The 72,089-nt window shown below is 50.5% G+C and overlaps 2 protein-coding genes across 4 annotated transcripts; one reads left to right on the forward strand and one right to left on the reverse strand.

Moving 5' to 3' along the window:
• Positions 1-23,906: 23,906 nt before the first annotated feature.
• YIPF3 (Yip1 domain family member 3) lies at positions 23,907-49,382 on the reverse strand. The gene is made up of 9 exons (XM_077281918.1): positions 49,198-49,382; positions 45,343-45,552; positions 45,169-45,275; positions 33,158-33,203; positions 32,976-33,068; positions 27,169-27,300; positions 24,925-25,038; positions 24,724-24,847; positions 23,907-24,473 (listed from the first exon to the last, which is right to left on the reverse strand). Exons 1-9 carry the CDS (start codon positions 49,255-49,257, stop codon positions 24,346-24,348), a joined length of 1,014 nt encoding a protein of 337 aa, XP_077138033.1. The 5' UTR covers positions 49,258-49,382; the 3' UTR covers positions 23,907-24,345.
• Positions 49,383-49,395: 13 nt separating this feature from the next.
• On the forward strand, positions 49,396-55,506 carry POLR1C (RNA polymerase I and III subunit C). 3 transcript variants are annotated; one of them, XM_077281916.1, is made up of 9 exons: positions 49,396-49,601; positions 51,079-51,150; positions 51,224-51,331; positions 51,395-51,527; positions 51,897-52,016; positions 52,080-52,235; positions 52,319-52,468; positions 52,540-52,656; positions 55,063-55,506. In XM_077281916.1, the coding sequence occupies exons 1-9, from the start codon at positions 49,539-49,541 to the stop codon at positions 55,179-55,181; spliced, it is 1,038 nt and encodes a 345-aa protein (XP_077138031.1). In that variant the 5' UTR covers positions 49,396-49,538; the 3' UTR covers positions 55,182-55,506. The 3 variants fall into 3 exon arrangements, with proteins under 3 accessions (XP_077138031.1, XP_077138032.1, XP_077138030.1); XM_077281917.1 differs by having other exon boundaries at positions 49,445-49,700; positions 55,072-55,209; XM_077281915.1 differs by having other exon boundaries at positions 49,448-49,700.
• Positions 55,507-72,089: the final 16,583 nt, after the last annotated feature.

A 72,089-nucleotide genomic window follows, 5' to 3' on the forward strand; every position in this document is an offset into this window, starting at 1 on the left:
AACGTGAGCCATACAAGGCACATGTGTGACATTGCCCTGGCGAAGGGCCGCACCCAGGTTTGCAGCATTGTCTCACACGGCCTTCCCTGGCTGCAGGTTGAGTGGAGACAACCATTGATGGAACTCGGTCTCCCGAGCTGTCCACAACTCCTCAGCTGTGTGACTCACATTTCCCAGACATTTCAATGTAAACACTGCCTGATGCTGTTGATCCCTGGTAACAGCATAGTGAGGAGGTGTGCAGGATTCCTTCTGCGCAGTTACAACGCGGGTGGCAGAGGAGGTTGAGGAGGCAGAAGCAGTGGAGGAACTTCTAGATACAGAGGATCGATGAGCAACGAGCAACTCGTGGGGACGGCAAGACTTGGACAGCAGCCCCTTCTCCTGATGTCGCCGTAGTTACCCAGTGCCCAGTCACCGACATGTAACGCCCATGTCCATGTCTACTTGTCCAAGTGTCTGTGGTGAAATGCACCCTGTCACACACAGAGTTTCTCAAGGAAGCGGTGATGTTGTGTGCGACATGCTGGTGTAGCACAGGCACAGCTTTCTTTGAGAAGTAGTGGCAACTGGGCATCTGGTACTGGGGCACTGCGACGGACATAAGGTCTCAAAAATCCTCTGTGTCCACCAGGTGGAAAGGCAGCTTTTCTGTAGCCAACAGCTTGCAGATGGATAAATTCAATCTCTTAGCTTTGTCATGGATAGGATGAAATGGTCTTTTACTTGTCCACATCTGAGGGCTGGCTGCCGTGCTTAGACGGAGTTGAGTAGGGTGTCCCTGGCAAACTGCTGGTCTGTGAGGAAGGTGCAGGCGGATATGTTTTGTTGCGTTGATCAAAATGTGGTGTCGATGTCGGAGAGCGCTCAACACCAGCAGGTGTTTCCACTTGCAAATGTCCTGATGACCTGCCAATCACACTGGCTGTTGTGGGTAAAGAGGTGGAAGGTCTGCTTCCAAAACCATGTGCGACTGCTGTCCCCACAGTCACGGAGGATGAAGAGGACACGGATGCACTTGATGGGGCAGACGGTGGTTGACCCGGCCCACTAGGCCACATTGTAGCACAGTGAGCTTCCCACTGCAAGTTATGCCTCATATCCATGTGACGGTTCATGCATGAAGTACTGAAGATACTGATTTTTTGGCCTCTACTGAGATTTTGTTGACAAATCTTACAGACAACATGAGTTGGGTCATCCTTTGCGATGTCAAAAAATGCCCAGGCTATGCAAGGCTTTGAGCCCGTGCGACCTGAAGAGCCACCACGACTTCTGGTCTGAGGCACAACTGGGGTTGAGGATGCAGTTGTTGACGTGCTTCCAGTACTCCGTCTCTGTCCAGGAAGGCGCACCATTACCTCGTAGTCAGACTCGTCACTAGCATCCTCCTCCACCTCCTCTGCTGACCTCATGGACTGGCAGACTGGGGGTTGACAGTAAGTGGGGTCTACAACCTCGTCATCATCATCCTGTGTGTTCTCACACCCGTCGTCCTCTGAGCCAACCTCTTTCTGCCCCGACCGAAAAGTCAAGTTTTCGTTCCAATCAGGTATCTCAGTCTCATCATCATCTTCCTCATTGTCTCCACCAACAGGAGTTACAGTTTGGGAACGAGGGTCTACATTATACTCAGAACCTTCTTCATCTGAGCCTGGATCAGACTCACAAAGATTCTGGGCATCAGTGCAGATCATTTCCTCGTCTGGATTCACAGAAGCTCTGGAGCACACCTCTGATTCCCAGGCTATAGTATGCGTAAACAGCTCTACAGACTCAACCATGTGTGCTACCCCATGCTCAGATGGGCAGCTGGAGACTTGGGAGCTGTGAGGAAGCAAGTGCAATTGGGGTGACAACTCTGAGGACTGGCGTAGTTGTGATGTTGAAGTTGACATGGAGGAGAGCCCACTTGACCGAGCACTTGATATCACAGCACCTGCTGTTTATGTGCCTCATCTGGAATTTTTGGCGATGCTTGTAGCGATGGTCGTAAGAAAGGGATCATATCAGATTGTCCACGAAAAGAAGTAGACATCTTACTTTGGCTGGAAGATGGTCTTTCTTCTGCAGAATTTACTGTTGCTTTACCACCTACCCCACGGACACAACATTTTTTTCCCTTTCCAACACGCCTATTCCTCTTTCCACCAGCAGCAGGCCTTTTGCCACTCATTTTAGTGCTTAATTGGCAACTCTGTATCTGAAGTTGTTGGCACAACAACCGATGGATGAAAACCGAGCACAACTGAGAGGCCAAACTTTGGTACTAGGCCCAAAACTATCACCTGGATTAGATGCAGTGAAAATAGAGATACACAATCGGTGTAGCTAGCTTCACAGGCGGGCTACTCTGCTGACGTGCAGACAATGCTACTAGGCCCAAAACTATCAACTGGATTAGATGCAGTGAAAATAGAGATACACAGGCGGTATAGCTTGTTTCACAGGCGGGCTACTCTGCTGACGTACAGACACTGCTACTAAGCCCAAAACGATTTACTGGGTTAGATGCCGTAAAAAATGAGATACACAGGCAGTGTAGCTAGCTTCACAGGCGGGCTACTCACGTGACCGCCACGCGACCAATCACAAGCCGCGACGTCATCTAAGGTCTTTCAAGCGCTCATTCTTAGGAACGGAGGCTGCCGGTTACAACCAGGGCGCGTCAGAGGGTGAGTATATCCCTATTTTTTATTTTAATTCTTTATTTTACACATTAATATGGTTCCCATACCGATTCCCGATACCACAAAAGTCTCTGAACTCGGTATCGGAATTCCGATACTTGCGGTATCGGAATGCTAAACACTAGTGACGACGGGGCAAATGGCTGGTTCTCATTGGGCAAGGAGTGACATGTGACATACACAGCCAATGACACATGCCCTTGCTTGTCTGCATCCCATGCACATTGCTGTGTGTGTGCGCACTGCTGATAGGCTGGGAGACTGCACCGCCCCTCTGTAAATGCGGGAAAGAAAATAAAATGGAGATTGGCGTTATTTCAGCACAGATCTATCCCCCGCCCACTATACACTGAAACAGTCCATTAACAATGATAAACAGTTTTAATGTGCAAATAAAGCTAGGCTTTTGGTGAACGAACAGTTATCGAACAGAAACTTGAACAGAAGAATTTTAAGCAAATTGTTCGGGTTCGTCGAAAGACTCAAACACCGCCCAAAACAGTTCGAATTTGAAATTGGTGAACAGTTCGACTCGAACACCGCTCATCTGTAGTTAAAATTAGGGTTCAGGGTGTGTTGGTGTTAGGGTTAGGCTTCTGGTTAGGGTTATGGTTATGGTTAGGGGTGTGTTGGGGCTAGTGTTGGAGTTAGAATTTAGGGGTTTCCACTGTTTAGGCACATCAGGGGTCTCCAAACGCGACATGGGGCCAACATTAATTTTCAACCAATCTTGCGTTCAAAAAGTCAAATGGTGCTCCCTCCCTTCTGAGCCCCAACGTGCGCCCAAACAGTGGTTTACCCAAACATATGGGTTATCGCCGTACTCATGAAAAATTGCACAACAACTTTGGGGGTCTAATTTCTCCTGTTACCCTTTGGAAAAAAAAATGGGGGGCTAAAAACTTATTGTTGCAGAAATTTTTTATTTTTATTTTCAGGGCTCTGAGTTATAAATTTCTGTGAAGCACTTGGGGGATCAAAGTGCTCACCACACATCTAGATAAGTTCCTTGGGTGGTCTAGTTTCTATAATGGGGTCACTTGTGGGGGGTTTCTACTGGTTAGGCACATCAGGGGCTCTGCAAACGTAACATGATGCCGCAGACCATTCTATCAAAGTCTGCATTCCAAAACGTCACTACTTCCCTTCCGAGCTCTGCCATGCGCCCAAACAGTGGTTTCCCCCCACATACGGGGTATCAGCGTACTCAGTACAAACTGGACAATAATTTGAGTTCAATTTCTCCTGTTACTCTTGTGAAAATAAAAAATTGCTTGTTAAGAAATAATTTTTGAGGAAGGAAAAATGATTTTTTATTTGCACGGCTCTGCGTTATAAACTTCTGTGAAGCACTTGGGGGTTCAAAGTGCTCACCACACATCTAGATTAGTTCCAGGGGATGTCTAGTTTCAAAAAAGGGGTCACTTGTGGGGGAGCGCCAATGTTTAGGCACACAGGGGCTCTACAAACGCGACATGGTGTCCGCTAAAGATTGGAGCCAATTTTTCATTGAAAAATTCAAATGGCGCTCCTTCCCTTCCGAACCCTGTCGTGCGACTAAACAGTGGTTCCCCCCCACAAATGGGGTATCGGTGTACTCAAGACAAATTGTACAATAACTTTTGCCATCCAGTTTCTCCTTTTATCCTTGGAAAAATAAAAAAATTGTTGCTAAAAGATCATTTTTGTGACTAAAAAGTTATATGTTCATTTTTTCCTTCCATGTTGCTTCTTCTGCTGTGAAGCACCTGACGGGTTAATAAACTTCTTGAATGTGATTTTGAGCAGCTTGAGGGGTGCAGTTTTTAGAATGGTGTCACTTTTTGGCATTTTCAGCCATATAGACCCCTCAAAATGACTTCAAATGTGAGGTGGTCCTTAAAAAAATAGTTTTGTAAATATTGTTGTAAAAATGAGAAATCGCAGGTCAAATTTTAACCCTTATAACTTCCTAGCAAAAATAAATTTTGTTTCCAAAATTGTGCTGATGTAGAGTTAACATGTGGGAAGTGTTATTTATTAACTATTTTGTGTCACATAACTCTCGTTTAACAGAATAAAAATTCAAAATTTGAAAATTGTGAAATTTTCAAAATTTTTGCCAAATTTCCATTCTTTTCACAAATAAATGCAAAAATTATCTACCTAAATTTACCACTAACATGAAGCCCGATATTTCACGAAAAAAAGAACCGCTAGGATCCGTTGAAGCGGTCCTGAGTTATTACCTCATAAAGGGACACTGGTCAGAATAGCAAAAAATGGCCAGGTCATTAAGGTCAAAATAGGCTGGGTCATGAAGGGGTTAAAATATAATTTTTGATTGTTAATACTGTGCTCCTACCAAACTATCTGATCAACATGACTGGGAAAAAGCAAGGTCGTGGTGGAAGGGGAATTATGCTTGCTGAACGTGGGGTAGATGGTAATGTTTGTGAAAGCACCAGAGAAGCAACATCTATGCAAAGAAAACTGACAACTTATGTTACTGGACAGGTTACACCACTACCTTTCTTTGGCAAGCACACAGCGGTACACCATGTCGATGATGCCCCAAAAGAGCATGTACTCGAATAGATGGCAAATGCAGCTTCAAGTGGCCTCTCCTCCTCTTCCTCCACCTCAACATCACACCCAGTACAGTCTACAGATGTGGCACCCAAATTCCCCTTGCTTCCCCCTGCGTCCCAAATATCAAAACGTTCAACTGACTGTACGGAGCCACAGATGGGTGAGTCTGAAGAGCTGTTCACATATTCTATGCCATGTTCATCAGAAGTGTACACAAAAGCTTTGCAGAGTCAAGAGGAGGAAATCTGCACCGATGCCTAAATTTTTTTTAGCTTGGATACGGGGCAGGAAGAAGTCCGGTCCGAACAGACTCCTGACCCTCCTCATCAGACGTTAACCCCTTGGGGGGCGTGTGATCCTTATGAGACTCAGATATCTGAGGCTCACGCGGACTGTACTCTGCTGTCAGGGCAAGAAGAGGAGGAGTGTGACTTCAATCGCAAGGAATGTGATAACCCAGGGGATGATGATGATGTGTTAAATCCCAGTTGGTGTGAACATAGAGGCACACAGCTGAGTGGTGTCTGACAATAATTTTTGGAAATGTGAACACTACTGATGAGCGAATATACTCATTGCTCGGGTTTTCCCGAGCATGCTCGGGTGATCTCAGAGTATTTTTTAGTGTTTGGAGATTAAGTTTTCATCACCTCAGCTGAATGATTTACAGCTATTAGCCAGGATGAGTACTTGTGGAGGTTGCCTGGTTGCTAGGGAATCCCCACATGTAATCAAGCAGGCTAGTAGCTGTAAATCATTCAGCTGTCGCGATGAAAACTTAATCTCCGAACACTAACAAATAAAAGGAGATCACCCGATGGAAAAACCCAAGCATTGAGTATATTCGCTCATCACTAGTGAACACTCATGGTTGAGCGTCCATCTGCTGGATTGGGTGTAGAGAAAAACCTGTTGGTTCCTATTCTACTATTTCTACTGTGGTGAAATTGATGCCACTTCGGTGGTGTCAAGCCCTCATTTTTAAGTAGCAGTAGGCCTCCAAGACCGTCAGGCCCCCACTTCCTTGGACTTAACTACCCTTGTTACTATCCTTACATTTTTCTGACAATGTTAGTCTAGAAAACTGATATTTGGTCCACATGAGTGTGGCTTAGCATGAAAGCAGGTTGAGGTGATGAATGTGGTGTCAGGTCTCCCAGAAAAGGGGCCCTACACCAATCCCTCACCCACCTCGTCTTACTGTTACTTTCATTGGAAAGCTTTAAATGTTATCCCAGATCTTATACCTCATGTCTGGCAGATTGCTGCAGTTCCATGCTGCAATTTGTACTGTGGGTGAATTGAGGCCACTTTCCTGGTGTCTGTCCTTGGGGCCGTTCTAATGTGTTGTGCATGAGTTTGTTTTTGCCTGCCACTGACGCGAATGGCATTTGGCTATGTTCAGCGAATATTCAAAGAATTTATCGGCGTATATTGCAAATTTTGCAAGCGCTATCTGAACCGAACATTGAAATATTCGCTCATCTATAATTTTGAACACTACTGTAAGGGTACTGTCACACAGTGACACTTTGGACGCTACGACGGCACGATCCGTGACGTCGCAGCGTCGTATGATTATCGCTCCAGCGTCGTTAATCACGGCGCTGGAGCGATGCCGAAGTCCCCGGGTAACCAGGGTAAACATCGGGTTACTAAGCGCAGGGCCGCGCTTAGTAACCCGATGTTTACCCTGGTTAACATTGTGAATGTAAAAAAAAATAAAAAAAAATACATACTTCCATTCCGGTGTCTGTCACGTCCCTCGCCGTCAGCTTCCCGCACTGACTGTGTCAGTGCCGGCCGTAAAGCACAGCACAGTGGTGACGTCACCGCTGTGCTCTGCTTTTACTTTACAGCCGGCACTCACAGTCAGTGCGGGAAGCTGATGGCGAGGGATGTGACATACACCGGAATGTCAGTATGTAGTGGTTTTTTTTTTTACATTTACAATGGTAACCAGGGTAAACATCGGGTTACTAAGCGCGGCCCTGCGCTTAGTAACCAGATGTTTACCCTGGTTACAAGCGAACACATCACTGGATCGGTGTCACACACACCGATCCAGCGATGACAGCGGGTGATCCAGCGACAAAATAAAGTTCTGGACTTCTAGCTCCGACCAGCGATGTCACAGCAGGATCCTGATCGCTCCTGCGTGTCAAACACAACAAGATCGCTATCCAGGACGCTGCAACGTCACGGATCGCTAGCGATGTCGTTTCGTGTGAAGGTACCTTTAGTGTTGTATCTTAAAAGGGCTAGGTGCCATTACTTTGGCCATTATACACAGGGGATAATTTGGCATGTCGTATTGTGTTTTTTCTTGCCAAACATGTTACATTTGAAGAGATATCAAGCTTAGGTAATATAATACACACCTGTTTATATGGGATATGTGTTCATTCTCCTATTCTCTACATATATTTCATGTTCATTCCCCACCTATCAGGCTCAGGGAATATTGTCATGATATGTACTTTTGCCCTGTCCTGCATTTGAATAATATGCCATTTGATGTATGTAACTGTTCTCTGGTTTCTATTAGCTGTAATATATGTAATTTCTTGTGCTGGGAGTCACCTGTAACAATGTCTCCTTCCCCCAATACTTGCAGCCCTAACCTATAATGTAATTAAGCTTTGTCAACACTAGTGAAGGAATAGCCATTCTTCCTCTCAGCAGGGGGCTAGTCAAATGTACATACGACCTAGACTAAGTGGAGCCGACCAGAATAGAATCTTCTGGTGGACTCAGCCATTGAATAGAAGGTGTGACCCCTACCCCCTTCAGGGGCGGATCCCAGGAGCTCAGACAGTCCATTCTTATTTTGAGATCAGATGTGTGTTGGAGACTGGAAGAGAAGGAGTGGGAATTCTTAGCTGAGGCAAGACCCCATGACCATCTGGGACTGCGGAAGCGAACGGGGCGAGAATTGAGATGAGGACATATCTCGTCGTTCGTGGGATTGTTTTGAGATCCCTTGGACTCATGTGGACTATTGTTTTGTTAGCTGGCACAAGGATTATCGGTAGGTGCCCCCGAACCGGTTCCGTTGGACTAATTGTGGACTCTCTAGATCTACCTGCATGTGTTGTTCCAGCGTTCTTGATAATAAATCTGTTGAATCATCCCTTGGCCTGTTGTCCCTTCTTGCTCTGCCGTACACCCCGTCACAGTTCACTCTCCTATTCTCTACATATATTTTATGTTCATTCCCCACCTATCACGCTCAGGGAATATAATATGCACCCATTTATATGGGATATGTGTTCATTCCCTTATTCTCTACATATATTTCATGGTCATTCCCCACCTATCACGCTCAGGGAATATAATATACACCTGTTTTTATGGGATATGTGTTCATTCTCCTATTATCTACATATATTTCATGTTCATTCCCCACCTATCAGGCACAGGGAATATAATATACACCTGTTTATATGGGATATGTGTTCATTCTCCTATTCTCTACATATATTTCATGTTCATTCCCCACCTATCAGGCTCAGGGAATATAATATACACCTGTTTATATGGGATATGTGTTCATTCCTCTATTCTCTACATATATTTCATGTTCATTCCCCACCTATCAGGCTCAGGGAATATAATATACACCTGTTTATATGGGATATGTGTTCATTCCCCTATTCTCTAGATATATTTCATGTTCATTCCCCACCTATCAGGCACAGGGAAAATAATATACACCTGTTTAAATGGGATATGTGTTCATTCCTCTATTCTCTACATATATTTCATGTTCATTCCCCACCTATCAGGCACAGGGAAAATAATATACACCTGTTTATATGGGATATGTGTTCATTCCTCTATTCTCTACATATATTTCATGTTCATTCCCCACCTATTATGCATAGGGAATATAATATACACCTGTTTATATGGGATATGTGTTCATTCCTCTATTCTCTACATATATTTCATGTTCATTCCCCACCTATCAGGCACAGGGAATATAATATACACCTGTTTATATGGGATATGTGTTCATTCCTCTATTCTCTACATATATTTCATGTTCATTCCCCACCTATCAGGCTCAGGGAATATAATATACACCTGTTTATATGGGATATGTGTTCATTCCCCTATTCTCTAGATATATTTCATCTTCATTCCCCACCTATCAGTGTTAGGGAATATAATATACACCTGTTTATATGGGATATGTGTTCATTCTCCTATTCTCTACATATATTTCATGTTCATTCCCCACCTATCAGGCTCAGGGAATATAATATACACCTGTTTATATGGGATATGTGTTCATTCCCCTATTATCTACATATATTTCATCTTCATTCCCACCTATCAGGCACAGGGAATATAATATACACCTGTTTATATGGGATATGTGTTCATTCCTCTATTCTCTACATATATTTCATGTTCATTCCCCACCTATCAGGCTCAGGGAATATAATATACACCTGTTTATATGGGATATGTGTTCATTCCCCTATTCTCTAGATATATTTCATGTTCATTCCCCACCTATCAGGCACAGGGAAAATAATATACACCTGTTTATATGGGATATGTGTTAATTCCTCTATTCTCTACATATATTTCATGTTCATTCCCCACCTATCAGGCACAGGGAAAATAATATACACCTGTTTATATGGGATATGTGTTCATTCTCCTATTCTCTACATATATTTCATGTTCATTCCCCACCTATCAGGCTCATGGAATTTAGTATACACCTGCTTATATGGGATATGTGTTCATTCCCCTATTATCTACATATATTTCATGTTCATTCCCCACCTATCAGGCTCAGGGAATATAATGTACACCTGTTTATATGGGATATGTGTTCATTCCTCTATTATCTACATATATTCCATGTTCATTCCCCACCTATCAGGCTCAGGGAATATAGTATACACCTGCTTATATGGGATATGTGTTAATTCCTCTATTATCTACATATATTCCATGTTCATTCCCCACCTATCAGGCTCAGGGAATATAGTATACACCTGCTTATATGGGATATGTGTTCATTCCTCTATTATCTACATATATTCCATGTTCATTCCCCACCTATCAGGCTCAGGGAATATAGTATACACCTGTTTATATGGGATATGTGTTCATTCTCCTATTATCTACATATATTTCATCTTCATTCCCCACCTATCAGGCTCAGGGAATATAATATACACCTGTTTGTATGGGATATGTGTTCATTCCCCTATTATCTACATATATTCCATGTTCATTCCCCACCTATCAGGCACAGGGAATATTATATACACCTGTTTATATGGGATATGTGTTCATTATCCTATTATCTACATATATTTCATCTTCATTCCCCACCTATCAGGCTCAGGGAATATAATATACACCTGTTTATATGGGATATGTGTTCATTCCTCTATTATCTACATATATTCCATGTTCATTCCCACCTATCAGGCTCAGGGAATTTAATATACACCTGTTTATATGGGATATGTGTTCATTCTCCTATTATCTACATATATTTCATCTTCATTCCCCACCTATCAGGCTCAGGGAATATAGTATACACCTGTATATATGGGATATGTGTTCATTCCTCTATTACCTACATATATTTCATGTTCATTCCCCACCTATCAGGCTCAGGGAATATAATATACACCTGTTTATATGGGATATGTGTTCATTCTCGTATTATCTACATATATTTCATCTTCATTCCCCACCTATCAGGCACAGGGAATATAATATACACCTGTTTATATGGGATATGTGTTCATTCCTCTATTATCTACATATATTCCATGTTCATTCCCCACATATCAGGCTCAGGGAATATAGTATACACCTGTATATATGGGATATGTGTTCATTCCTCTATTATCTACATATATTTCATCTTCATTCCCCACCTATCAGGCTCAGGGAATATAGTATACACCTGCTTATATGGGATATGTGTTCATTCCTCTATTATCTACATATATTCCATGTTCATTCCCCACCTATCAGGCTCAGGGAATATAGTATACACCTGTTTATATGGGATATGTGTTCATTCTCCTATTATCTACATATATTTCATCTTCATTCCCCACCTATCAGGCTCAGGGAATATAATATACACCTGTTTGTATGGGATATGTGTTCATTCCCCTATTATCTACATATATTCCATGTTCATTCCCCACCTATCAGGCACAGGGAATATTATATACACCTGTTTATATGGGATATGTGTTCATTATCCTATTATCTACATATATTTCATCTTCATTCCCCACCTATCAGGCTCAGGGAATATAATATACACCTGTTTATATGGGATATGTGTTCATTCCTCTATTATCTACATATATTCCATGTTCATTCCCACCTATCAGGCTCAGGGAATTTAATATACACCTGTTTATATGGGATATGTGTTCATTCTCCTATTATCTACATATATTTCATCTTCATTCCCCACCTATCAGGCTCAGGGAATATAGTATACACCTGTATATATGGGATATGTGTTCATTCCTCTATTACCTACATATATTTCATGTTCATTCCCACCTATCAGGCTCAGGGAATATAATATACACCTGTTTATATGGGATATGTGTTCATTCCCCTATTCTCTAGATATATTTCATGTTCATTCCCCACCTATCAGGCACAGGGAAAATAATATACACCTGTTTATATGGGATATGTGTTAATTCCTCTATTCTCTACATATATTTCATGTTCATTCCCCACCTATCAGGCACAGGGAAAATAATATACACCTGTTTATATGGGATATGTGTTCATTCTCCTATTCTCTACATATATTTCATGTTCATTCCCCACCTATCAGGCTCAGGGAATTTAGTATACACCTGCTTATATGGGATATGTGTTCATTCCTCTATTATCTACATATATTCCATGTTCATTCCCCACCTATCAGGCTCAGGGAATATAGTATACACCTGCTTATATGGGATATGTGTTAATTCCTCTATTATCTACATATATTCCATGTTCATTCCCCACCTATCAGGCTCAGGGAATATAGTATACACCTGCTTATATGGGATATGTGTTCATTCCTCTATTATCTACATATATTCCATGTTCATTCCCCACCTATCAGGCTCAGGGAATATAGTATACACCTGTTTATATGGGATATGTGTTCATTCTCCTATTATCTACATATATTTCATCTTCATTCCCCACCTATCAGGCTCAGGGAATATAATATACACCTGTTTGTATGGGATATGTGTTCATTCCCCTATTATCTACATATATTCCATGTTCATTCCCCACCTATCAGGCACAGGGAATATTATATACACCTGTTTATATGGGATATGTGTTCATTATCCTATTATCTACATATATTTCATCTTCATTCCCCACCTATCAGGCTCAGGGAATATAATATACACCTGTTTATATGGGATATGTGTTCATTCCTCTATTATCTACATATATTTCATGTTCATTCCCCACCTATCAGGCTCAGGGAATATAATATACACCTGTTTATATGGGATATGTGTTCATTCTCGTATTATCTACATATATTTCATCTTCATTCCCCACCTATCAGGCACAGGGAATATAATATACACCTGTTTATATGGGATATGTGTTCATTCCTCTATTATCTACATATATTCCATGTTCATTCCCCACATATCAGGCTCAGGGAATATAGTATACACCTGTATATATGGGATATGTGTTCATTCCTCTATTATCTACATATATTTCATCTTCATTCCCCACCTATCAGGCTCAGGGAATATAGTATACACCTGCTTATATGGGATATGTGTTCATTCCTCTATTATCTACATATATTCCATGTTCATTCCCCACCTATCAGGCTCAGGGAATATAGTATACACCTGTTTATATGGGATATGTGTTCATTCTCCTATTATCTACATATATTTCATCTTCATTCCCCACCTATCAGGCTCAGGGAATATAATATACACCTGTTTGTATGGGATATGTGTTCATTCCCCTATTATCTACATATATTCCATGTTCATTCCCCACCTATCAGGCACAGGGAATATTATATACACCTGTTTATATGGGATATGTGTTCATTATCCTATTATCTACATATATTTCATCTTCATTCCCCACCTATCAGGCTCAGGGAATATAATATACACCTGTTTATATGGGATATGTGTTCATTCCTCTATTATCTACATATATTCCATGTTCATTCCCACCTATCAGGCTCAGGGAATTTAATATACACCTGTTTATATGGGATATGTGTTCATTCTCCTATTATCTACATATATTTCATCTTCATTCCCCACCTATCAGGCTCAGGGAATATAGTATACACCTGTATATATGGGATATGTGTTCATTCCTCTATTACCTACATATATTTCATGTTCATTCCCCACCTATCAGGCTCAGGGAATATAATATACACCTGTTTATATGGGATATGTGTTCATTCTCGTATTATCTACATATATTTCATCTTCATTCCCCACCTATCAGGCACAGGGAATATAATATACACCTGTTTATATGGGATATGTGTTCATTCCTCTATTATCTACATATATTCCATGTTCATTCCCCACATATCAGGCTCAGGGAATATAGTATACACCTGTATATATGGGATATGTGTTCATTCCTCTATTATCTACATATATTTCATCTTCATTCCCCACCTATCAGGCTCAGGGAATATAATATACACCTGTTTATATGGGATATGTGTTCATTCCTCTATTATCTACATATATTCCATGTTCATTCCCCACATATCAGGCTCAGGGAATATAGTATACACCTGTATATATGGGATATGTGTTCATTCCTCTATTATCTACATATATTTCATCTTCATTCCCCACCTATCAGGCTCAGGGAATATAGTATATACCTGTTTATATGGGATCTATGTTGATTTCCTAATTTTCTACATGTAATTCATGTTCAGTTCATATCCAAGATGCATAAGAAATCTATAACACCTCTCCATCTCTTTGGAGCTATAAGTTATTATGTTCATTCTTTTTATTTATTCCTTTTCTTCATTCTTTTTAGTATGTCCCATCTTACATGGGCTTCAGATCCCCATTAAGTTGCATCGGTGAAGAGGTTTGTCTAGATTTTGACGGATTGTCCATCGGTTGGGATCTCCCACCACTTCATTGTTGCTCTGGTTCTCAGTCATAAGACGTGGTTCTGTTTCAGTTCCTTTGGTGTCATCTAGACCAAGGGACTGCCTCAGCAGCAGATCTACCCCTTTTATTATTCCTGTGAATGATTAAATTCTTACCGTCATTCCACGGGATGAACTGAAAGGTCTGTCTATATCAAGTCATAATAAGTCTGAAAAGGCCATCCATGGGGAAATAATTAGACTGCATTTACCAAAGGCAGATACACCACTGCTTTGTCACTCTGGAGAATAGTTGGGCCCTGTAATGAAAACCACACCCGAGAGGGAACCGGGGGATATGGATATCCCCCCCGCCAATCTGTGACAGAGCTTACACAGTCGCAGCTCTCGAAGCGCCCTCCTTACCCTCAAGTCAGTCAGGGAACTGCACCTAGGATAAGTAGTCGCCGGAGAGGCTGCCCTGTCACGTACTGGTTATTGGGGCACTCTGCAGTGAGGGCGGTATATATATCATCAATCCCAGGCTGGGAATATATAATATAAATAAAAAAATATATATATCTCTACTGTATATATCTCCGACCGTCACTGCCAGGATCCCCCAATAACACCAGAATGGTATGCTGCCACCTGTTCCTCGTTAGATATAATCCTGGTCCGTTAACAAGCTTATATCGGGTCAGAAACCAACCCCAGGTAGCGTATAAGTACTAGTCGGACTCATGGATGTGGAAAATCAGGTTTCGAGATAAAAGAGCAGCCCAAAATTAATTGATATTTTAATTGCCGATAGGAGCACTAGACACTACAAATATATAGAGTAATATACAGAAATTAGTCAGAAGTACAGATAAATGTAGGGTATGGGTTAGGATAGCAGTTAGCTGTATGTGTCATGTTATCGATTCTTATCACTTGTGGATCATTACTTATTTATATAGCACCACTGATTCGATGGTGCTGTACATGAGAAGGGGTTACATCAAATTGTGGGCTTACATTCTACAAGATGGGGGAAGCTCTCATATCTACAGGCACCTTCTTAGTTTCTTGTCCGTCTCCACACATGACGTGACGTGGCTTCCATGGCAGAACAAAGACAAAGCTAAATGGGTGTAGCCAGCTTTTAATCCCTAGCTCACCCCCTCACATATTTGCTACTGCCCTGCTGGGTTGGGCTGAATTCTCCACCCTTGACCTCCTAGCTGAAATCATTACCAATATCTAGAATGGGTCATAACTCCAAGGGGGAGGTCCAAATGCGACGACTATTGGACATAACCCTGAGATGCACGGTACTTTCATAATCCATCTGTAGATGTCGGTGACGCTGGGTCTGGAGCTTTGCTTTGATGTAGAAAGACTTGCACAAAAGACAGCAGGGAGTCTCGGCTCTGCTCCTCCCTGCCTTCATTAACACGTGGCCTCTAATTCTCTGGCCAAAAGGTAATTTTCGGAGCTTTTGGGAAGTGCGTACTTTTCTCAAGGGTGGAGGCCGCAATTCAGGAGTGGAAGGAGATCTCTGGATAATTTATGGGGCCTGAATTCATAAATCCAAAATGGGAGTCTCCCTTGTCCCTCACACCTCCCCGCTTTAGAGGGCACTAGGGGATATCACATTCCTGTGTTCCCCCGCACGCACTTCCGCAAACTACTTTTATTATTCCTGTGAATTACTAAATTCTTACTGTCGTTCCATGGGATGAACTTAAAGGTCTGGCTATTTCAAGCCATAACAAGTCTGAAAAAGGCCATCCATGGGAAATAATTAGACTGCATTTTCCAAAGGCAGATATTTTAGGATTCTCACCCAAACACCACTGCTTTTTCGCTCTGGAGAATAGTTAGGCCCCATCACGCTCCAGTCGTAGAAGAATGTAGTCAAGGCAAAACCTGAGAGACTTGGGCCTGTTGTAACCCAGGGCATTAGAAAACAGACAGGCCTATAAAAACTCTTAGGCTATGTACACACGTTGCTGATTTTGCTGCGGATCTGCAGCTTTGGGTCCGCAGCAGTTTCCCATGAGTTTACAGTGAAATGTAAACCTATGGAAAACAGAAAACGCTGTGCCCATGCTGCGGAAAAAAACACGCGGAAACGCTGCGGTTTACATTCCGCAGCATGTCAATTCTTGGTGCGGATTCTGCTGCGGTTTACACCTGCTCCACAATAGGAATCCGCAGGGGAATCCGCATAAAACCCTTTTACCTGCGGATTTCTAAAATCCGCTGTGGAAAAATCCACAGAGGTCCATTCTACGTGTGCACATACCCTTACTGTGGCTCTTATTCCTTCTCACCTGGACTACTGCAACTCTCTCCTGATCGTCCCCCTCTTACTAAACTTTCCGCCTCTCCAATTCATCCTGAATGCAGCAGACAGGGCCATATCTTTTCGCCAACCGTTACACTAATCCCTGTGCCAGTCATTGCACTTGTTACCGAGTCCAACATAAACTGCTCACTTCCATCCACAAAGCGCTCCACAGCTCTACATCTCCTCCACTTCTCTATCACCCTACCCATCCTGTCCATAGTGCTGCACCACCCTACATCTCCCACCTACACATCCTCTCCACAGTGCTGCACCACCCTACATCTCCTGTCACTTAACCATCCTCTCCAATGCTGCACCACCTACCTCTCCTCCTCTGCCACTACCATCCTCTCCAGTGTTCAACATCCTCCTGTCACCTACCCTTCCTCTCCACAGGGCTGCACCACCCTACATCTCCTCACCTGTCTACCACCTACCTGTCCTCTCCATAGTACTGCACCCCTACATCTCCTGTCACTTACCAGTCCTATCCAATGCTGCACCCCTTACCTCTCCTCCTGTCACTACCGTCCTCTCCACAATGCTAAACCTCCTTCTCTGTCACCTACCCGTGCTCTCCCCCTACCTGCACCACCCTATTTTTTCCCTTCCCCATGACAGCACCGGTACATGAGAGATGGTCCCGCCCCCAAGAACAGGAAACCTGCATAGGAGATAAAAGATGGGGGCGGCACCTCTCTCCTCAGTTTGGTTTCCTGTTCTTGCGGGGAACCTGTGGTGCTGCATGGGGAGAGGTCTCCCTTGCTAAGGCCGGTCTCTGACCGAGGTCCGCGGTGGGAGCAGCGGCGTGCGCGTCGCCTCCATACCTGAAGCTGCATGGGCGTCCGTCCCCACTGCGGACTCCCCAGCGTCCGCTCCTGGCCGGAGGCTGGGCTGGGGGAGACAGTGAAAGCGTGTCCATCACGACGCTGGCGCCGAGTGAATGGAGGAACTTCCGGGTGGGAACCGGAAGTGACGCTACATGCTGAAGGAGCGGTGTGCTGACACTCCCCAGGGGGGAGGAAGTTCAGGGGCGCACACACCGCTTCCTGGCCGGCCATATTTAAACTGCAAGGCGGCAAGCAGGCACCGGTAACGGTCTCCTGCAAGATGGCAGATCCAAAGGAATCAGCGATCCCAGCAGAGAACCCACAGCCTGTCGTGGTACTAAGGGTCCGGTGGGTGAGTGCCTTTGTAAGGCAAAAAACATGTTAGTAACTCTGTGTTTTCTGTATATATATATATATATATATATATATATATATATATATATATATATATATATATACACACAGGGAAAGAAAGTTACCTCTAAACAAAAGCATAAAGTGTGTGCACTCTGTGATAGAAGCCTTCCCAAAGCATATGAGAAGCGTATGTGCCGCTCATGCATAGAAAAAACTGTATCTGAAGAGTCATCATCATTGCTTCAGAATATAAAGGATATTGTGAGAAACGAAGTGCACAGCACAGTAAAGGAGCAGTTAAAACATCATGGATTGCAGAGCTCCGTAAACCCACCCTCTACGCCTGCCCAAATGTCTGATGTAGAATCCGAGGGTGAACTGGGGGAACTTCCGCCCGAGGAGGGTTCGGGCCTGGACTCTTCAGATGAAGAGTGTGGCCGGCCATATATGTTATCAGAAGACATGGGGAAGTTGCTGAAACTGGTCAGGTCCACCCTGGGGGTTGAGACGCCAAAAGAAAAACAAATGATTCAGGACTCCATGTTCAGTAATTTAGAAGATAAAAAACGGAAAGTTTTCCCTTTTCATGATAACATATTAAATCTTATCAAAAAAGAATGGAAAAAACCGAATAAGAGGATTTCAGTTCCCCAGGCCTTAAAACGTAAATATCCCTTTGATGAGGAAATTTGCGAGAAATGGGAAAAAGCGCCTAGGTTGGACGCGGCTATCGCAAGTACCTCCAGGGGCATAGCGCTTCCCTTCGAGGATATGGGGGCCCTAAAAGACCCCCTAGATAAAAAGGCGGATGCCTTTCTAAAATCAGCCTGGGAAGCCTCAACTTGGGTGTTCAAGCCTGGAGTAGCGGCTACCTACACTGCCCGTGCCATGGTTAAATGGCTAGAGGAACTAAGCGACCAAATAAAAAACAAGTGTCCAAGAGACAGACTTCTAGAAGTCATCTCTCCACTTCAAAATGCAGCGGGATTCCTGGCGGACGCTGCCATTGATTCGGTACGGTTTGCTGCCCGGGCTAGTGCCCTCTCTAATTCAGGAAGAAGAGCGTTATGGTTAAAAAACTGGAATGCTGACTTTCAATCAAAAGTGAAGCTCTGTGCTGTACCCTGTGAGGGGCAATATTTATTCGGCAGGGCTTTAGATGAAATTTTAGAAAAAGCGGCGGACAAGAAGAAACACTTTCCTCCACCTCCCTTCTTTAAACGACGTTGGTATGACAATCGTCGGTCCTTTCGAGGATCGGGTAGAGGCCGGGGGCGCCCAACGGATAGAACCACACGGGGGAAACCCCCTGGGGTGAAAAAAGAGAAAGAGGTTTTCTTTTCAATAAACCTCCAAAACCAGATCCCAAACAATGACGCCATATTCCAGGTGGGAGGAAGGTTACGGTTTTTTGTCCATCAGTGGGTAACCTTACAGCCGTCTCAATGGATAATCAACTTGTTATCAGACGGCCTACGATTAAACTTCATCTCCCTGCCTCCTCACCGAATAAAAGTTACTCGGGTGGCCAAAAAGAAAAGAACCAGTTAGTTCTCGAGAAAAAAGTTTGTCTTCTTTTAGACAAAAAAGTCCTGGTAAGAGTACCTCCACAGGAAATAGGGAGGGGGTTTTACAGCACCCTTTTCCTCACTCCAAAACCGGATGGGTCATTAAGAACAATTTTCAACTTAAAAAAATTAAACAAATTCATCCGAGTGGAAAAATTCAAAATGGAGACTCTGAGAACGGCGGTAAAACTGCTGTATCCAGGATGTTACATGGCAGTGATAGACCTTACTGATGCCTATTATCATGTGCCAATCAGCAGAGAGCATCAACAATTCCTGAGGTTGGTTGTACAGCTAGGGCAGGTCTACACCCACCTACAATACCAATGTCTCCCCTTTGGGGTATCGGTGGCTCCTCGTATCTTTACAAAAATAATTTCGGAAGTAGCATCCTTCGTAAGGAGAGAAAACATTCTACTAGTGCCCTATTTAGACGATTTCCTCCTTATAGCCGACAATCAAGAAGATTGCATACAAGCAGTTACGACAGTACGAGAGCTGCTAACCAAACTAGGGTGGATAATAAACTTAAAAAAAATCAAGATTGATTCCGGTCCAGATACAGGAGTTCCTGGGGATCCAATTAAATTCAATCAGACAAGTCTGTATCCTTCCAGACAGAAAAGTCGAGGCCATAAAACAACGAGTAAGACAAATACAGGTGGCCCAATATGTCTCGGTGAGGGAAGCCATGTCCCTCCTAGGTATGCTAACTGCAACAATTCCGGCAGTCCAATGGGCACAACTTCATTCAAGGGACCTACAGTGGCAGATCCTGTCAGAACAAACAAAAATACCTTACAACTTAAATCGAAGAATCGTATTGTCACAACATGTACGGGACTCTCTAAGCTGGTGGCTAGATTCCGAAAATCTAAAAAAAGGGGTCCCATGGTCAATCCAGAATCCGGTGGTACTAACCACGGATGCGAGCCCGTTAGGTTGGGGGGCACACCTATCAGATCGGATCCTACAGGGTCTATGGGATCTACAAATGCAATTAGCCTCCTCAAACTTGAAGGAATTAACAGCGGTAAGGCAAGCGATTCTTCAAACGGAAGAGGATGTCAAAGGAAAACATCTGGTAGTGTTGTCCGACAACAGCACAACGGTGTCGTATATAAATCGACAGGGAGGAACCAGATCAAGTCCCCTAATGGAAGAAGCAAGAAGACTATTTCTTTGGGCCGAAAACCACCTCTTATCTCTTACAAGTACACACTTAAAGGGGTCGGACAACTTTGTCGCAGATTTTCTGAGTCGTCACGTCCTGCACCAGGGCGAGTGGTCACTAAATCAAAAAATATTTGGAGAAATCTGTGCCATCTGGGGGCTTCCTCAAGTGGATCTTTTTTCCACAAGGCAGAATCGAAAAGTAGAAAGATTCTACTCCCTAAATCCGAAAGAAAACCCGGAAGGAGTAGATGCGTTACTGCACCAATGGAGATTCCAACTAGCCTATGCGTTTCCCCCAATCCCATTAATCCCTACAGTCCTGAAGAAGATCCGAGAAGAGAAATCACGCATAATCTTAATCGCACCCTTCTGGCCAAAGAGAGCTTGGTTCACTTGGCTCAGACGTATGTCCATCTCGGACCCATGGATACTTCCAGAGGTTCCAAACCTTCTGCACCAGGGTCCAGTGACACATCCTCAGGTTCACAGCCTACACCTCACTGCTTGGAACTTGAGAGGGGACTTCTGCTAGCAAAGGGGTTCTCGGATCCGTTGGTTACTACTCTACTGTCCAGTAGAAAGAAGATCACGGCTGATAAATACCAAAGGGTATGGGGAAAATTTTTAGAATTCTCAGGCCGACGGATAACAGATACCGTTCAGAAAGTCCCTATATCAGAAATCCTAGAATTTCTCCAAAAGGGGCTGGAGAGAGGATTATCTACCAGCACCCTAAAAGTGCAAGTCTCGGCGCTTAGCGCCCTGTTTGACAAAATTGGCTGATCACCCCTGGGTGTGTAGGTTCATTCGGGCCTCCTTTACAGCCAGACCATTCAAACCTCGTCCAAAGGTCGCTCCCTGGGATTTAAATTTAGTTTTAAATGCCTTGACCTCCTCTCCTTTTGAGCCTCTTTCCTCCATATCGGAAAAAGCGCTAACTTTAAAAACAGTTCTTCTCATTGCCCTTACCTCAGCCAGACGCATTAGTGAGCTTCAGGCTATATCTATAGACCCTCCTTACACTACATTTCTAGAGGACAGGGTAATTATAAAATCTGATCCGGCCTTCTTACCAAAGGTCAACTCGAAATTTCACAGGGACCAGGAGATAGTCTTGCCTTCATTTTGTGCCAATCCAAAATCCCAGGGAGAAGAAACCTTCCATTGCTTGGACGTCAGACGTTGTCTACTTCAATATATAGAAGTGACAAAACCATGGCGAGTCTTCAGCCCTTTTTGTCTCCTTTCAGGGGGCAAACGGGGGAAAAAAGGCCACAAAATCAACCATTGCACGGTGGCTCCGTATGGCTATATCACTTTCCTATTCCTCTTCGGGGCAGGTCCCTCCACCTGGTGTTACGGCCCACTCTACGAGGGCTATTTCCACATCTTGGGCAGAGAGGGCAAATGCATCGATAGAGCAAATCTGTAATGCAGCAGTATGGTCTTCACCCTCTACTTTCTTCCGCCATTATAGATTAAATCTGGGGCTATCAGATCTTGCCTTTGGTAGAAAAGTACTATCTGCTGTTGTCCCACCCTAGAGGTTCTTTCTATTTCTTCCTCTCATGTACCGGTGCTGTCATGGGGAAGGAAAAAAATAATAATTACTTACGGGTAATTTGATTTTCCAGATCCATGACAGCACCGCTCTAGTTCCCGCCCTATCTTGGTGATGGTGTGTGATTCACAAAAAAAAAAAAAAAAATCTCTTAAAAAAAAAAAAAAAAAACACAAACAAAAGATGGGGTAATAACCACTTAACATAACAATAGATAAATAGTCTTAGAGTTTAAAATAATGTATATATGCCTAAAACTAACATAGCGGTTACCTTGCATTCTCTGTAAACAAACTGAGGAGAGAGGTGCCACCCCCATCTTTTATCTCCTATGCAGGTTTCCTGTTCTTGGGGGCGGGACCATCTCTCATGTACCGGTGCTGTCATGGATCTGGAAAATCAAATTACCCGTAAGTAATTATCATTTTTCCATCTAGAACCCTACCCATCCTCTCCACATTGCTGAACCACCCTACATCGCCTCACCTGTCTTATCTACCCGACCTCTCCACAGTGCTGCACCGCGCAACAGCTCCTCATCTATCACCTACCAGTCCACTCCACACTGCGGTACCACCCTACATCTCCTCAGCTACCTGTCCTCTCCACAGTGCTGCACCACCCTACATCTCCTCACCAGCTGTCCTCTCCACAGTCCTGCACCACCCTACATCTCCTCACCAGCTGTCCTCTCCACAGTCCTGCACCACCCTACATCTCCTCACCAGCTGTCCTCTCCATAGTGCTGCACCACCCTACATCTCCTCCCCAGCTGTCCTCTCCACAGTGCTGCACCACCCTACATCTCTTCCTCTCTATCACCCTACACGTGCTCTCTTCCGCTAATGACCTATGGCCAACATCCTCAACGCAAATCTCCCACTGCAGATTCCAAAACTTCTTGCATGCTGTGCCACTTCTCTGGAATACACTTCCCAGGACAATTCGATTGATTCCCAAAACCCAGATTTAAGCTTGCCCATCGTTTCACCTCAATAATATAACTATCCCTCTTTTGCTCTTTCAAAAATGTTCTTCCAAATCTGGACCCTCGTAGCATCTGTTCACACCCTCCATGCACTCAGTAGCCCTCTGTCTGTACTTGTATACATATTGGATGGTTTCATGCAGCGTTATGTGAATACCCTATCCATACTGATAGATGAACCATACAATACAAATACTTTTTACCATTCAAGTTTTGCTTGCAAGCAGGACCCTCACTCCTCTATCATTAGGTCTTCCATTGCCCTCAGGTTTAGGAAGATAGATCACCAAAGACAAGGTCCCTTGGCCAACTTTAGGGCGGTGACATTCTCTGCAGGACAACCTGCTAAAGAGGAATCTCGGAATCACTTCTTCTTGCTGCGAGTTTGGCCTGTCGTAACCTTCACTGCGCACCAGCCTTTGTATACGGACTTTTACGGTGACATCAGAACCTCTATGGATATTTGAGGCTTCGTCGGTCCTAATTCTGTGCCATGGATGGCCTTGAGTATTTGGCGATCATCATATCCACTCAGGACATGTTGCCAAAGCTCCTGCTTGTTGCTCATCTACCAGGAACATAGGCTCAAATCTTGTGTTAGACGGGGGTCTTTATCTTTAATCATTCCAGTGGTCAGCGATGAAAGCACCCATGTACCCACACAACATTGAAAACGATCCACAAGGCCTGTTTAATATTTTATTTTTTCCAGGACCAACGAGCAGACACAGTACAGACCCTTGGACATACAATATCCCGCTGTTTATACAAAGAAAAGCCCCTACACAATTCCACACCTCCGCTACCTTCATCAGGAAAGGTGACAGTGCGAAAGGCAGACCATACAGCAGACTCAGGAGAAGACCCCCGGCCCCAATAGGAAAATCCTGTAAGCACCGCAGAGGCGGAGGAGTCGTTCCCAGATGTGTATCAATGGAATACTAATTAAGGATTGGGGGATGGGCATCATTTCCATTAACACCTTAGCAGACACTCTGTAGGACTGGGTGTGTACAGAAGGAAGTGCCTCCGTGCTCCATCATCCACAAATTCACCCGCCGGAGGTGCAGAGTGACGCTCAGTCTCATGGTCAGAAAAGAGTGATAACAGCGGCTGCCATGCTTTCAACGGGATTGGACACTCAAGATGTGCGCGGTGGTGTTAAGAACAAAATTTGTGCCCACTGACAGGTCACGAGCAACTCGCTGGAAGGGAGGAGGCAAATTCTGTCCGTCCAATGTATCCAAGATACCTGTCCAGGAATAACAAGACACAGTAAGTATGGGCCGGGGTTCAGGTAATGGCCGCACGGTAGTTACAGAGGGTCCCACCACCCCGCTCAGGAGTGTGAGGTCCGGAGGGTGAGCTGTCAGACCGCGCTCCCAGGGTTGTCTTGCCCGGGGGGGGGGGGGGGGGGGGGGGGTATTGGGGGGGAGGCGGAAGACTAATATGCTGCACCCTACTATGTGGGCAAAGGGTTATTGAAGACTTGGCATCTTTACCTTCTACAACCTTATGATAGGCAAAATGCAGGTAGAGCAGGAACAACATGTGCAGAGCAGCGATGGATCCACACAGGATGAGCCTCTGCGTCTGGCCGACTGTGCGCGACAGCAAAACCACCACCTACAGCAAAAAACGGAGTAATGATGGGGATAGGCGAGTGATAAGGAGCGATGCAGTCATTAAACGGGAGGTCTCACCATGCGTAATGTGGACAGGCCCCCAATGCACAACCAGAAGATGTAGAACAGAGAGTGAAAATGGATGTTATAGGTGATGAGGAGGACGATGCAGTGTCCGAACAGACCGTACCCCTGAAAAAGGAGACAGTGGTGAGTATAGGCATGTCACATACATCCCCCCAGATACACCGCCTCCACGTCACATACATTCCCCCGGATACACCGCCTCCGCGTCACATACATCCCCCCGGATACACCGCCTCTGCGTCACATACATCCCCCCGGATACACCACCTCCACGTCACATACATCCCCCCGCATACACCGCCTCCGCGTCACATACATCCCCCCGCATACACCGCCGCCGCGTCACATACATCCCCCCAGATACACCGCCTCCACGTCACATACATTCCCCCGGATACACCGCCTCCGCATCACATACATTCCCCCGGATACACCGCCTCCGCGTCACATACATCCCCCCGGATACACCGCCTCCGCGTCACATACATCCCCCCGGATACACCGCCTCCGCGTCACATACATCCCCCCGGATACACCGCCTCCGCGTCACATACATCCCCCCCGGATACACCGCCTCCGCGTCACATACATTCCCCCGGATACACCGCCTCCACGTCACAAACCCCCCCCAATATATCACCCCACATCACATACCTCTCCCATTACACCCCAATCATATTAAATACACTGCTAAAAAAAATGAAAGGAACACAAACAACCCAATGTAACTCCAAGTCAATTACTTCTGTGAAACCAACCTGACAAGTTATAAAGCAACACCGATTGTGAATCAGTTTCTCCTGCTGTTGTGCAAATGGAACAGACAACAGGTAGAAATGATCAGCAATTAGCAAGACACCCCCTATAAAAAGGAGTGGTTCTGCAGGGGTGACCACAGACCATTTCTCTGTTCTCATCCTTTTTAGCTGTTTTGGTCACTTTTGCATTTTGTCATTGCTATCATGCCTAGAGGTCCTGTACAGTAGCATGAGACGGACTCTACAACCCACACAAGTGGCTCAGGTAGTGCAGCTCATCCAGGATGGCACATCAATGTGAGCTGTGGCAAGGTTTGCTGTGTCTGACAGCGTAGTGTCCAGAGCATGGAGCAGATGCCAGGAGACAGGCCAGTACACCAGGAGACGTGGAGGGGGCCACAGGAGGGCAACAACCCAGCAGCAGGACCGCTACCTCCTCCTTTGTGCAAGGAGGAACAGGAGGAGCACTGCCAGAGCCCGGCAAAATGACCTCAAGCGGCCACTAACATCCATGTGTCTGCGCAAACTGTCGGAAACAGACTCCATGAAGGTGGTATGAGGGCCCGATATCCACAAATGTGTTGTTCTCACAGCCCAACACCGTGCAGGGCAGTTGGCATTTGCCAGAGAACACCAAGATTGGCAGATTTGACATTGGCGCCCTGTGCTCTTCACGGATGAGAGCAGATTCACACTGAGCACATGTGACAGACGTGAAAGTCTGGGGACGACATGGAGAACGTGCTGCTGCCCGCAACGTCTGCAAGCCTGCCCGGTTTGACAATGGGTAAGTAATGGGTGGGGAAGCATTTCTTTGGAGGGCCGCACAGCCCTCCATGTGCTCGCCAGAGGTACCCTGACTGCCATTAGGTACCGGGATGAGACCCTCAGACCTGTCCTGAGACCATATGCAGGTCCGCAGGTCCCTGGGTTCCTTGATACATGACAACAGTGTGTCAGCAGTTTGCATGATGAAGGCATTGATGCTATGGACTGGCCCGCCCATTCCCCAGACCTGAATCCAATCGAGCACATGTGGGACATAATGTCTTGTTCCACACACCAATGCCATTGAACCAGACCATCCAGGACATCATCCCCTGCGTCATCAGGAGCATGCCCAGGCGTTGTAGGGAGATCATATAGGCACGTGGAGGCCACACACACTACTGAGCATCATTTCCTTGTCTTGAGGCATTTCCACTGAAGTTGGATCAGCCTGTAATTTGATTTTCCACTTTGATTTTGAGCATCATTCCAACTCCAGACCTCCATGGGATATTAATTGTGATGTACATTGATCATTTTTATGTTTTATTGTTCTTAACTCATTCTACTATGTAATGAATAAAGATTTACAACTGGAATATTTTGTTCAGAGATATCTAGGATGTGGGAGTGTAGGGCTTCCTTTAGTTTTTTGAGCAGTGTATATGCACATCATACAGACCCTTACATACTTCAGTCAGGTACTCACCAGCAAGGACAGGGTCTGCAGCATTGTGATTTGAGCGTTACACAGATAAGCAATAAAGTAAACAAGTGACGAGACCCCCAACCAATACCCGAAGCAGGTGCCAATGGCCGTGCCCATGAGAGTGCCCTCTATCTGCAAGAGAAGGAACACAATCTGAGATACGCATCCACATACTGTTACGCCAGCTCCTCCCTCATCATAACCCTCAAATTCAGGCTCCTGCCATGCCCCCTCCCCTGCAGTCATTCCACCATTCTTTGCAGGCTCCTCCTATGCTCCCCTCCTGCAGCCTTTTCCCAGGCTCTCCTCTATTGTCTCCATTTATGCTCACCTCCAACCTCTCCTGCAATCTCCTCTCCAACTGTCCCCACTCCCTACTGCAGTCTTCTCCCGCAACTCCTCTTCCACCCTCTCCCGTGGTCTCCTTCCGGGCTCCCCCTCCACCTTCTCCTCCCCCGCAGCTCCTGTTCCACCCTCTCCCGTGGTCTCCTCCCAGGCTCCCCCTGCCCCGCAGCTCCTGTTCCACCATCTCCTCCTGGGCTCCCCTTTCACCCTCTCCCGTGGTCTCCTCCCGTTCTTCCCCTCCACCTTCTCCTCCCCCGCATATCCTGTTCCATCCTCTCCCGTGGTCTCCTCCCTGGCTCCCCCTCCTCCGCAGCTCTTGTTCCACCCTCTCCCATGGTCTCCTCCCAGGCTCCCCCTCCCCCGCAGCTCCTGTTCCACCATCTCCTCCTGGGCTCCCCCTTCCACCCTCTCCCACCATCTCCTCCTGGGCTCCCCCTTCCACACTCTCCCGCCATCTCCTCCTGGGCTCCCCCTTCCACCCTCTCCCACCATCTCCTCCTGGGCTCCCCCTTCCACCCTCTCCCACCATCTCCTCCTGGGCTCCCCCTTCCACCATCTCCTCCTGGGCTCCCCCTTCCATCCTCTCCCACCATCTCCTCCTGGGCTCCCCCTTCCACACTCTCCCGCCATCTCCTCCTGGGCTCCCCCTTCCACCCTCTCCCACCATCTCCTCCTGGGCTCCCCCTTCCACCCTCTCCCACCATCTCCTCCTGGGCTCCCCCTTCCACCCTCTCCCACCATCTCCTCCTGGGCTCCCCCTTCCACCATCTCCTCCTGGGCTCCCCCTTCCACCCTCTCCCACCATCTCCTCCTGGGCTCCCCCTTCCACCATCTCCTCCTGGGCTCCCCCTTCCACCCTCTCCCACCATCTCCTCCTGGGCTCCCCCTTCCACCATCTCCTCCTGGGCTCCCCCTTCCACCCTCTCCCACCATCTCCTCCTGGGCTCCCCCTTCCACCCTCTCCCACCATCTCCTCCTGGGCTCCCCCTTCCACCCTCTCCCACCATCTCCTCCTGGGCTCCCCTTTCACCCTCTCCCGTGGTCTCCTTCCGTTCTTCCCCTCCACCTTCTCCTCCCCCGCATATCCTGTTCCATCCTCTCCCGTGGTCTCCTCCCTGGCTCCCCCTCCTCCGCAGCTCTTGTTCCACCCTCTCCCATGGTCTCCTCCCAGGCTCCCCCTCCCCCGCAGCTACTGTTCCACCATCTCCTCCTGGGCTCCCCCTTCCACCATCTCCTCCTGGGCTCCCCCTTCCACCCTCTCCCACCATCTCCTCCTGGGCTTCCCCTTCCACCCTCTCCCACCATCTCCTCCTGGGCTCCCCCTTCCACCCTCTCCCACCATCTCCTCCTGGGCTCCCCCTTCCACCATCTCCTCCTGGGCTCCCCCTTCCATCCTCTCCCACCATCTCCTCCTGGGCTCCCCCTTCCACACTCTCCCGCCATCTCCTCCTGGGCTCCCCCTTCCACCCTCTCCCACCATCTCCTCCTGGGCTCCCCCTTCCACCCTCTCCCACCATCTCCTCCTGGGCTCCCCCTTCCACCCTCTCCCACCATCTCCTCCTGGGCTCCCCCTTCCACCATCTCCTCCTGGGCTCCCCCTTCCACCCTCTCCCACCATCTCCTCCTGGGCTCCCCCTTCCACCCTCTCCCACCATCTCCTCCTGGGCTCCCCCTTCCACCCTCTCCTCCTGGGCTCCCCCTTCCACCCTCTCCCACCATCTCCTCCTGGGCTCCCCCTTCCACCCTCTCCCACCATCTCCTCCTGGGCTCCCCCTTCCACCCTCTCCCACCATCTCCTCCTGGGCTCCCCCTTCCACCATCTCCTCCTGGGCTCCCCCTTCCACCCTCTCCCACCATCTCCTCCTGGGCTCCCCCTTCCACCATCTCCTCCTGGGCTCCCCCTTCCACCCTCTCCCACCATCTCCTCCTGGGCTCCCCCTTCCACCATCTCCTCCTGGGCTCCCCCTTCCACCCTCTCCCACCATCTCCTCCTGGGCTCCCCCTTCCACCCTCTCCCACCATCTCCTCCTGGGCTCCCCCTTCCACCCTCTCCCACCATCTCCTCCTGGGCTCCCCTTTCACCCTCTCCCGTGGTCTCCTTCCGTTCTTCCCCTCCACCTTCTCCTCCCCCGCATATCCTGTTCCATCCTCTCCCGTGGTCTCCTCCCTGGCTCCCCCTCCTCCGCAGCTCTTGTTCCACCCTCTCCCATGGTCTCCTCCCAGGCTCCCCCTCCCCCGCAGCTACTGTTCCACCATCTCCTCCTGGGCTCCCCCTTCCACCATCTCCTCCTGGGCTCCCCCTTCCACCCTCTCCCACCATCTCCTCCTGGGCTTCCCCTTCCACCCTCTCCCACCATCTCCTCCTGGGCTCCCCCTTCCACCCTCTCCCACCATCTCCTCCTGGGCTCCCCCTTCCACCATCTCCTCCTGGGCTCCCCCTTCCACACTCTCCCGCCATCTCCTCCTGGGCTCCCCCTTCCACACTCTCCCGCCATCTCCTCCTGGGCTCCCCCTTCCACCCTCTCCCACCATCTCCTCCTGGGCTCCCCCTTCCACCCTCTCCCACCATCTCCTCCTGGGCTCCCCCTTCCACCCTCTCCCACCATCTCCTCCTGGGCTCCCCCTTCCACCATCTCCTCCTGGGCTCCCCCTTCCACCCTCTCCCACCATCTCCTCCTGGGCTCCCCCTTCCACCCTCTCCCACCATCTCCTCCTGGGCTCCCCCTTCCACCCTCTCCTCCTGGGCTCCCCCTTCCACCCTCTCCCACCATCTCCTCCTGGGCTCCCCCTTCCACCCTCTCCCACCATCTCCTCCTGGGCTCCCCCTTCCACCCTCTCCCACCATCTCCTCCTGGGCTCCCCCTTCCACCCTCTCCCACCATCTCCTCCTGGGCTCCCCCTTCCACCCTCTCCGACCATCTACTCCTGGGCTCCCCCTTCCACCCTCTCCCACCATCTCCTCCTGGGCTCCCCTTCCACCCTCTCCCGCCATCTCCTCCTGGGCTCCCCCTTCCACACTCTCCCGCCATCTCCTCCTGGGCTCCCCCTTCCACACTCTCCCGCCATCTCCTCCTGGGCTCCCCTTCCACCATCTCCCACCATCTCCTCCTGGGCTCCCCATCCACCCTCTCCCATGGTCTCCTCCCAGGCTCCCCCTCCCCCGCAGCTCCAGTTCCACCATCTCCTCCTGGGCTCCCCTTCCACCATCTCCTCCTGGGCTCCCCTTCCACCATCTCCTCCTGGGCTCCCCTTCCACCCTCTCCCACCATCTCCTCCCGGGCTCCCCTTCCACCCTCTCCCGTGGTCTCCTCCCGGGCTCCCCTTCCACCCTCTCCTCCCCCGCAGCTCCTGTTCTACCCTCTCCCGTGGTCTCCTCCCAGGCTCCCCCCCCCCCCCCAGCAGCTCCTGTTCCACCATCTCCTCCTGGGCTCCCCTTCAACCCTCTCCCTTGGTCTCCTGGGCTCCCAAGCCACCCTCTCCCATGGTCTCCTCCTGGGCTCCCCCGCCACCCTCTCCTCCAGGGCTCCCCTTCAACGCTATCCTCCCTCCACGCTATCCTCCCCCCACGCTATCCTCCCCCGCAGCTCCTGTTCCACCCTCTCCTCCCCCGCAGCTCCCCTTCCACCCTCTCCCACCATCTGCTCCATGGGGCTCCCCTTCCACCCTCTCCCACCATCTGCTCCATGGGGCTCCCCTTCCACCCTCTCCTGCTGTCTCCTCCCGAACTCCCCTTCCACCCTTTCCTCCCGGGGTCCACCGTGTCCTCCAGGCTCCCCTCACATGCACCTTTCCATTGGCTCCATCACTGCTGATGGACGTCTATGGTGCATATCACAAGCACCCCTTTACCTCACTACTATCCCCTGATGAACCCCTTGAATGAAAAAGGGGGAACGCGTTGGGCATGCAGGACTATTCTGACATGGGACACAGATAAAAGTGAATAAACCGCACTTATAGGCTACTTTACTATTCTAAGAGCTCTGAATATGAGGGACATTATTCCCTGTAATGGGCTGGGTAGATTTAATACTGATGCTGTAGAGGACGCTATAACTCCGAGCATCATGGACATTAGGATATTAATACTGTGGGCACGAGAGCGATGGATGCCAGGCAGGTGGCACGTAAGGACTTCATGACATGGATGCACAGATATAACGACTGACAACCTTTACTCGCTTACACGTCCTCACTAATAACCTCCATTAAGGGGTTAATCTCCACTTGATGGCTTTATAGTAACTGGGATAACTTTCACTGTGTATTTTTGGTGCTCAATCAAGGACATCAAGTCTCTTAGGGACCAATTAGGGTCCGTCCACAGTGAGCGGGGGGCCATATACCTACAATGCCGACCTCCGCACAGGTAGCGGTACCGCAGGGTTAAATTAGGGACTATACAGCCCACCCCCAATCCTATGACGCGCGTGTGTGTGTGTGTGTGTGTGTGTGTGTGTGTGTGTGTGTGTGTGTGTGTGTGTGTGTGTCTCTATGAGGTCAGTTTCTCCAGTATTTTAATAGTTTACCAGTAAATATTAAGTATTTTCATTTTTGAATCTTTGTTTTTTGCTCCCTTTTTACCAGAGCTATAACTCTTTATTTTTCTGTCGATATGGCATTTTGACTTTTTTTTCTTGTTTACGCCATTTAGCGATTGGGTTAATTTTTCTTTATATTGATAGATCGGGCGATTCTGAGCGCGGTGATACCAAATATGTGTAACTTTGTGCATGTGTCAGTAGTCTCCATTGGAGACTAGAATCTGCCATAACCCGATCGCCTGTATGTAGCAGAATTGCTCACTTGCTATGAGCGCCAACCACCGGGCGGCGCTCATAGCAATCCGGCAGTGACAACTATAGCGGTCTGCTGGAGACCTCTGGTTGTCATGCCAACCCAACGGTGACCTGTGATCACGTGACCGGGTCACCGATTGGCAGGATTTCCGGTGTGCTTGCTGGAAGCGCGTTAAGTGCCGCCATCAGATATTGACAGCGGCATTTAACTAGTTAACAGCCGCGGGTGGATTGCGATTCCACCCATGGCTGTTAGAGGCACATGCCAGCTGTTCAAAACAGCTGACATGTACCAGAAAAGATGTGGGCTCAGCACTGGAGCCAAAATCAAAGGGAGGGAGTCTGACATCTGCGTATTATTATGCCCAACGTCAGAAAGGGGGTTGAAGTTACAGGGGTATTTTTTCCAGCTTTGGTCCTGTCTCCCATTGTTTCCTTAAATAATCAGTGCCACTGTCCCTCAGTCTTCTCCATGGCTGCTCCTCCCCCCACAGGCTCCTCCTCCAAGGTCTCGCCACCCTCCCCACAGGTTCCCTCCTCCTGTGCAGGCTCCTCCCACACGCAGACTGTTTCCTTCCCAGACTCCTCCCATCCCATCCCCCGACTCCTCCCATGTGCAGGCCTCTTTTCCTGCCCTCCTCTACCCCATGAAGCCCCTCTTACTATAACCGTTCCGGACGACTTCATTCCATGCAGGAGGATGGCCACCATGGTGAATACCAGCATCAGGGGCCCGTACAGCTCCCCAGCGATTTTCTGCAGACAGGATAGGACGCGGAGGGTCAATACAACAGCCGCGACCCGCGCTCCCCGGACCCGAAGCAGCTGCCGTCTCATCCACTTACCTGGGGGAAATTAATCATCCGGACCGGGATCATCGACTCCAGGAGTCTGTGGGGAAGAAAAAAAAATGGACATTAGAGAGACGGGAGAGAAGGCCGGGGCCAAAGGTGGCCGGGACCACAGGGGCGACATTAACCCTATAACCCCTTTATAGAGTTATTCCCCTTGGCGTCACTGGCAGCGTTGGATAGCGCTTGAATATACAATTTCGCAGTTTACAGATTACTACAATTTTCAGTTGTGCTTGAGAGACTTGACAGCTCGTTGCCTTGGAGACCGACCACCGCAGCTAGACAGCAGACCATGAGCAGTGCTTACAAGCGGTTTTCTATTGAGTGTTCAGCGCCGGTACCTCCAGCTCTGCCCAAGCTAGACAGCAGCAGTGTTCGGTCTTCTAGGCAATGAGCATAAACAAAAAAAGTATTAATCTCTGAATAAAGGAAATATATTTTGCCAGCGTTTTTAATTTAATTCCGTCATCTGTAAATTTATTTTTGGAAAAAGTTAATAAAAATTCAGTTATAAAAACATTGATATCTGAATAAAGAAAACTGCCCGTATTCAGCAACTGACAATATCCATGTAAAGCAGGAGAAAGCCCACACCGTGCCAACCATCAGGCAGGGAGGACTGCCACCATATCATCAGCAGCCAAATATTCCAGGATATATTATTGCGCCAGTGTACCCCAGTCACAGCCGAAAGGGGCGATACCCTTGAAAGTATTCCAGAAAATGAAGCATTTCTCCCAGAACATTATGACAAATCCACACTGTAGTGAAATATGTATAGGTATGAATGTGTGACTAGCAGTAATTTAACAATTGTCCTGAGACTGCAGCTCTCACAGGGGGTCACAGCATATGTTGTCCTGAGAAGGCAGTCTACTGTCTCCAATCTCTCCAGGGGGCCTTGCTAAGAACCAGGAAGAAGGGGAAACGTTCCACACCTTCTGGCTCTTTTGAAGAGAGAGGTCTATTACAGACTGACACTATCTAGCTATGGAAAACTTTACACAAAGTTTCAGAGAAAATAATATATTCATTGGTGGAGTGGCCATGGCCCAGTCACAAACCAGCAATTATAATATTAACCTGAGAGGCTGGTCTAGAAATGTGACCTCCAGGCCTACACACAAAGAAAGATGTTCACATGTGGGGGCAGCCTGGAAAGCCGATGTGATCCAGTCCATATTTCTCCCTCCCTCAGGGACAGAGAATCAGACTGCAAAGTCTGATATTTCTGTAAGTTTTTCTCCTTTTCTTTTACCACTGTTTTTACATATTTGTATGTCACTTTTTATTTCCATTTTTATACCCTTTTTATTGTAAGCACTGTACCTTTTCTATTAAAGCTTACAACTTTAATAAGTCTGAACCTTGTGTCTTCTAAAGAATCCATAGCCTTAAAGTGTGTGATCCTTATGAGTGGCAGACAGTAGTAGTAATATTTTCAGGATTCATCATCCGTGTATTCGGTGAGTGGGGGCAGCGTGTATGAGCGGGTGTGTGGCCTTGGTCGGTGAGTGGTGGCAGCGTGTATGAGCGGGTGTGGGGTCTGGGTCGGTGAGTGGTGGCAGCGTGTATGAGCGGGTGTGTGGCCTGGGTCTATGAGTAGTGGCAGCGTGTATGAGCGGGTGTGTGGCCTGGGTCGGCGAGTGGTGGCAGCGTGTATGAGCGGGTGTGTGGTCTGGGTCAGTGAGTGGTGGCGTGTATGAGCGGGTGTGTGGCCTGGGTCGGTGAGTGGTGGCAGCGTGTATGAGCGGGTGTGTGGTCTGGGTCGGTGAGTGGTGGCAGCGTGTATGAGCGGGTGTGTGGCCTGGGTCTATGAGTAGTGGCAGCGTGTATGAGCGGGTGTGTGGCCTGGGTCGGCGAGTGGTGGCAGCGTGTATGAGCGGGTGTGTGGTCTGGGTCAGTGAGTGGTGGCGTGTATGAGCGGGTGTGTGGCCTGGGTCGGTGAGTGGTGGCAGCGTGTATGAGCGGGTGTGTGGTCTGGGTCGGTGAGTGGTGGCGTGTATGAGCGGGTGTGTGGCCTGGGTCGGTGAGTGGTGGCAGCGTGTATGAGCGGGTGTGTGGCCTGGGTCGATGAGTAGTGGCAGCGTGTATGAGCGGGTGTGTGGTCTGGGTCGGTGAGTGGTGGCAGCGTGTATGAGCGGGTGTGTGGTCTGGGTCGGTGAGTGGTGGCGTGTATGAGCGGGTGTGTGGCCTGGGTCGGTGAGTGGTGGCAGCGTGTATGAGCGGGTGTGTGGCCTGGGTCGGTGTGTGATTTATGCTCCCTTTACAGCATAGGACAGAGGTTGAATGCTGGACTGAGTGACAGAGTGATTAACCCTTGCAGGCGCAACCCCAAGTCACGTGCTGAGAAGTGGGTACATGAGAAGTTTTGTTATACACAGATTTATTTCCGTTGTGTTTATTATAAGAGAAGAAAAGAAAAGCAAATTGTACATAATTTCACACAAAACCCCATAAGTGTTCCAGACAAAATTGTTGGCCCCTTTCCAAAATTGTGAGTAAACAACTTTGTTTCCAGCATGGGATGCTTGTTCAGACTCACCTGTGGCAAGTAACAGGTGCGGGCAACATAAAAATCACACCTGAAAAATGCGTTGCATTGTGTGTCTGTGTGTGTGCCACACTAGGCATGGAGGACAGAAAGAAGAGAAGAGAACTGTCTGAGGACTTGAGAACCAACATTACTGAACAATATCAAGGTTACAAGTCCATCTCCAGAGATCTTAATGTACCTTTGTCCAGGGTGGGCAACATACTCAAGACATTTACAACCCATGGTACTGAAGCTAATCGACGTGGACGGCAGATAATTGATGAAAGGTTGTAATGCTCAATAGCTCGGATGATGGATAAGCCCCAATCAAGTTGTAAAGACAGTAAAGACAGCTGTCCTGCAGTCTCAGGGGGCATCAGTTTCAGCGCAAACTATCCGTCCACATGTGAATGAAATGCTATGGCAAGAGACCCCTGAGGACCCCACTGCTGACACAGAGATATAAAAAAAATAAGGACTGCAATTTGCCAAAAAGTACGTGAATATCCAAAATCCTCCTGAGAAAGCATCTTGTGCACAGATGAGACCAAGACAGAGCTTTTAGGTAAAGCACGTCTTTCTAATGTTTACTGAAAGCGTAATGAGGCCTACAAAGAAAGTACACAGTACCTACAGTCAGATATGGTGGAGGGTCACAGATGTCTTGCAGCCTCTGGTACTGAGGGCCTTGACTGTGTGCACAGCATCATGAAATCTGAAGATTACCAAAGGATTTTTAGGTAGCAATATAGTGCCTGAGGCCAAAAAGCCGGGTCTACATCCAAGGTCTACATTCCAGCAGGATAATGACCCCAAACATACTTCAAGAAGCCACCAGAAATGGAAGGAAACAAAGCGCTGGAGAGTTCTGCAGTGTCAGTAATGAGTCCGGATCTAAATCCCATTGATCACCTGTGGAGAGATCTTACAATCGCTGTTGGGAGAAGGTGAAATATGAGACCGGGAGCAGTTTACAAAAGAAGTCGTCCAAGATCCCAGCTGAGAGGAGGAAGAAGAGTACAAGATCCCAACAGAGGTGGAAGAAGAGTCCAAGATCCCGGCTGAGAGGTGGAAGAAGAGTCTAAGATCCCGGCTCAGAGGTGAAAGAGTCCAAGATCCCGGCTGAGAGGTGGAAGAAGAGTCCAAGATCCCGGCTCAGAGGTGGAAGAAGAGTCCAAGATCCCGACAGAGGTGGAAGAAGCTTGGGATGGTTATAGGAAGCGACTGATTGCAGGTATTTATTCCAATGGGTGAAACTAAATATTAAGTGGAGGGCGCCAACAATTCTGTCTGGCCTATTTTTGGGGTTTTGTGCAAAAGTTTGTCTAAATGTGTTTTTCTGGTGAACCTTTAACATCTAATTCTGAATGAATGTGTGTCTAATACCATTTTAGGTACGTTAAAATTAAGATTTTTCTCCTATATTTACTTTTTAATAATAGTTATGTGTTGAAAACTGGGGGCTATTTGGCGGGAGCTGTAAATTGTGTGTACTGTGACTGGCATAGTATGTGAGATATGGAGCTATGTGTGACTGCGCATACTGTGGTCACTGATGTAAAACCAGAGTGTTTTTGCCTCCAGCACGTTAATTGCCGAGAGGGTTAATAGCAACCTATGTTATGGGCTGGTTTTAGTGGACCTCCATAGAGTGGGTGGGCGGAGGTCTACTGTATGTCCACCTGCAGAGTCCTGACAGGACCTGTGTGATGTCATGGTCATGTGATCATCACATGGGGTGTTAAATCCTGGACACGAGAGTCAATGGGTGTGATGTATTGGGGAGAGGTGGAACTCCCATTTAGCTCCTGGAGGAGCTAAGGACTGTGCGGGATAACTGCAGGTGAACCCTGCAGGGAATGGACTCTTATGGACCATGTTTTGTTTGTTTTACCGTTATGCCAGCAAGGCTCTGTTTATTTTGCTTATGCTCTCCACAATAAACCAACAGGTGATTCTCTACCAGAATGGCTCCTGTGTCTACCTGGGAAAGCAGCGGAATGTGTCAAGCCCGCACAGTAATTTTAGAGCTATTACTTTTACGGTAAGTACATGTTTTTTTGGCACCTGATTATGTGTACTTGTTTATTACATCCCTATGAAGGTCACTGATGACTTTTACAACATTGAAATTTAGAAAGTTTGATATTACAGGCATTTTTCTAGCCTGCGCCTGAAAGGCACATTGTACCTGAACTCATTAGTGAAGGCATTGTTCCTGACAGAGGGTTAATAAATCTAATTATCTACCTATCTGCAGCTAGGTTAGCATTATAAGGCTCCTAGAGCTGACACTTGCAATTTAAGAGTGTAAGTGGCTAGGCCATTTCCAGCCCCTTCTGAAGGAACCCTAGTATTGCTTTTATCAGAACATCCCCATCCCAGGATTGTCCCAAACTGGTCAAAAGTTTTGCCCAAATCCTACTATAAAATTTTAGTCATCACTGGCTTTCTGCTCTGAAGCAGAGTAGAGACTAAGGCCTGGGAGATGCCTCTCTGGACTACCAACGACCTCTCAAAATCCATGACGTTAAATGCAGACCCGGCCTCTGAGGATGATAGACGGGGCCCTGGCTGAGGAGATCTGGGATATTTGGAAGAACCTGGGGATCTGATATGGACATCTTAATGGTCTCTTGGGCCAAAAGGGAGCAATCAAAATAGCTTTTTCTCTCTCCTCCCGTATCTTCCTCAGCAGTGTGGGAATCAACGCAGGCCAGGTCGAGTTCCAGGGAATATGTAGTCTACTGCATAGGGACTTTCTCTCGGATCTAGAGAGCAGAATTTTTCTGTGTTTTTTTGTTTCGCTTGTTGGCGAACAAATCTATCTTTGGCTGTCCCCATTGATCCACTATTTTCTGGAATACTCCCAGATTCAGCTCCCATTCCCCTGCTTCAGTGTATTTTGACTGAGGAAGTCTCTGTCGTTTTCATCCCCCCTTATGTGCAATGCTATTAGTGCTACAAAATGGTATTCCGAGAGCTGCAAGGATCCTGTCGCCAACATCAAGGAGCGGGATCTTGTGCTCCCTGATGGTTGACGTAAGTTGTCTGATTGTCGGCCATGATCGGAACAGGATGCCCCTTCAGATGGGGAATGTCACGGATCCCTTCTCCGTGGTGTCACTTATTCGTCACGTGCCCACTCTCACATGTGACTTGGGGTTGTGCCTGCAAGGGTTAATCTATCTCCCCTCTCTCAGTCCAGCATTCAACCTCTGTCCTATGCTGTAATGGGAGCATAAATCACACCCCGACCCAGGCCACACACCCGCTCATACACGCTGCTACCACTCATCGAATACACGGGCGATGAGTCCCGGAAAATAATAATACTAATAAAAATATGTCCATCACTCATAAGGCTCACAGACCGTAGGCTATGGATTATTTTAGAACATTCAAGGTTCAACTTGTTAAAGTTTTATACTTTAATAACAAAAGGTTCAATGCTTACAATAAGAAAAAGGTATAAAAATGATAATAAAAAGACATACAGCTTATGCAAAACAATATCAAAATAAACAGGAGAAACTTACAGAAATTATCTAACTGATAGTTGCTTTCTGCTCCCTGAGGTGGGGTGAATGGAGTTGGTGGAACACACCAGCTTCTCAGGCTGCCCTCAGGTTTCTAGACGGGCCCCTCAGGTCAATATCATAACTGCTGCCTGTTTGATTGGGCCACGGCCACACCCCCAATGAATACATTATTTTCTCTTGAGATACGTGTGAAAAGGTTCTCAGGAATAGATGCCCTCCGGCTGCAATTAGCATCTCTCCTCCAAGACCTAAGAGGTGCCAAATGTTACCTGCTTCTTGGCTCTAGCTAGACCTCCTGGTGGGATATGGAGACACAATTCCTACTAGTCCCAAGGAAGTACCTATTAACACCTAGGTGCAACTTGCCTTCAGGACAGATGTTACATTATCACTAGTCACACATATACCCCTAGACATAGGTCATCACTACACACATATAAATATATATAAACATATTTCACCACAGGGAAGAAGCCTTATCACTGCATTCTTTACTGCTAGAGGCTCTTTCATGTTTGATGAATGTCTTTCTGCCTCTGACCAGACCCCCTGGACCATGCAATCTCGAAGATGTGCTCCCCAACCTTCCATCTGTTGTAATTACGTCCATGATCTGATGGACCACAGAGTTCCCTGTGATAGATTCTCTGAATTCAGCCACCAGGCCATGGAGCGGATAATCACTTGGGAAAGTGTGATCTTCCCATCTAACTGGCCGTTGAGCCTCTTTTTGCCTCTTCATACATCCTGCTGCATATACCTGGAAAAGTGTCTGGGCCCACTGCACGGCCAGAATACAGGATGCTAAACATCAAAAACACAAAAAGAGGACTTAAAAAAATCCTCCAAAAATTCAAAAAACAGCAGAAAAAAAGGCAGATATGTTTACCCGCCCAGGCCTCCAAACAAATGCACTATAAGATTCAGCTTCCATCCCAGTTGGGTCAGACTGGATTTGACTTGCATAACTCGGTGATTGAAGTCTCCTCTTGATCTGGCTACCACCAGGAAATACCTTAGGTAACCTCCAACATGACCTTCTTGAACACCCTTGGAGCCATGGAAAGCCCGAAAAGTAACGCCCTGTACTGATCTTCTGCCCGTATCGGAACGTGGTAGTAAGCGTCCTTTAAGTCCAGGACGGTCATGTAACAACCTGGGAACAGCACCTTAATGGTCGATTTTATGGACTCCTTCTTGAAGGTTCTGGGTATCAGGAATTTGTTCAGAACCCTCAGGTTGATTATAGTCCTGAAGCTCCCGTCTGGTTGAGAGAATAAAACTCTTCCCTTGCTGATGTACAGACACCTCTATCAACACCTGCTTGTGTATTAAAGCACAGAACTTCTGTCTCCAGGGCTAGTTGCTCCCCAGGACTCCTGAGAAGGATATTCTGAAAGTGCGACGGGGAGTGGACCTGAACTCTAATTTTAGCCCTGACCAAATTATGTTCAGAATCCAGGGTTTGGATGAGATTCTCTCCCAGGCAGGCTAGAAGTGGGACAGCCCAACACTTGGAAGGCTTCCTAGCCTCAGAGGAAGGGCCTCCAAACATGAAGCCTCCACTCCTTGGCTTCCCATCTTCTCACTTCCCCTGTTATCTGTGGGACTTGTTCCTATTGTACCTTCTCCTACAAAACAAACTTTTATAGTGGGGAAAGGATACGCTAGGAGACCCCTTCTTTCTGTCCGCTGCCTTGTCCAGTATGTCATCTAGTGCATTCCCAAAGAGGCATTTTCCTTCACATGGGATTGAGCACAGCCTAATTTTACACTGGACATCCCCAAGCCAGCTCTTGAGCCACAATACTCTACAGGCAGTGTTTGATAGACAGACTGGTGCCCAGATCAGCCAGATGGAGCCTGACGAAGCATCAGCGAGGAAGGCCGCTGCTCCCTGCATTAGCTCCTGCCTTGGGGTGTTCTCTTATCGGCTCCTCCAGTTGCTGTAACCAGACCATCATGGACCTGGCCATGCAAGTTGCCGCTATTGCCGACTTCCGAGCTCCCACTGTAGATTCTCATGTCTGCTTAAGGTATGTCTCGGCTTTTTTTTTTTTTTTTTTTAAATTTAGGGGGTCTTTAAGGGTTCCCAGATCTTCAATGGGTACGGTGGACTTTTTGGAGGATTTTGCCACAGCCACATCAATCTTAGGGGAAATAGAAACGAAAACCTCAGTGACAGGTTGTAAACATCACAATAGGGCTAGAAATAGCCCACTCAGAAGAAAAAAAGAGAAACCCACTCCAAGCCGCATATATCAAAATGAGAAATAGGAGCAATCAGGTATAAGTAGTTACAAAAGTCATTTATTGAGAATTCAAAATCGCAGAAAGTACATCATAAGTAACACCATCAAGTATGTAATAAAAACGTATGCAGGAAGGAGACGCACAAATCAGGAACCAAACATTGCACCTGCCCAACTTGTGCCAATAATTCCGTCATATAAAGTGCCAATGCAGTAATATATCACATTGCAATGGTAAGCCCGTTCACCCGGAGGTCAATATCAAGTGACTCTGTCAAAATAAGGCCAAAGGGAGAAAAATGCTCACCAAAGGCAGGGACTGAAGGGTCCTGGACCGCTGCTGTTGCAGTGGGGCTTGCTGTGGTGGTGGTATCTGCTGCTGCGGGGTCTCCTGCACAACATCCATGATGCGAGGCTGCCACCATCTTGGATTCTCCCTCTGAAGTAAGAAGGGTCCAACCACAGCTCTTCCAGTCCCACCCTGACTACCAGGGCACGTTTGTTTTCCAATATGGCGCACTGTGCGCAGGAGCCTCAGCCAGCCGTGCGCAGGAGCCTCAGCCAGCCGTGCGCAGGAGCCTCAGCCAGCCGTGCGCAGGAGCCTCAGCCAGCCGTGCGCAGGAGCCTCAGCCAGCCGTGCGCAGGAGCCTCAGCCAGCCGTGCGCAGGAGCCTCAGCCAGCCGTGCGCAGGAGCCTCAGCCAGCCGTGCCCAGGAGCCTCAGCCAGCCGTGCCCAGGAGCCTCAGCCAGCCGTGCCCAGGAGCCTCAGCCAGCCGTGCCCAGGAGCCTCAGCCAGCCGTGCCCAGGAGCCTCAGCCAGCCGTGCGCAGGAGCCTCAGCCAGCCGTGCGCAGGAGCCTCAGCCAGCCGTGCGCAGGAGCCTCAGCCAGCCGTGCCCAGGAGCCTCAGCCAGCCGTGCCCAGGAGCCTCAGCCAGCCGTGCCCAGGAGCCTCAGCCAGCCGTGCCCAGGAGCCTCAGCCAGCCGTGCCCAGGAGCCTCAGCCAGCCGTGCCCAGGAGCCTCAGCCAGCCGTGCCCAGGAGCCTCAGCCAGCCGTGCGCAGGAGCCTCAGCCAGCCGTGCGCAGGAGCCTCAGCCAGCCGTGCGCAGGAGCCTCAGCCAGCCGTGCGCAGGAGCCTCAGCCAGCAGTGCGCAGGAGCCTCAGCCAGCCGTGCCCAGGAGCCTCAGCCAGCCGTGCGCAGGAGCCTCAGCCAGCCGTGCGCAGGAGCCTCAGCCAGCCGTGCGCAGGAGCCTCAGCCAGCCGTGCGCAGGAGCCTCAGCCAGCCGTGCCCAGGAGCCTCAGCCAGCCGTGCCCAGGAGCCTCAGCCAGCCGTGCCCAGGAGCCTCAGCCAGCCGTGCCCAGGAGCCTCAGCCAGCCGTGCCCAGGAGCCTCAGCCAGCCGTGCCCAGGAGCCTCAGCCAGCCGTGCCCAGGAGCCTCAGCCAGCCGTGCCCAGGAGCCTCAGCCAGCCGTGCCCAGGAGCCTCAGCCAGCCGTGCGCAGGAGCCTCAGCCAGCCGTGCGCAGGAGCCTCAGCCAGCCGTGCGCAGGAGCCTCAGCCAGCCGTGCGCAGGAGCCTCAGCCAGCTGTGCGCAGGAGCCTCAGCCAGCCGTGCGCAGGAGCCTCAGCCAGCCGTGCGCAGCCCCGGATGGCCATCAATCCCCGGCGTGCTGCGCATCAGGAAGCGCCGGATATTACAACCGGCATCCTGCCAGTGTGCAGACCCGGCGGCCATGCTTTCCGGCACGCTCATCAGCATGGCACACCCAGCATAAGCATGTCCCGGTGCACTCCACCAGGGGTGGTCCTGCAACCCCAGCGGGGGCACACCCAGGACCTCGTGTCGGCCAGAGACATTCCTGATAAAGGCATCCCGTCCTGGACACCCTCCTGGTAAGACCGGGCATCGCTATTTACATTCGAGTTCCCTCAAGGACAGGAAACTAACGGCTGTGGAAGAGAGGGGCCGCCGTTATATCGAGTAGGTTTCCTGTCCTTGATAGGCGGTTACCCTCTCACAGGTGGCGACATCATGGGAGACGGCGAAATACTTCATTTTCTGAATCAATTTCAAGGGTGCCAAAACTTTTAGCCATTGCTATATATTATACCGCCCTGTGTGTACATTATATGGCCGTGTACACTATATATTATACCGCCCCGTGTGCACATTATATGGCCGTGTACACTGTGTATTATACCGCCCTGTGTGCACATTATATGGCCGTGTACACTGTATTATACCGCCCTGTGTGCACATTATATGGTCGTGTACACTATATATTATACCGCCCCGTGTGCACATTATATGGCCGTGTACACTGTGTATTATACCGCCCTGTGTGCACATTATATGGCCGTGTACACTGTATTATACCGCCCTGTGTGCACATTATATGGTCGTGTACACTATATATTATACCGCCCTGTGTGCACATTATATGGCCGTGTACACTATATATTATACCGCCCTGTGTGTACATTATATGGCCGTGTACACTGTATTATACCGCCCTGTGTGCACATTATATGGTCGTGTACACTATATATTATACCGCCCTGTGTGTACATTATATGGCCGTGTACACTATATATTATACCGCCCTGTGTGCACATTATATGGCCGTGTACACTATATATTATACCGCCCTGTGTGTACATTATATGGCCGTGTACACTATATATTATACCGCCCTGTGTGTACATTATATGGCCGTGTACACTATATATTATACCGCCCTGTGTGTACATTATATGGCCGTGTACACTATATATTATACCGCCCTGTGTGTACATTATATGGCCGTGTACACTATATATTATACCGCCCTGTGTGCACATTATATGGCCGTGTACACTATATATTATACCGCCCCGTGTGCACATTATATGGCCGTGTACACTATATATTATACCGCCCTGTGTGTACATTATATGGCCGTGTACACTATATATTATACCGCCCTGTGTGCACATTATATGGCCGTGTACACTGTGTATTATACCGCCCGGTGTGTACATTATATGGACATGTACACTGTATTATACCGCCCTGTGTGTACATTATATGGCCGTGTACACTATATATTATACCACCCGGTGTGTACATTATATGGCCGTGTACACTGTGATTATACCGCCCCATGTGTACATTATATGGCCGTGTACACTGTGTATTATACCGCCCCATGTGTACATTATATGGCCGTGTACACTATATATTATACCGCCCGGTCTGTACATTATATGGCCGTGTACACTGTGTATTATACCGCCCCGTGTGTACAGTATATGGCCGTGTACACTGTGTATTATACCGCCTGGTGTGCACATTATATGGCCGTGTACACTGTATATTATACCGCCCCGTGTGTACATTATATGGCCGTGTACACTATATATTATACCGCCCCGTGTGTACATTATATGGCCGTGTACACTGTGTATTATACCGCCCCGTGTGTACATTATATGGCCGTGTACACTATATATTATACCGCCCTGTGTGTACAGTATGTGGCCGTGTACACTGTGTATTATACCGCCCCGTGTGTACAGTATATGGCCGTGTACACTGTGTATTATACCGCCCGGTGTGTACATTATATGGACGTGTACACTGTATTATACCGCCCGGTGTGTATGAGGTGGTGACGTCCGCCGCCATCATGCTGCACTCACCGGCTCCGGACCTGCGCAGGCTCCACGTCGAAGTACGGCCGCAGGATGTCGATGTTGGCGTAGAGGCTGAAGGCTTTGGTCGCCTGTCTCTTCCCCGCCTGCCACATCTGAGGGAGAGACAACGAGTTACCCAGAGATACAAGATGGCGGCCGCCCCGGACACCGGCCCCTCACCTCATCTGCCACCTGCCGGCCCAGCTGACCCTTCAGGCCTTTCATCCCCAGGAAAGCGCCGTCCTCCTCGCCCTCCTCGGGCGCTGGGTCTCCGTCAACCTCCTCCTCGTCCTCCTTCATCCGCTGGTGGATCTCCCCCATGTCCTCAAAACTGGAGCCAGAAGTGTCGTCCATGTTCTCCATGTCAATCACAGCGGCACCGCCCCCGGCCTGCGAAACCGACAGGTCAGAGGGAAAAGGACCCCGTGCCTCCCCCGGGGCCACGGAACCTCCCTCCTCCTCCTCCCCCCCCCCCCCCGGGGCCAAGGAACCTCCCTCCTCCTCCCCCGGGGCCAAGGAACCTCCCTCCTCCTCTCCCCCCCCCCCCGGGGCCAAGGAACCTCCCTCCTCCTCCTCCCCCCCAGGGCCAAGGAACCTCCCTCCTCCTCCCCCCCCCCAGGGCCAAGGAACCTCCCTCCTCCTCTCCCCCCCCCCGGGGCCAAGGAACCTCCCTCCTCCTCCTCCCCCGGGGCCAAGGAACCTCCCTCCTCCTCCTCCCCCGGGGCCAAGGAACCTCCCACCTCCTCCCCCGGGGCCAAGGAACCTCCTCCTCCTCCCCCGGGGCCAAGGAACCTCCCACCTCCTCCTCCCCCGGGGCCAAGGAACCTCCCACCTCCCCCTCCCCCGGGGCTAAGGAACCTCCCTCCTCCTCTCCCCCCCCCCCGGGGCCAAGGAACCTCCCTCCTCCTCCTCCCCCCCAGGGCCAAGGAACCTCCCTCCTCCTCCCCCCCCCGGGGCCAAGGAACCTCCCTCCTCCTCTCCCCCCCCCGGGGCCAAGGAACCTCCCTCCTCCTCCCCCCCCCCCCCCCCCGGGGCCAAGGAACCTACCTCCTCCTCCCCCCCCGGGGCCAAGGAACCTCCCTCCTCCTCCTCCCCCGGGGCCAAGGAACCTCCCTCCTCCTCCTCCCCCGGGGCCAAGGAACCTCCCACCTCCTCCCCCGGGGCCAAGGAACCTCCTCCTCCTCCCCCGGGGCAAAGGAACCTCCCACCTCCTCCTCCCCCGGGGCCAAGGAACCTCCCACCTCCCCCTCCCCCGGGGCTAAGGAACCTCCCACCTCCTCCTCCTCCCCAGGGGCCAAGGAACCTTCTCCCTCCTCCTCCTCCCCCGGGGCCAAGGAACCTCCCACCTCCTCCTCCTCCCCCGGGGCCAAGGAACCTCCCACCTCCTCTACCTCCCCCGGGGCTAAGGAACCTCCCACCTCTTCCTCCTCCCCCGGGGCCAAGGAACCTCCTCCCTCCTCCTCCTCCCCCCCCCCGGGCAAAGGAAACCCACCCCCTACTCCCCCGGGGCCAAGGAACCTCCCACCTCCTCCTCCTCCCCCGGGGCCAAGGAACCTCCCACCTCCTCTACCTCCCCCGGGGCTAAGGAACCTCCCACCTCCTCCTCCTCCCCCGGGGCCAAGGAACCTCCTCCCTCCTCCTCCTCCCCCGGGGCAAAGGAAACCCACCCCCTACTCCCCCGGGGCCAAGGAACCTCCCACCTCCTCCTCCCCCGGGGCCAAGGAACCTCCCACCTCCTCCTCCTCCCCCGGGGCCAAGGAACCTTCTCCCTCCTCCTCCTCGGCCAAGGAACCTCCCACCTCCTCCTCCTCCCCCGGGGCAAAGGAAACCCACCCCCTACTCCCCCGGGGCCAAGGAACCTCCCACCTCCTCCTCCTCCCCCGGGGCTAAGGAACCTCCCACCTCCTCCTCCTCCCCCGGGGCCAAGGAACCTCCCACCTCCTCCTCCTCCCCCGGGGCCAAGGAACCTTCTCCCTCCTCCTCCTCCCCCGGGGCTAAGGAACCTCCCTCCTCCTCCTCCCCCGGGGCCAAGGAACCTCCCACCTCCTCCTCCTCCCCCGGGGCCAAGGAACCTTCTCCCTCCTCCTCCTCCCCCGGGGCCAAGGAACCTCCCTCCTCCTCCTCCTCCCCCGGGGCCAAGGAACCTGCCACCTCCTCCTCCTCCCCCGGGGCCAAGGAACCTTCTCCCTCCTCCTCCTCCCCCGGGGCCAAGGAACCTCCCTCCTCCTCCCCCGGGGCCAAGGAACCTCCCACCTCCTCCTCCTCCCCCGGGGCCAAGGAACCTTCTCCCTCCTCCTCCTCCCCCGGGGCCAAGGAACCTCCCACCTCCTCCTCCTCCCCCGGGGCCAAGGAACCTCCCACCTCCTCCTCCTCCCCCGGGGCAAAGGAAACCCACCCCCTACTCCCCCGGGGCCAAGGAACCTCCCACCTCCTCCTCCTCCCCCGGGGCAAAGGAAACCCACCCCCTACTCCCCCGGGGCCAAGGAACCTCCCACCTCCTCCTCCCCCGGGGCCAAGGAACCTCCTCCCTCCTCCTCCTCCCCCGGGGCAAAGGAAACCCACCCCCTACTCCCCCGGGGCCAAGGAACCTCCCACCTCCTCCTCCCCCGGGGCCAAGGAACCTCCTCCCTCCTCCTCCTCCCCCGGGGCCAAGGAACCTCCCTCCTCCTCCCCCGGGGCCAAGGAACCTCCCTCCTCCTCCTTCCCCGGGGCCAAGGAACCTCCCTCCTCCTCCTTCCCCGGGGCCAAGGAACCTCCCACCTCCTCCCCCGGGGCCAAGGAACCTCCTCCTCCTCCCCCGGGGCTAAGGAACCTCCCACCTCCTCCTCCTCCCCCGGGGCCAAGGAACCTCCCTCCTCCTCCCCCGGGGCCAAGGAACCTCCCTCCTCCTCCTCCCCCGGGGCCAAGGAACCTCCCACCTCCTCCCCCGGGGCCAAGGAACCTCCCACCTCCTCCTCCCCCGGGGCCAAGGAACCTCCCACCTCCTCCTCCCCCGGGGCCAAGGAACCTCCCACCTCCCCCTCCCACGGGGCTAAGGAACCTCCCACTTCCTCCTCCTCCCCAGGGGCCAAGGAACCTCCCACCTCCTCCTCCTCCCCCGGGGCCAAGGAACCTCCCACCTCCTCCTCCTCCCCCGGGGCCAAGGAACCTTCTCCCTCCTCCTCCTCCCCCGGGGCCAAGGAACCTCCCACCTCCTCCTCCTCCCCCGGGGCCAAGGAACCTCCCACCTCCTCCTCCTCCCCCGGGGCAAAGGAAACCCACCCCCTACTCCCCCGGGGCCAAGGAACCTCCCACCTCCTCCTCCTCCCCCGGGGCAAAGGAAACCCACCCCCTACTCCCCCGGGGCCAAGGAACCTCCCACCTCCTCCTCCCCCGGGGCCAAGGAACCTCCTCCCTCCTCCTCCTCCCCCGGGGCAAAGGAAACCCACCCCCTACTCCCCCGGGGCCAAGGAACCTCCCACCTCCTCCTCCCCCGGGGCCAAGGAACCTCCTCCCTCCTCCTCCTCCCCCGGGGCCAAGGAACCTCCCTCCTCCTCCCCCGGGGCCAAGGAACCTCCCTCCTCCTCCTTCCCCGGGGCCAAGGAACCTCCCTCCTCCTCCTTCCCCGGGGCCAAGGAACCTCCCACCTCCTCCCCCGGGGCCAAGGAACCTCCTCCTCCTCCCCCGGGGCTAAGGAACCTCCCACCTCCTCCTCCTCCCCCGGGGCCAAGGAACCTCCCTCCTCCTCCCCCGGGGCCAAGGAACCTCCCTCCTCCTCCTCCCCCGGGGCCAAGGAACCTCCCACCTCCTCCCCCGGGGCCAAGGAACCTCCCACCTCCTCCTCCCCCGGGGCCAAGGAACCTCCCACCTCCTCCTCCCCCGGGGCCAAGGAACCTCCCACCTCCCCCTCCCACGGGGCTAAGGAACCTCCCACTTCCTCCTCCTCCCCAGGGGCCAAGGAACCTCCCACCTCCTCCTCCTCCCCCGGGGCCAAGGAACCTCCCACCTCCTACCTCCTCCTCCTCCTCCTCCCTCTCCCTCAGGGCCGATCATTACCTGCATGTTGTCATCAAACGCGCCCCAGTCAGCGGCGGAGAGAGGCCGGCTGCCCGCCATGTGCACTGCGTCACCCGGACACCCTGCGCCCCCTCCCTCGCCAGTGACCCTGTATCCGCCGGTGTGTACACCCGGGCCGTCCTCCGGGCCGCGCTCCGCTCCTTCTCCCTGCACCCGGAAGTAAACAAGGCAGCGGACGTGGAGGGGCGGGGCCGGGATGCTATGGGGGCGGGGCCTAGGAGCTCCTCAGTAACTGCGTCCGGCAATAATTTGTTGGAGAGGAGAACAACATCCGGGCAGTTAGCCGTCACTGCGCCTGCGCTGAGCTCATAGCCGCACACATGGCTGACACAGTGCGGGAGATGAGGAGCCGCGTGCTGCTGGGGGAGTACGGGATCCGCAACGTGAGAGCCGCCGGAGGGAACGGACGCTGCTGCCCCGGGGCCCGTCCGCCCTGTGCCCTCCGCCCCGGGTGCCCTCCGCCCCGGGTGCCTCCGCCCCGGGTGCCTCCGCCCGTCCTCATCGCCCCCTCCGCCGGCGTTAGGCCTCTTTCACACCTGCGTCGTGGCTCCTCCATCGCAATCCGTTGTTTTGGGTAAAAAACGGATCCTGCAAATGTGCCCGCAGGATGCGTTGTTTGCTCATAGACTTGTATTGCCGCCGGATCGTGACGTGTGGCCATATGTCGCGTCCGTCGTGCACTGGATCCGCCGTGTTTTGGCGGAGCGTCGGCGCGAAAAAACGTTAAGGCAACTTTCACACTAGTGTTGTGCACCGCACGTCACACTGCGACGTACCGACGCTAGCAGTGAATGCGCCGCACAACGGGGGCAGCGGATGCTGGTTTTCAACGCATCCGCTGCCCCCTTGTGAGGTGCGGGGAGGCGGAACGACACACCAAAAAACGTTACAAGCAACATTTTTTGGTGGCGACGGTCCGACGCAACCATCGCACTGCGTCGCTAATGCAAGTCAATGGAGAAAAAACGCATCCTGCAAGCACTTTTGCAGGATGCGTTTTTTCGGCAAAACGACGCATAGCGACGTGCAGTGGACGACGCTCCGCCTCCCCCCCCCCCCTCCGCCTGTCCTCTCCGCCCGTCCTCTCCGCCTCCCCCCTCCGCCCGTCCTCTCCGCCTCCGCCCGTCCTCTCCGCCTCCCCCCTCCGCCCGTCCTCTCCGCCTCCCCCCTCCGCCCGGTCCTCTCCGCCTCCCCCCTCCGCCCGGTCCTCTCCGTCTCCCCCCTCCGCCCGGTCCTCTCCGTCTCCCCCCTCCGCCCGGTCCTCTCCGTCTCCCCCCTCCGCCCGGTCCTCTCCGTCTCCCCCCTCCGCCCGGTCCTCTCCGTCTCCCCCCTCCGCCCGGTCCTCTCCGTCTCCCCCCTCCGCCCGGTCCTCTCCGTCTCCCCCCTCCGCCCGGTCCTCTCCGTCTCCCCCCTCCGCCCGGTCCTCTCCGTCTCCCCCCTCCGCCCGGTCCTCTCCGTCTCCCCCCTCCGCCCGGTCCTCTCCGTCTCCCCCCTCCGCCCGGTCCTCTCCGTCTCCCCCCTCCGCCCGGTCCTCTCCGTCTCCCCCCTCCGCCCGGTCCTCTCCGTCTCCCCCCTCCGCCCGGTCCTCTCCGTCTCCCCCCTCCGCCCGGTCCTCTCCGTCTCCCCCCTCCGCCCGGTCCTCTCCGTCTCCCCCCTCCGCCCGGTCCTCTCCGTCTCCCCCCTCCGCCCGGTCCTCTCCGTCTCCCCCCTCCGCCCGGTCCTCTCCGTCTCCCCCCTCCGCCCGGTCCTCTCCGTCTCCCCCCTCCGCCCGGTCCTCTCCGTCTCCCCCCTCCCGCGCTGCACTCCGTTTCTTCCTGCTGATGCTGCGCTACATTCCCCCTCTCTGCTCCTCCCCCGCAGGTGCACAGCACGGACTTCCCCGGGAATTACCCCGGATATGAGGACAGCTGGGACCTGCGCAAGTTTCAGCAGGTGAGTGGTGGGGGAGGGGCCTGCCGTGGGGGTCACGTACTTACGTTGCCCTGGTAACGTGTCCCGTTCTCAGCGGTTCCGGGTGGACGTGGTCAGGATGGAGGACGACGCGCTGGAGTTCGATATGGTCGGGATCGATGCTGCTTTGGCGAACGCGTTCAGACGCATCCTGCTGGCGGAGGTTTGTGATTGTTGTGTGGGCGTGTCCAAACTGGTCATGTGACTGACATGGCTCCTCCCCCAGGTCCCCACCATGGCTGTGGAGAAGATCTATGTGTACAAGAACACGTCCATTATCCAAGACGAGATCCTGGCCCACCGCCTGGGGCTCATCCCCATCCGTGCAGACCCCCGACTGTTCGAGTACCGGAGCTCAGGTAACGGTGGACCCTGGTGCCCTCAACACATGTGCCCCTTTAGCCCTCCCCCACTGTGGCGTCTTCCGGCCCCTCGCCTCCCTACTGTGGCGTCTTCCGGCCCCTCGCCTCCCTACTGTGGCGTCTTCCGGCCCCTCGCCTCCCTACTGTGGCGTCTTCCGGCCCCTCGCCTCCCTACTGTGGCGTCTTCCGGCCCCTCGCCTCCCTACTGTGGCGTCTTCCGGCCCCTCGCCTCCCTACTGTGGCGTCTTCCGGCCCCTCGCCTCCCTACTGTGGCGTCTTCCGGCCCCTCGCCTCCCTACTGTGGCGTCTTCCAGCCCCTCGCCTCCCCACCCGTGTCAGTTTCAGCCCCTGCCTCCTCCCGCACAGGAGACGCTGAGGGTACAGACATCGACACCCTGCAGTTTGAGCTGAGCGTCCGCTGCTCCCGGAACCTCCGCGCCTCCAAGGACTCCTCCGACCCCAATGAGCTGTACCGCGACCACAGAGGTGAGTGACGTGGGGCGTCCTCTGCACTGGGCTCTGCTGCATCTAACGCCCCCTCCCCCGCAGTGTACACCAGTCACATGAAGTGGCTGCCGCAGGGTAACCAGGCCGACCTGTTCCCGGAGACCGATCCCCCGCGCCCTGTGCACCCCGACATCCTGATCGCTCAGCTGCGGCCCGGGCAGGAGATCCACGTGGTCATGCACTGTGTGAAAGGCATCGGTGAGTGAGGGGATGGAGGAGCCCAGGGTGGGATGAGACCCCTCTGCAGCAGCCGCGCTGACACTGGTGGTTGTGTCCTCCAGGGAAGGATCACGCCAAGTTCTCGCCGGTGGCCACGGCCAGTTACCGCCTCCTGCCGGAGATCTCGCTGCTGCGCCCCGTGGAGGGGGAGCTGGCGGACAGACTGCAGAGATGTTTCTCCCCTGGGGTCATTGCTGTGGATACTGTGAAAGGTGGGTGTCCCTGTGTGTACTCGTGACCCGAATGCTGGCTCCTCGCCCCATTACACTCTCCTCGTCCCCAGGGAAGAGGACGGCACGGGTGGAGAACGCGCGGAGGGACACGGGCAGCAGAGAGATCTTCCGCAACGACGACCTGAAGAACTTGGTGAAGATGGGACGAGTGCGCGACCACTTCATCTGTAAGTGCACGGCCGGGCTCCTCACTGTGACCCCTGGGTACATGACACGTTTTGCCCCAGTGTGGACAGCACAGGAGTGGTATGACAAGGTGACACTGACCATAATTGACACCTTGCATGCCTGGGTCAGACTGCTGGGCCCCGGGTATGTGGCCCCTGCTGTGGAAGCCACAGAGACATGTAACGCTGTTGGAAAGCAAGAATCCTCCCCCATGTAAGGTCAGTAAGCCCCTGCACGGGCCGCGGGTCACGTGCTGTAAGCCCCATGTAAGGTCAGTAAGCCCCTGCACGGGCCGCAGGTCACGTGCTGTAAGCCCCATGTAAGGTCAGTAAGCCCCATGCACAGGCCGCTGGTCATGTGACGCAAGCCCCATGTACGGGCCGTGGGTCACGTGACGCAAGCCCCATGTAAGGTCAGTAAGCCCCATGCACAGGCCGCGGGTCACGTGACGTAAGCCCCATGTAGGGTCAGTAAGCCCCATGCACAGGCCGCTGGTCATGTGACGCAAGCCCCATGTAAGGTCAGTAAGCCCCATGCACGGGCCGCGGGTCACGTGACGTAAGCCCCATGTAAGGTCAGTAAGCCCCATGCACGGGCCGCAGGTCACATGCTGTAAGCCCCATATAAGGTCAGTAAGCCCCTGCACGGGCCGCGGGTCACGTGACGCAAGCCCTATGTAAGGTCAGTAAGCCCCATGCACGGGCCGCGGGTCACGTGACGTAAGCCCCATGCACGGGCCGCAGGTCACATGCTGTAAGCCCCATATAAGGTCAGTAAGCCCCTGCACGGGCCGCGGGTCACGTGACGCAAGCCCTATGTAAGGTCAGTAAGCCCCATGCACGGGCCGCGGGTCATTATCCCCCCGCACTTGAAGCAGCACCAGACCGGCCATTCAGCAGAGGAGAAGCTGGTGCCAGCAGATGGGGGGCTGCTCCCGCATGGTGGCCATTGATCATTGTGGTGGCCCATGGAGTGAGACCTACTGCGAGATTTGCTTCAACTTTGGAGGCTTCGTAGCCCCCCTGGTGTGAGCCGTGGGTCACGTGGTTGTGCTTTGCTTCTCCTTCCGTCATGTGACCGCGTCTGATCTCTGCGGCCCCCAAGCAAACCTGAGGTCATAGAGGATAGTGCTGCTGCGGTGAGCAGAGGTTGGGGTCTGGTGGTCCTGGCACGGCAGAGCAATTGGTCGGTGCTCAACGTCCAGTGATTGGGTGCTGAATGGTGGGAACCATAGGAGGAGCCGGCACTCACATCCTAAGGACGGTGTCACCAGTGAGTGGGGTGTCTACAATGCAGCGAGGGTCTGCTACGGCCCACAATGAAGACTGTGTGTATGTGGGTGACGGCAGCGGGGGGCTTTATATATTGGCAGTGGGGGGGTTGTTTGTATGACGGCGGGGGCTGTATGACTGCAGTAGCAGTATCTGGTTTCAGCAGTGACACAGTAGCTTCACCCGGTGACTGTTCCCATAGACGATGAGCACCGGAGTTTGGGGCGGGATGATATCCGGTGCAGCCGCTGAGGGTTGGGGGAGGAAATGTCCCGATGCCCTCTAGTAGAATGTCTTCTGTATTACTGTGTTGTGTGCAAAGAAGCCCCCGTGTGTCGCGGTCCATGGGGGCAGTGCGTGCAGACCCAGTTCTCCAGAGGAATCGTGGGTGAGAGGCATCAGGGTGTGCAGTGGACGTGGGTGACCGTGGCGCATCTGGCAAAGGCATAATACAGGGAGTGGGGTAAATAACAGCGTATGGGGGATGGCCGCTGGTAACCGCAGGGCGGCTGTCAGATGACATGGAAACGTCACAGGGTATCACCAGTGGAGAGGGGGAGAGTACAGTGACTCGGGGCGGAGGGTGCAGGATATGGCGCCATCTACACAATCACCGACTATGAGAAAATGTTGACGGATAGTGGATGATGTGGGGGGGTGATGTTATGGGGGTCCACATTCTGGGGACTCCTCACATCACTGTCATTGCGCTGGCTCCAGTACGTGACTGGGCTGACCACAGCCCTAATCCGAGGTGCCATCTACGTCGTGTCCCGGCGGTCCCATATCTGGCGGTGCCGTCGTCTGCTGGCAGTCTCTTGTCATCAGCCTTGGGTGGGCTGGGGTCGTGCAGCGCTGGTGGTTGTGGTCTTCCTGCAGATAAATGTCTGCTTGTTTTTTTTTATACATGATGGAATTGAACTTTCAGATTTGTCGAGTACAAACCAGGGTGAACAGAAATGATGAATTCTAAATCTATGGAGTCGGCTGCTCGCCCGCTGCCCAGACGCCAGGCCTCGGCTGCTCGCCCGCGGCTTTGTGCTGGATGGCAGCCATAAAGCAAGTGCCATCAGGAGGGGCCACACTGGTGATATCTGATGGGCTTTGTATTATTCTGATCTTGTGTCTTGTTAGTCTCTGTAGAATCAACGGGGATCCTGGCGCCGGACACACTGCTCACAGAGGCCATTAAAGTCCTGATGGGAAAATGTCGCCGCTTCCTGGATGAGCTGGACGCTGCAAGCTTGAACTGAGGGGCTGCACTACTAGGGCCTCTCCGGGGGCCATGAGCTCCTCTCCACGCTTGGTGTTACGATTCCTGCAGACCACAGTTATTACCCATGGAATTAAAATGAAATAAATGTGATGTGTGAAGGCTGGGCACAGAGTGAGAGTCCTCTCCATCTGCCCTGCGTATAAGAGTCGCTTATCCTGAGCAGCGCTCACAACTCTGCCCTTGCATCATCATCCATACTTCAGTATCCTGCAGCGCCGTGCTCACTACTCAGTGACTATTTTCTTATTTTTATTGAAGTTATCAAAAATAATAAAAGCAGTATAGTTTTGTAACAAAAGTCATCAGGAAAAGAGAAACTTCCTAAGTTGCAGCGATACCTTTGTAAATGTGTATGAATATTATAGATTAGTGATATTATGAGACAAGTGGAGCCGGATGGGCACAAGGTGACTCCTGGGTATGGACAGGAGCGATGTTCTAATCAGTAATCTGCTTGTAACATGTTAGAGGGAGCGGTCAAATGACTGCCCAGGAGAGTGTCGCCTCCCCGATCCCACCGATGCGAGTGTCGCCTCCCCGTTCCCGCCGATGCGAGTGTCGCCTCCCCGTTCCCGCCGATGCGAGTGTCGCCTCCCCGTTCCCGCCGATGCGAGTGTCGCCTCCCCGTTCCCGCCGATGCGAGTGTCGCCCCGCCGATGCGAATGTCGCCTCCCCGATCCCGCCGATGCGAATGTCGCCTCCTCGATCCCGCCGATGCGAATGTCGCCTCCTCGATCCCGCCGATGCGAGTGTCGCCTCCCCGATCCCGCCGATGCGAGTGTCGCCGGATCCCAGGCTCTGACTGACCAGAGCATAAAGGGGATCCCAGGTTCTGACTGGCCAGAGCATAAGGTGGATCTGTGAGGGACAAGGGAGACTCCATTTTGGATTTATTAATTCAGGCCCACTCTATTGTCTAGAGATCTTCCTTTACTCCTGAAATGTCCCCCACCCTTGGGAGACATACACAAAACTCCAAAAGAACAGAACTTCACCATTTGGCCAGAGAATTAGAGGCCACGTGTTAATATAGGCAAAGAGGAGCAGAGCTGAGACCCCCTGCTGTCTTTTGTGCAAGGCGGCCAACATCAAAGAAGCCTTAGACCGAGCATCACCGACAGCTAGAGATGGATTATGAGAGAACCATGAAAGTGTAGACCCTTTGGCACTGACACCTAGACATGAATTATGAGAGTACTGTGCATCTCAGGGTTATGTCCGATATACCACCAGAACCCTGGGAGCCCTCCGCAGACACTCCTGAGACTCCTATTTCTCTAGCTGTCCCAGATTCCGAGCTATCAAGTCTGGCTCTCCAGAACCTCTTAGCCGACTCAAGTTTGGACTTTGTATCGGTCCAGCCTCAACAAACCTGTCCCGTTTGGACTTCCCCCTAGGAACTTATGACCCATCCTAGATATTAGGAATTATTACAGCTAGGAGGTAAAGAGAAGAGAATTCAGCCCAACCCAGAAGGGCGGTGGCAAATGTGGGAGTTGGTGCAATAGGGGCTAAAAGCTAGCTACACCACTCTAGTCTTTGTCAATTTTCTGCCATGGAAGCCACATCACGTCACGTGTGCCAGAAACTAAGAAGGGGCCTGTGGATATGAGAACTTCCCTCCATGCATACGTGATAAGAAATAGTAATGTGACACAGACAGCTAACTGCTATCCCCAACCTGTACCCTCCCTTTATCTCTACTTCTGGCTGTATTTGTATATTACTCTGTATATAGTTGTATCTAGTGCGCCTTTTTGGCAATTAAAATATCAATTAATTTTGGGTTGCTCTTTTATCTCGAAATCCGATTTCCCTCGTCCGTGAGCCCGACTAGTACTTATACACTATCTGGGGTTGGTTTCTGGCCCAATATAAGCTTTGTAAACGGACTGGGCTTATATCTAATGAGGAACTGGTGGCAGCATACCATTCTGGTGGTTTTGGGGGATCTTGGCAGTGATGGATTGGAGGTTTATATATAAATATATATATTCCCGGCCTGGGACTGGATAGATAGATATATATATATATATATATATATATATATATATATATATATATATATATATATATATATTGCCTTCACTGCAGAGTGCCCGATAACCAATACGTGACAGAACAGCTATTCCGACGACTACTTATCCTGGATGCAGTTGACTGACTGACCTGAGGGTAAGGGGGCGCCAGAGAGCTGTGACTAAGCTCCGTCTCAGATTGGTGGGGGGATATCTGTCCCCCAGGTCCTCTCGTGTGTTTTCCTTACAAGTGGTGGCACAGCGGTGGGATCGAGATAATAGTGTGTATGGGACCCCTACTCCCAGACACTAAAGACTACCAATGGTAGTTTTTGCTGCTGGAGTCTTAAGATCAGTCCAGCACTAGACTGTCAGAGTGCAAATAATGTAAGGTGTGTGGGTACACGGGTCGCAGCTCTGTCCGTAACCAGAGAGCCAGGATGGCCTGTGGCACCAGGGCCAGAACCCAGGAAATGGCCAATGCTATGGTCGATGGCGAGGTAGATGATTGTTAATCAAGGCTCTGGGGAGTCCAGCTAAGATTCCCCAAGGAGCTTGACACCCGTGCTCAGACCTGCAGTGGGCTGCCCCTCACCTGCCCACCCCAGTCAAGCAGGATCGTATGCCCTGCAAGCGGCTATCGCCAGTCTCAACACTCAGGACCAGGCCACCTATGACAAACTCCTGGCAGTGTAGGAACGCCAGGCAGAGCGGGAGACTACAGGACGCCATGAAGCTGCGGAGCGTAAGCATCAGCTGGAGATGGCTCGGCACTGGTCCCTATCGGACACCTGAGCACTTCTGGAAACCAAGTCTTCCAAAATCCGCTCTGAGGACTTACCTTTGTTAGAAAAGGTCGGAGACCTGAACTCATTTCTGCTGGCCTTTGAGCGCACCTGCCGTCAACACCATCTCTCCCCGGATCAGTGGGCCAAGTACCTGACCCCCCGTTTGAGGGGTAAGTCCCTGGACATCCTGGGGGACTTCCCTGCCGGGGAGGAGCAGGACTACGACAGCATCAAAGGGCCCTGATCCAGCACTTCAACCTCACCCTGGAGCTTTACTGCAGGAAGTTCTGGAATTACCAATTTAGAGAAAATACTATCTGTACAGATGCAAAACCTTTTTTTTTTCACACTTAACCACATGAACTGACATGTATCATATTGTGCTACACATCAGGATGGGGGATTGTTCCTCATGTGCCTGAATTTAGAACCCTGCTGTTATGCCGGACTGTGGCACAGTCTTCATCAGCTAGGTAGTCTCTTTTATGAACCTTGAGAGGGGAACCACGTCGAGTGTTCCTTGGAGTTCTTAGTCTCTTTGAATTTTCATCTGTCGACAATCGTGTGTATCTATAGTATACGGTAGAGTTATATTTGGTATTGATTATCTTTTATTCTATTTGTCTCTTGATTGGGGTGGTGCAATACAAAATGTGGAACACTGGCCAAATAACGCCAAAAAAGATTTGTCTGAACAGGCTCCCATTGAGACTGACTATAATTGTCCCCTTTTATACAGTGGAGTTATATCCTGCAATTTATTGAGCTCACTGTATTATGAATTTTGGATGGTTCAATATTACTTTAAAGAGAATCTGTCACCCCCAAAATTGTGGGTGAGGTAACCCCACCGGCATCAGGGGCTTATCTCCAGCATTCTGTAACGCATTCTGTAATGCTGTAGATAGACCCCGATGTATCCTGAAAGGTGAGTAAAAGAGGTTAGATTATACTCACCCAGGGGCGGTCCCGCTGCGGTCCGGGGCCTCCCATCTTCTTACGAGGACGTCCTCTTCTGGTCTTCACGCTGCGGCTCCGGCGTGCTTTGTCCTGTTGAGGGCAGAGCACAGTACTGCAGTGCGCAGGTGCCGGGAAAGGTCAGAGAGGCCCAGCACCTGCACTGCAGTACTGTGCTCTGCCCTCAACAGGACAGATAAAGTACGCCGGAGCCACAGCATGAAGACCAGAAGAGGACGTCATCTGATGAAGATGGACCAGCGGCAGGACCGCCCCAGGGTGAGTATAATCTAACGTCTTTTTCTCATCTTTCAGGATACATCGGGGGCTTATTTACAGCATTACAGAATGCATTACAGAATGCTGGAGATAAGCCCCTGATGGCGGTGGGCTTACCTCATCCTCGATTTTGGGGGTGACATTCCCTTTAAGGTATTGTCCTATTGTTGCTATATATTAATGCTAGACAATATTAATTTTTCTCTATCCCCTTACTAACCATTAGTTTTGTTCCTTATAGATACACAGTCCTATTCCCTAGGGAAAGGAGAGATAGCCGCCGGGGGCGCCAAGAATTCGTTTAGCAATTAGGGTGCCAACCTCCGCTGATTGGCAGGGGATAGATTAGGGATGGTGTCCTCCTATTGACCTTCATCTTCTCCTTTTTTGACATTTGCACCTTATCAATTTGTGGGTTATAAGAATAACACAACTTCCCACACTAAATTGATAATTATTGTCTACAACTATTCTATAATCTCCCGTTTTCCCAAACCCCAATAGGGCTGTACAGGAATTAGAAGGGAGAGTCGACGGTGAGCCGGGGGCGCCATTGCGCAGGTATAGGGTGCCAACCTCCGCTGGTAGGTAGGTATAATCTAGCATAGTGATAGGTACAGGCACCCCCTGGAATTCTTTTTTAATTGGTGGTAGTGGTCCTTTTTTACAATATTACTGTATGTTCTGTTTAGATAATAATAAAGATAATTTTAAATACAGTAATTCTATACGGTGAACAGGAAGTTCTGGAGCCTGCAGAGGGGACCAAAGGACACCTGGGCCGACCACATGCAAACCCTTAGGAGAGCTGCTGAGTGCTGGACCAAGGGTCTGGAGCTCACCACAATCTAGTAGATTCAGGGGCTGTTTGTCACAGAACAATTCCAGTGGAACTGCTCTGAGGACCTCCAGCAGTTCTTCCGTGACCAGAAACCAAAGGTGGCCTCTGCCACAGCCGCCCTGGTGAATGAATATGTCAACAATAGGGCACTAGCAGCACCTGGAGAGGGGGTAAGACCAATCCTGTCCCGGTTTCCCCGGCCCCTAGAATGCAGGGGGCGCACCTCTCTGCTCCCTTCTCCAGGTTAGGGGTGGAACCCCACCGATGTCATCATTGAAACCAACCAGGACACTTCAAGGCCATGTGCCTCCTGCGCCATAAGGTCCCATCCCAGAAACCGTCCACTGTTTTGTGTTTGGGAAGGGGTGGTGGTAGGTCCCTTGACTATTATCAACCCATCACCATCGGCCGCGCAGGGGTCATGGGACTGCGGGACATCGGGGCTGAGATGACCTTTTATGGTCTGAGGTGTCACTCTGGGATTTGGTACCAGGAAAAAACTCTTTTAGGGTGCGTGTCCACGTTCAGGATGGCCGGCGGTATCGCCGGAGCGGTGAAGCTGCTCGGCGCTAAGCCCCGCCCCCTTTCTGGGATGCGATGATGCCGGATGTGTTAACTGTACACATCCGGGATCATCGCACCCTCGCATAGCGCCCTGTGATATTACTTGCGGCGACGCAGCGTCGCCGCAGGTAGCACGGACATGCTGCGATCTGAAAAGACGCGCAGCATGTCCGGAGTCGCAAGGAAGTCGGATGCGTGTTTCCACGCATAGTGGACACGGGATTTCATAAAATCCCCTCCACTATGCTGGAACATCTGGACGCTGCGTGTTTGACGCTGCAGCTCTGCGCAGCGTCAAATCAAACAAGCAGCGTTTACTGACCGTGGACACATACCCTTAGTCTCCAGGGTTGAAGGCATCGAACTGGCGCTGTCCGATGCCAAGGTGCATTTGGACTGGGGCGCCAGGAGGGGGAGGTGGGGGTATCGGCAAATAATCCCACCAATGTTTTGCTTGGGACTGATTTGGGGCTACTAGTGCCCCAGTATGTGGCCACTGAACCCACAAGTTTGGCTCCCATAGACTATCTTGAAATGTCCACTGCTAATTGTGTTGATGTATTGAATGTGTCTCCTGCTGTGGAGGGGGAGGCGAAATCTGAAAGTTTCCCATACACTGACACTACATGCACAGGGAAGGCAGCTGTGACAGGAAAGAGGTGTGAAGATGCCCTCAGGGGTGATCAGCCAGTGTGCTGGGATCTATTGTCCTCTACTGGGAGACAGGGGGCATGAAGCTGCAGAGGGGAAGACATCAGAGTTGGAGGGGGGCTGCCATGCGAAGTGCAGGGCCCCTAGATGAATCCAGGCTGCTGAGTTCAGAACCGACCCCAGGGCAGGAGTTACCCACATTAGGGATGATGGGAGGCCAGGTTAGTCTGCCCCGGTGACTTGGTCAGGAGCCGAGGGGAGGCGGGTACTACGCACGGTTGCAGCTGTCGCGGCCTGTCACCAGGAGTGGGAGCGCCAGAGCCCAAGTAACCTCAAGGAGGTCCGGTGGCTTCCCCATCTCCGACCAAATGACTGCCCAGTCAGATGGAGGCCAGGAGACAGGTCCCGAGGAACTGACGGAACACGTGACAGTTTTGTCTATTCTGGCCACTAGTGATGAGCGAGTGTGCTCGTTACTCGAGTTTTCTGAGCATGCTCGGGTGTTCTCCAAGTATTTTGGGCATGCTTATAGATTTTGCTTGTGTCTCCGCAGCTGCATGATTTGTGGCTACTAGCCAACCTGAACACGTGCAGGGATTGCCTGTTTGTTAGGGAATCCTCACATGTATTCATTCAGGTTGTCTAGCAGCTGCAAATCATGCAGCTGCGGGGACACAATCTACAAGCATGCCCAAGATACTTGGAGAACACCCAAGTATGCTCAGAAAACTCGAGTAACGAGCACACTCGCTCATCACTTCTGGCCACGTCTAGTCAGGGGTTTCAGGCAGCGTTAGAAGCTGACAATAGCCTGGAAGCTCTTAAGGAGCAGGTGGCACAGCCTACCATAGAGTCAGAGTGTGAGCAGGTGGTCTTGGACGAGGGACGGCTGTACCGGGTAACGGTCCAGCAGGGTTTACCGGAGGTGTGACCCAGTGACTGACAGTGGTACCCTATCCATTCAGGATGGAATTGTTGCGGATCGCACATGAGATTCCTAGGGATCGCTAAAACCAGCCCAGCATTTCTACTGGCCTAAAATGGGGGCCGATGAGGCTATCTACTGCCATTTGTGTGACACCTGTCAGAGAATGGGGAAGGCGGGGTGGCGCCCCAAAGACCCACTGGTAACTCTGCCCATCATTGAAGATCCTTTCCCGGGGGGGGGGACTGTGGATCTCACTGGACCGCTGTCCATTCCCAGCTGCTTTGGGAAATGCTTCATACTGACGGTAGTAGATTGTGCCACCCGATACCTGGAAGTGGTAGCTTTGTCGTCCATTCAGGCCGACAAAGTGGCTACCGCCTTACTGGAGACTTTCTCCCGAGTGGAGTTTCCACATATAAAATGCTCACCGACCGAGGGACCTAGTTCATGTTGCAGCTGATGGAGTACCCCTGTAAGCAGATGCATGTGCAACGTCTGGTGGCCAGCCCGTACCATCCACAGACTAATGGCCTATGTGAGCAGTTGAATGGAACCTTGCAGCAGATGCTTAAGATATTGGTCAACTCCCATGGGAGAGATTGGGAATGATACCACCCACACCTGTTATTTGCCTACCAGGAGGTTCCACAGGCCTCAATGGGGTTCTCTCTCTTTGAGCTCCTATATGGGGGACTTGTGCAGGGGCCCCTGGCTCTGGTGAAAGAGGCATGGGAAGGGGACTTGGCCACCCCTTGAGTGTTGTTCATCGAATATGTCGTGCGACTCCGGGACAAGATGATGGCCTTGACACGGCGCATGACAATATGGAGCAAGTGTTTTCCTTACAGTCACCGTCTTTGTTTCTTCGCAAGAGGAGACAATGTCAGAAGTGGAGAGCTACTCGGAGTCATCCGGGTCCAAGGTCAACCAGGACAAGTGTGAGAGTCTCTGGGTGGGATCCCGGGTTTGATCTTTCGCACACCCTCCCCGAACCCCCAAAACATGCCAAAGTCCTTGGCATCAAATTTGTCCAGGGTGATTACCCCACAAAAAACTGGGAAGGCAGAATCAATGGTGTCGCCCAAAGAGTGGACCCATGGAAGGGTTGGTCTTTGACCGTGAGGGAAAGGTTGGGCCTGTGCAAAGCTTTCCTGCTCCCCCTTGCTAATCTACCTGGGCAGCGTCTGTGTCCTGCCAGAGCCTCTCTGGATTCGGGTCTACAGTCTGTTCTTCCAGATGTTATGAGGGAATAGACTGAACCTAAACAAGCGTAAGGTCACTTACCGCACAAGGAGACTATTATTATTATTTATATAGCACCATTATTTCCATGGTGCTGTACATGAGAAAGGGGTTACATACAGGGTTATAAATATAATTTACAGTAAACAGGTTTACAGTGACAGACTGGTACAGAGGGGAGAGAGGACCCTGTCCTTGCGGACTTACATTCTATGGGATAGTGGGGAAGAGACAGAAGGTCGGAGGTGCAGCAGCTCTGGCGGTGGTGAGGCAGCAGAATGGTTGACAGAATGACTAGGAGGGTTGAATATAAAGAACACCTTTTTGAAGGTTAACGTGGCAAACATCTGGAAAGAGAGGGCTCCTCCATGGGTATTCTCCTGCAGGGGATGGTTTCAGTATTTATTTCAGGATGCAAACAGACAACTCTTGGATACAAAATACTACACTTCAGAAAGATCCCACCAAAAATACACAGAGGAACTAACACATATCATCAATGGATTTGATTCTACTTCATCCTCACTGCTGGAACTAATAGCAGACAATCCCCAAACAGGTACCTTCTACATGTTACCTTAAATACATAAAGAAGGTAATCCTGGGAGGCCTATCGTCTCTGGTATTGGGACTTTAACTGAGAATATTTCAGGCTGGGTGGAGAACATTCTGAAACCCTTGGTGAGGCGCACACCCAGCTATATCCAGGACACCACGGATATTCTTTGCAAATTGTCAGCGCTGGGCCCACTTCCAGAGGACACGATACTAGCCACCATGGATGTAGAGTCTCTCTATTCCAGCATTCATGAGGATGAAATTGCAGCATGCAAATATTTCCTTTAAAAAAAATCTAGCCACAGAACCAACACTGCAATTTATCAGGTTTGTGCTCCATCACAACTATTTTTCTTTTGGGAACTATTTATACCAACAGTGTATGGGCAGCACTATGAGGAGCAAAATGTCCCCACAATATGCTAATCTATTTATGGAAAAACTAGAGGAAGAATTTATGTGATCTTGTTCTGTTGAACCTTTTGCATACTTCCGCTACATTGATGATCTGCTAATAATCTGGACAGGCTCAAAAGATGATCTACTCACCTTCCACAATAACTTCAACAAGACCACCCAACCATCAGGCTCACCCTCAACTTTTCAAAGTCCCAAATACATTTTCTGTACACGACCATATACATCAAGGACACTACCATACAGACATCCATTTACCACAAGCCCACCGGACGTCCGGCTTATCTTAGATGGAACAGCTTTCATCCAAGACACAAAAAAAACAATCCTTTACAGTCAAGCTCTGAGATATATTCGGATCTGTTCAGACAGCAAAGACAGGGAACTACAGCTGCGATCACTGGGGAATACATTCCTACAGCAAGGATCCCATCCACTGGTGATAGATGAGCAGATCCACAGGGCTACAAGGATCCCAAGAAACAGCCTCCTGGATTACAAACCGAGAGAGGACAACAACAGGGTGCCTCTTGTGGTCACATACATCCCCAAAATGAGCATCCTAAGGAAAATCGGTGCTGATCTCAAACCCATATTCCATAGAGACCACAAATACAAAGACATATTCCCAGAACTACCACTTCTCTCCTATAAACAGCCCCCTAACTTAAGGAATCTCCTTGTCAGAAGTGTCCTCTCATCACCATCAGTGACCGGCACATTCCCCTGTAACAATAAAAAATGCAAAACGTGTGCCCACATATTACCAACAGATACAGTCCGCGTACCAAACACAAATCAGGACTATAAGGTCACGGGTTCCTTCTCATGTACATCTTCCAATGTGGTGTACATGATACAATGTACGAGGTGCCCTGGAGGTCTCTATATTGGGGAAACCATGAAAAACTACAAACTAGGATGAATCTACACAGACACACAATCAGGAATGAGATGGACACACCGGTGGGAAAACATTTCTCTGGATCTGGACACAGTATGACAGATTTAAAAGTCTTAATACTAAAAGGTAATTTAAAGGACGACAGAGAAAGAAAAAATTGGGAATTCAAACTGATGAAGATGTTCAATTCTTTGACCCTAGGACTCAGTATAACACCTGGAATTATGACTCACTACATGGACACACTTCACACCTCCACCAGATGGACTCCAGATAACTAAGGGTACTGTCACACAGTGGCACTTTTGTCGCTACGACGGTACGATCCGTGACGTTCCAGCGATATCCATACGATATCGCTGTGTCTGACACGCAGCAGCGATCAGGGACCCTGCTGAGAATCGTACGTCGTAGCAGATCGTTTGGAACTTTCGTCGCTGGATCTCCCGCTGTCATCGTTGGATCGGTGTGTGTGACACCGATCCAACGATGCGTTCGCTTGTAACCAGGGTAAACATCGGGTTACTAAGCGCAGGGCCGCGCTTAGTAACCCGATGTTTACCCTGGTTACCATCGTAAAAGTAAAAAAAAACAAACCGTACATACTTACATTCCGGTGTCCGTCAGGTCCCTTGCCGTCTGCTTCCCGCTCTGACTGACTGCCGGCCGGAAAGTGAGAGCAGATCACAGCGGCGACGTCACCGCTGTGATCTGCTTTCACTTTACGGCGGCACTCAGTCAGAGCAGGAAGCAGACGGCAAGGGACCTGACGGACACCGGAATGTAAGTATGTACGGTTTGTTTTTTTTTACTTTTACGATGGTAACCAGGGTAAACATCGGGTTACTAAGCGCGGCCCTGCGCTTAGTAACCCGATGTTTACCCTGGTTACCCGGGGCCTTCGGCATCGTTGGTCGCTGGAGAGCGGTCTGTCTGAACGTTCCCACCGCCTCTCCATTTGTAACAAAATGCCTAATTTGATTTCCTTGGCTTATCTTTAGGAGGCATCACACCTCCCACCTCATGAACAAATGTCCTACTGTACTATCCCTTAAATGTCATGCTTTTTTTTGTTAATCTATTTGTAATCTTGTCTGAAGAAGGAGCCTCTGTGCTCTGAAAGCTGCTGACATATTTTCTGCAGTGGCGTAACTTGAAACTCATGGGCCCCGAAGCGAAAGCTCCAACGGGGCCCCCAAATATTTTAAATATTTAATTGCAATAGTTTTTTTCTATAGGCCAAAGGGACTTTTAGGGCCCCGTAGGCTCCAGGGCCGGGGTGCGATTGCAACCCCTGCACCTATTGTAGTTACACCCGATTTTCTGGTTAGCCAATAAAGGTAACACTCCGAGAATACTTTTGTCATCATTGGGCAGAAAAGTATTCACATCGAGCCTTTCTTTCAGGCAGATTGAAGGATCATTGCACACCGCACCGCATCTCCCGACTTATGTTACCCCGGTTCTGAAAATGATGCGCCGGTGGGGTCTGAGTATATGGGAGGCGAGGTCCCTCCCGAGGAAACTCCTCGACATGCGTGTCTTGATTTCGCATTTTCAGAGACCATTGGTCCTCAAGGACTGCCCGAGTTGAGATCTAGAGGTTGAGTTTTTAAAATTCTAGCAGTATCCCTAAGAAGTACTGTTAGGTTTAACAATTAATAAATGTTCACTTCAGTTGCCTACTGCTGGCCTAATGGATATTGATCAGGTGCGCACTATAGAAATAACATGAGACACACAGTCAGATGTAAACTCTCCTTGATCAATCTATGGCTCAGCTCCAAGGGCTTTATTTAGTCAGAACACAGGTTTATATATCTCCTGTAAGGGGGCTCGGTTAGCTCTAAAATGGGAGTGATCGGATATATTCCATTGGTTAGTGGGTTGGGCATAGAGCAAGTCTGTGGGTGGATCCATGAGGTCATCAGGGTGGGTTGGTCCATGAGGTCATCAGGGTGGGCGTCATCTTGGATACCAGCACATGGTGTGCTGATACAGGAGATGGCGGCCATCCTTAGTGTCTCACTTTGATGTGAGAAAGCTTATGTAAGGTTAAACAATACACATTAGGGGTCACTTCTCTCAACCTCTTATGTCTTGAGGTTAATTAAGTATTTGATCTTATGGCTCTCCTCAACAATCCCCCCTAAATACTTTATTAACCTTTTTTTTTTTTTTCTTCATCCCACTGTGGTTCCCTAACCCACCAGTGTTAAGTGTCACTATGACATCAGAGGCTTCATGACAATATGGATGCTACTGACACCAGAGAATGTGTGACCAATTATGGGTATACCGAGGAGGTATATCGTAGCGCGTTACCCATGTCCTACCTGCTGGATCTATTACTCTCCAATCTCCCATCACCATGGTTATATAAAATACACATGCGACTAACCCTGATGTACACATCCTAGATCTGACCGTCTCGCCCGGGAGGGGGAATTGGAGTTTTCACCAGTTTGAGACAAGTTTTCCCTTGTGGAAAACCTCCCTTTGTAGCTGGACTTTGACAAGCAGGTCAGATCCTACTCTGTCCCTACCTGTCTAAGACAAGTTTATAATGTGAGAGATGGATCCAGGAGGCGCTCAGCAACCCTGACCGAAGTAGGAGTAGTCAGGAGCACTTGGTAGGGACCCTCAAATCTCGACTCCAGGAATGTCTTTTCTGATGCACTTCTTTACCAGCACGTAGTCACCAGGTTGGAAAGTATGGGTACCTTCTCTAGTATCTGGACCTGGAATGGATGATAAAACTTGTACATGTGTTACTGACAGTTCTTTAGTAACAACAATTACATAATTTACAAGAGTATCACTTCCTAAGGCTAGCTGTTGTGGAAAATATTGACCCAACCTTGGAGGCCCCCCAAAAAGAATCTCGAATGGTGTGAGTTTAATGGGACCCCTTGGAGTGTTTCTGACTGAGTATAAGGCAGTGGGCAAAATATCTGTCCAAGGAAGTCTGACCTCCTGACTGGCTTTCAGTATTTTATTTTTCAAGGTGCCATTCAGTGTTCCTACTTTCCCACTGCTGTGTAGGTGATATGGAGTATGTAAACCCAAATTAGCTCCCACCAATGTCCATAGTTCCTTAGTCAGTGCTGCAGTGAATGCGGGTACTTGGTCACTCTCAATTACCTCTGGGACCCCATATCTACAGACTACATCAGTCTCTTAACAGTCACTCTGGCAGTCATGTTGGTTACTGGATAGGCTTCGGGCCATCCTGAGAACATGTCAGTCACTACCAGTACATACTCGCACTTCCCTACTTTTGGCATTTGAATGTGATCAATCTGGATTTTCTGAAAGGGATAGAGTGGTTTAGCCAAATGTTTCTGAGTAACTTTCTGAGGCGGTGCTGGATTGCATGTTGCACACACAAGGCAGGACTTGAAATATTTTTGGGTGACAGTAGAGATTCCAGGTGCCATATAAATCTTCCAAATCAGGTCATTCATCCGATTCTTGCCTCTGTGGGTGATACCGTGTGCCCATTCTGTCACCGAGGGGTACAGATTACAGGGTAGACAGACCTTTTTGTTCATCCTCCAGACTCCATCTTCATCCTTTTTAGCTCCTCCTTCTTGCCATGACTTCTTTTCATCATCTGATGTCTAGTCTTGATGTAGATGGATAATCCTCATAAGAGAGCTTTTAGGCCCTACTTCAGTGTCTTCTGACACGTACACCGCTGCTTTCTCTTTCCCAAATGGATCCGCAGCATAAGTTTTTGCTGTTTTGTCAGCAAAAAAAGTTCCCCCTTGCTTCTGGAGAATCCAATCTACCGTGAGCTTTGATCTTGATCACTGCAACCTCCGAAAGTAGATCTAGAGCGGCCACAAGTTCTTGTATGGTAGCAGCATGTTTTACAGGAGTTCCACTGGACATTAGGTATCCTCTGGCTGCCCAGGTACTGCCGAAGTCATGAGCCACTCCGAAAACATATCTTGAATCTGTGTAGATGTTGACCACCTTCTCCGTCGCTTCCTGACAAGCCAACGTCAAAGCCTTAAGTTCCGCTTCTTGTGCAGACATGTGCGGTGGTAGGGATCCGGCTGAGATGACCTGGTCATGTGTAACCACGGCATATCCCGTATGGAACCTTCCTGTTTCATCTGCAAATCTGGAACCATCAGTGAAGAACATCAGGTCAGCATGTGGGAATGGGTCTTCAGACACGTTTTTCTTGGAGGCTACTTCTTCCTGCATTTGTTCAAGACAGTCATGATCCTCCTCAGAGTGTGTAGAAGCATCTTCACCGAGAGCATCAGCATCATCATCCACATCCCCCCTGGAAAGAGGAAGCAGCGTGGACAGTTTGAAGATGCTGCAGCGGACAAGAGTGACATTATCCGGAACCAAGAGAGAACATTGGAGTCTCATATGACGCTGCACCAACAGATGTTTAGGTTGCAAGAATAGCAATTGTCGTGTGAAGCCATTAAGAGAACTGGTTGTCCTCAGATGATATCAGAATTTGGGATTCCAAAAGCTGGTGCAGACTGTATGGCCTGTTTAAGAGCGTAGAAAGCTTCCACGGATTTGGTACATAGTGGAAACGCTGACGTCTTGAGGTCATCGTACAATGGCTGCATCAGCTTGGAGGCATCTGGAATCCATTGGCGACAATAAGTGATAGGTCAGCCAACTCATCCGAGGCCCATGTCTTAAGTTGTTGGCAGAACTCAACACTAGAGTCCCATGTAGTGTCACTGGCAAGCGAGTCATCATTGAACACGATATCCATACCAGGCCAATATGCATCTCCTGCTTTAAAATTTGCAAGGGAAATGAGATCTTGCCACGTGGCTGGGTAAGTACTTTGGATTTGAAGCATGCTTCTGTAGAAAGGCATCGGCTGTTTTTCTGGATCTAGAACTTCGTTGAACAGAGTAGCATCTTGCTGGGGTGTATACTTGACATAGAGGGTGGGCTCCTCAGACATGAGCATTGGCACTCTTGGTGGTGGCACCTGACGTGGGAGTAGAGATGGCACCGGGAGTACAGATGTAATCACTTTTGTATGAGGAGCAGGAGGTAACAAACCTGGAATGAGGGGCTCTATTTGGGCAGCTCCAGCATGTTGTGGGGTCCAGGTGACGCAGTTTTTTAAAGCTTTAACAGTCCTGTCCTCATTACTAATTAACCTGATTTTGGAGAGGCAGCAAATGCTTGGGGGGCTACACTTGGTTATTATAATTCCAATGATTTCTCTTGTACATGCATGAACAGGGAAACCGAAAATGTCAACACCAATGCCGGGAATTGTCAAGGTCTCAATCTGCTCACTAATATTCGCATACTCTAAAATGCGAGTTATTGCTGCACAAAGTTGTTGAGCACTAACGTCTGGATGAATAGGGTCATAAGTAGGGGTCACAGCATGTATGATTATTCTACATGGAAGATTGCCAGATTTCATCACCGCTATGTCCCCAACAGCTATCTGAACACGTGACTCAACAATGATTCGACTGTCAACTTGAATAGTCGCCCCTCCTGCTTCCACTATAGGTCTAGCTACACCTCCATTGTGCTCTAACCGAGAATTGGCAGCATTAACAATAGCATCTGTCTCCATTGTTGTTATGTCACCCTTTCCCACCACTAACAAGGGTCCCTCAGGAAGTTCTTTTTCAAAAGTAGGTTGCCAACATTCCCTCCCTTTTGTGCTTCCTGTGCTATTGGTATCCCCCTCCCAGATTGAGCCCCCCTTGTTACAGTTGCCACCGTTCCATACAGGTGTGCGCTTGGCTGCGAGAGAGCCTGTGAGTTACTGGGTATAGGGTTAGGTAGACTGTGTGAGAGTGCTGTTGTAGTGGAAGCATTAGGAGAGGCCGTTGCTTGGAGCATCTCGTGTGGGTGAGCGGCTAAATTGGCAGTGGAAGTGACAGTAGAAAGGGTCGGTGCCGGGGACGATCCAGGTGGGAGGATTGCTGGATTCACGACAGGAGTGATAGGGGAAAGGGTCGGTGCCTCATTGGAAACCACTGAGACAGGAAACATGGGTAAAGCCTGTTCACTTCCCGAAGGAATATAGTATTGGCCGTTAGTGGTCATTACTGGGTAACAAGGATTTAGTGTTGTGGTGTGTAGCCTTAGTCTAAGATGTTCACCACCAGGAGCAGCACATTTGTCATCCACAAAATGGCCGCAGTCAGAATTACATTTGCCGTCCACAAAATGGCCGCCGTCAGAATTAACACATTTGCCATCCACAAAATGGCCGCTATTAGAATTAACACAATTAACACATTTGCCATCCACAAAATGGCTGCTGCCAGCATTAACACATTTGCCATCCACAAAATGGCTGCTGCCAGCATTAACACATTTGCCATCCACAAAATGGCTACCGCCAGCATTAACATATTTGCCATCCACAAAATGGCTACCGCCAGAATTAGCACATTTGCCATCCACAAAATGGCTGCTGCCGCATTAACACATTTGCCATCCACAAAATGGCTACCGCCAGCATTAACACATTTGCCATCCACAAAATGGCTACCGCGAGAATTAGCACATTTGCCATCCACAAAATGGCTGCTGCCAGCATTATTTTTGCCATCCACAAAATGGTTGCTGCTATCAGAATAAGCACATGGCCCATCCAAAAAAATGGCTGCTGCCAGAGTTAGCACATGGCTCTGGGCCACCATTATACGGTGGTGGCCGCTCACAGGATATATTTTTGTAATACACATAACTCAAAACTCTGTCCTTTTT

Source organism: Ranitomeya variabilis, chromosome 2 (assembly GCF_051348905.1).
Source record: "Ranitomeya variabilis isolate aRanVar5 chromosome 2, aRanVar5.hap1, whole genome shotgun sequence".
Taxonomy (NCBI): domain Eukaryota; kingdom Metazoa; phylum Chordata; class Amphibia; order Anura; family Dendrobatidae; genus Ranitomeya; species Ranitomeya variabilis.

Coding starts and splice junctions, on each gene's coding strand:
- YIPF3 (XM_077281918.1), bottom strand. CDS start 49,257: ATGGCGGGCAGCCGGCCTCTCTCCGCCGCTGACTGGGGCGCGTTTGAT. Junction 45,276..45,342: donor GCCGGCAGGTGGCAGATGAG/GTGAGGGGCCGG, acceptor TCTCTCCCTCAG/ATGTGGCAGGCGGGGAAGAG. Junction 25,039..27,168: donor TGCAGACCCTGTCCTTGCTG/GTGAGTACCTGA, acceptor CTCCTTTTTCAG/GGGTACGGTCTGTTCGGACA.
- POLR1C (XM_077281915.1), top strand. CDS start 49,539: ATGGCTGACACAGTGCGGGAGATGAGGAGCCGCGTGCTGCTGGGGGAG. Junction 51,151..51,223: donor ACCTGCGCAAGTTTCAGCAG/GTGAGTGGTGGG, acceptor TCCCGTTCTCAG/CGGTTCCGGGTGGACGTGGT. Junction 52,017..52,079: donor GCTGTACCGCGACCACAGAG/GTGAGTGACGTG, acceptor CCTCCCCCGCAG/TGTACACCAGTCACATGAAG.